The sequence below is a fragment of the Podarcis pityusensis genome, assembly GCF_964106645.2.
Source record: "Podarcis pityusensis genome assembly, chromosome: 10".
NCBI classification, from domain to species: domain Eukaryota; kingdom Metazoa; phylum Chordata; class Lepidosauria; order Squamata; family Lacertidae; genus Podarcis; species Podarcis pityusensis.
In genome coordinates this window covers 17,774,540-17,839,042 of record NC_138035.1, presented here as the reverse complement: position 1 = coordinate 17,839,042, position 64,503 = coordinate 17,774,540, and the positions used below count along the sequence as shown (strand labels likewise).

General features: G+C 43.8%; 4 protein-coding genes and 1 long non-coding RNA gene across 16 annotated transcripts in view; 1 reads left to right on the top strand and 4 right to left on the bottom strand.

Moving 5' to 3' along the window:
* Nucleotides 1–4,565: 4,565 nt before the first annotated feature.
* LOC308486383 (aldo-keto reductase family 1 member C3-like) lies at nucleotides 4,566–18,222 on the bottom strand. 2 transcript variants are annotated; one of them, XR_013991034.1, is made up of 10 exons: nucleotides 17,727–18,222; nucleotides 14,041–14,208; nucleotides 13,390–13,506; nucleotides 12,237–12,314; nucleotides 11,904–12,026; nucleotides 10,742–10,851; nucleotides 7,631–7,796; nucleotides 6,369–6,451; nucleotides 4,995–5,288; nucleotides 4,566–4,680 (listed from the first exon to the last, which is right to left on the bottom strand). XR_013991034.1 is itself a non-coding variant. In XM_081023197.1 (9 exons), exons 1-9 carry the CDS (start codon nucleotides 17,811–17,813, stop codon nucleotides 5,246–5,248), a joined length of 975 nt encoding a protein of 324 aa, XP_080879323.1. In that variant the 5' UTR covers nucleotides 17,814–18,222; the 3' UTR covers nucleotides 4,994–5,245. The 2 variants fall into 2 exon arrangements, 1 of the variants encoding a protein (XP_080879323.1); XM_081023197.1 differs by lacking the exon at nucleotides 4,566–4,680 and having other exon boundaries at nucleotides 4,994–5,288.
* Nucleotides 5,244–6,465, top strand: LOC308486510. The gene is made up of 2 exons (XR_013991110.1): nucleotides 5,244–5,308; nucleotides 5,371–6,465. It is a non-coding gene; the product is annotated as an uncharacterized lncRNA (long non-coding RNA).
* A 1,728-nt stretch (nucleotides 18,223–19,950) lies between the features above and the next one.
* Nucleotides 19,951–29,660, bottom strand: LOC308486387 (estradiol 17 beta-dehydrogenase 5-like). 2 transcript variants are annotated; one of them, XM_081023200.1, is made up of 9 exons: nucleotides 29,508–29,660; nucleotides 27,996–28,163; nucleotides 25,967–26,083; nucleotides 24,744–24,821; nucleotides 24,498–24,620; nucleotides 24,034–24,143; nucleotides 22,946–23,111; nucleotides 21,387–21,469; nucleotides 19,951–20,111 (listed from the first exon to the last, which is right to left on the bottom strand). In XM_081023200.1, exons 1-9 carry the CDS (start codon nucleotides 29,592–29,594, stop codon nucleotides 20,072–20,074), a joined length of 972 nt encoding a protein of 323 aa, XP_080879326.1. In that variant the 5' UTR covers nucleotides 29,595–29,660; the 3' UTR covers nucleotides 19,951–20,071. The 2 variants fall into 2 exon arrangements, with proteins under 2 accessions (XP_080879326.1, XP_080879327.1); XM_081023201.1 differs by lacking the exon at nucleotides 25,967–26,083.
* A 5,058-nt stretch (nucleotides 29,661–34,718) lies between these two features.
* Nucleotides 34,719–47,634, bottom strand: LOC308486342 (perilipin-3-like). Of its 10 annotated transcripts, none has more exons than XR_013991027.1 (9): nucleotides 40,192–40,280; nucleotides 39,783–39,876; nucleotides 39,402–39,597; nucleotides 38,651–38,733; nucleotides 38,091–38,355; nucleotides 36,893–37,089; nucleotides 35,513–35,641; nucleotides 34,846–35,436; nucleotides 34,719–34,815 (listed from the first exon to the last, which is right to left on the bottom strand). XR_013991027.1 is itself a non-coding variant. In XM_081023115.1 (9 exons), the coding sequence occupies exons 3-9, from the start codon at nucleotides 39,849–39,851 to the stop codon at nucleotides 35,089–35,091; spliced, it is 1,287 nt and encodes a 428-aa protein (XP_080879241.1). In that variant the 5' UTR covers nucleotides 39,852–39,876; nucleotides 45,896–45,994; nucleotides 47,475–47,634; the 3' UTR covers nucleotides 34,719–35,088. The 10 variants fall into 10 exon arrangements, 9 of the variants coding, with proteins under 9 accessions (XP_080879241.1, XP_080879240.1, XP_080879245.1 ...); XM_081023115.1 differs by lacking the exon at nucleotides 40,192–40,280 and adding exons at nucleotides 45,896–45,994; nucleotides 47,475–47,634 and having other exon boundaries at nucleotides 34,719–35,436; XM_081023114.1 differs by lacking the exon at nucleotides 40,192–40,280 and adding an exon at nucleotides 45,896–46,251 and having other exon boundaries at nucleotides 34,719–35,436.
* A 4,150-nt stretch (nucleotides 47,635–51,784) lies between these two features.
* The window catches only part of AKR1B1 (aldo-keto reductase family 1 member B), a 21,086-nt gene continuing 8,367 nt past the window's right edge, over nucleotides 51,785–64,503 (bottom strand). The window contains exons 3-10 of the mRNA XM_081023211.1: nucleotides 64,267–64,383; nucleotides 62,687–62,764; nucleotides 60,479–60,601; nucleotides 58,087–58,193; nucleotides 56,957–57,038; nucleotides 56,198–56,281; nucleotides 54,556–54,638; nucleotides 51,785–52,339 (exon numbers count right to left, since the gene is read on the bottom strand). Of these exons, the coding sequence (XP_080879337.1) occupies nucleotides 52,297–52,339; nucleotides 54,556–54,638; nucleotides 56,198–56,281; nucleotides 56,957–57,038; nucleotides 58,087–58,193; nucleotides 60,479–60,601; nucleotides 62,687–62,764; nucleotides 64,267–64,383 (717 nt within the window). The 3' untranslated portion in view covers nucleotides 51,785–52,296. The remainder of the gene's footprint in view (nucleotides 52,340–54,555; nucleotides 54,639–56,197; nucleotides 56,282–56,956; nucleotides 57,039–58,086; nucleotides 58,194–60,478; nucleotides 60,602–62,686; nucleotides 62,765–64,266; nucleotides 64,384–64,503) is intronic.

Sequence of the window (64,503 nt, the reverse complement as noted above, 5' to 3'; positions counted from 1 at the left end):
AAGCTTTTCCTCAATGTCCCTCACAGGTTCCCCAAGCACTAAAGGGGGGAGAGTCAAGGGTGGCCTAGGCATTTTAATATCTACAAGGTTGAGGGCGTCCTTAGTAAAGCTAGAGACACTGAAACACCTGGCTATGGCCTTACTAGTGAAAAGTAGATTCTTCACCCTGCTACTGATTAATGTATATCTCCCCCCCCCCCCCAAAGAGGCAAGCAGCTGATTAAAAACACCTGGCATGGGCTGGAAACATACATTGATGGTTTGATGACTCAAACCCCTGCAGCTTCAGTGCTAGTGGCTGGTGATCTTAATGCCAGAATTGGCCAGTCTGACGAAGCACTATATGCACACTTCCACGACTCGCCACCCATCGTGGAAGAAAACCACCTTATACCCACCAGACTCTCAAAAGACAAGGGATGTAATTATGCAGGTCTGTGCCTATTGCGTCTTTCTAACAAGCTGGACCTGGTCGTACTAAATGGGCGCAAGAATGGGGAGACCTGTGGGGAATTTACTTTTATATCAAATGCAGGAGCTTCCACTATCGACTATGTTATGGTATCATTTAATCTCCTAAATAGAGCCCTTGAGTGCAAAGTGGAGGAGAGGGTTGATAGTGATCATTTACCGCTCTGCCTCCTCCTGGATGCAAGAAAAGACTTATTTTGCAACGATAAACTTGAAGCCCCCAGGTCCTCCAACATGGAGTTGAGATACTCATGTATTAGGTGGTCCGAAAAGCTGAATGCCGAAACATCTGAAAGGCTATACTCGGACACATTCCTCATGAGAAGAGATAATCTCTTAAACCCACCATGTTCTGAATCTAGAATAATCTTGTTCCAGGATCTGATCTCACTTCTGCAACCCCACCTGATTCAAAAAAAGACATCGCGCCAACCTATATTCCCCAACAAATCCAAACCCTGGTTTGATCAGGAATGTATTGCTACAAAGCGTTCTTTGCTGGATAAGTACAGGAATTACAAATCAGCGAACTTACCCTTGCTTCCCAAGGAATGGTTCGAAGCCAAACGTAAATATAAAGATCTGATTAAAAAGAAAAAGCTTCAGGCCCAAAGGGGGGAGTGGCAACGTTTATTAGAGGCCTCTCGAAGGAAAGACTCAGCCACCTTTTGGAAAATAGTCGCGAAAAGTTGGCAAGACTCCCCGATTGAAATTGATTATACTATACCAGTTGGGATTTGGGAGGCTTACTTTCTATCTTTATATACATCAAATCAACATCTGCAGGCCCTGCCCCCAGATCCGAGTGATATTGGCACCGAATGGCCCCCAGTAGCAACTGAAGAGATCTATAGGCTCATCCAATCCCTTAAACCTGGAAAAGCACCCGGCGTAGACAACATTACACCGGAACTCCTTAAGGCTAATGTTGAATGGTGGGCCCCTGTGCTAGCTGCCCTATTTACCAGCATAGACCAATCGGCCACTATCCCTGAGGACTGGGGATTAGCAATCATCATCCCTTTATTCAAGAAAGGGAGCCGATCAGATCCGGCTAATTACAGGCCAATTAGCCGCCTAAGTATCATTAGCAAATTGTACGCTGCCCACCTATGTGGCAAATTAGTGGACTGGTTGGAACAAGACCACATTCTTTCAGAAGCACAGGCTGGTTTTAGGGCAAATCGGTCAACCTTAGACCAGGGCCTTGTTCTCCAACATCTTGCGGAGAAATATACATCAAGAAAAGGAGGTTCCCTATACGTGGCCTTTATAGATTTCAAATCTGCTTTGGATTTAATACCGAGGGACAGGCTTTGGGGAAAGCTAAGCGCCGCAAATATAAACAAACGCCTACTGTATCTCATCCACAGTCTATATGAAAATACACGGATCCGGGTAAGGTGTGACCGACAGGGCCACCTAGCCAAGGAAATCCAAATCCATCAGGGGGTTAGGCAAGGGTGTGTCCTTGCGCCTACTTTATTTAACTTCTATATCAACTCGCTAGTAGGAAATATGGAGAAAGAAAATGCCCATCCCCCCAAATTGGCTGGTACGCCCCTCCCGGTCCTTTTATATGCGGATGACACAGTTTTAATTTCTTTTTCTTGTGTTGGATTAAGAAAACTTTTGAGATCTTTCACCAAATACTGCAGCATCGAACAATTAACAATTAACTACAACAAATCCAAAGTCATGGTGTTCTCTAAAAAAGGAGGAGGCACAAATGGAGAATAGACAATCGCTTAATAGAACAGGTAGCACCCTTTAAATACCTGGGTGTAACCTTCCAGGAAAGGGACTCCTGGCGCTTTCAGATTAATAATACTATTGCAAATGCAGAAAGATCTACCAAAGCGTTAATAAGATTCTTCTATGGGAAAGGAGGCCAATACATACCGGCAGCCTCTCAGGTCTTTGCTGCCAACATACTATCACAATTGTTATATGGATCCCAGATCTGCAGCTTTAAAAACCTTACTCTCTTAGAGGCATTTCAAACTAAGTTTTTCCGCTGCCTGCTGGGGATCCCCTCTTGCGTATCCAACATAGCGGTCCGTTTGGAGGTTGGGCAAATTCCTATCAGTACTCGGATATGGATATTGAAGATCCATTATTGGCTAAAGCTTATTTTCTTCCCGGTTGGGCTGGCACCTTTAACCTTATTGGATACCTACCAATCCAAATGGAAAGCTACACTGCTGGAAAAGCTTAAAGGCTTGGGGATCCCACAGCAGACCCTGATAGCGACAGGCTTCGAGAAAGCTAGGACTACAATTCACCAGCGTATCTGGGACGTAGAATTACAATGCCACATGAGCGAAATGATCAAACATCCTGCAATAAGGGACCATGGGAGAGGTTTCTCTCCAGCTAACTATCTGTCAGGTCTTCAGGTACCCAAATACAGACGGTCTTTTACCCTCGCCAGATTCAACGTTCTCCCTTCTGCCTTACTTCAGGGCAGATTTGAGGGTAAACCATACACAGCACGGGTCTGCCCCTATGGCTCGTTGGAAGTTGAAACTGCTTCACATGTACTATTACGTTGTCGTCTTTATGAGGATATACGTTTGACTTTTATTACACCTGTTTTGCAAAAGTCCAGGAAAGAATCGGAACACCATAGTTTAAAACTACTGCTAGAGGACAAAAATCCCAAGACTACATTAAATGTAGCCAAATTCTGTGCGTCTGCAATTAATCGCAGGAAGCAAGTGGTATCCCATAATGACCAAACCCCCAAATATTAATTGCAGGGGGCACGCTAATAATTAATTTTAATTTTTTATATTTAAATGCTTGTTATACTCATATTGTCCTCTATATTTTTGATATATATTTTTTTTTTATGATCTGTGATATTGTGTGTGTTGACGCTGGTCTGTGACCGTATTAATAAATTCATTCATTCATTCATTCAAGCCTAAGAGGTATGCAAACCTTTTCTTCAGGCTGTAGTATTGAAATGAAAAGCTGTGAAACAAAATAATAAATGAAACATGTGGAGGCATCTGTTAACCCAATGAAGCTGGGTGTTCTGAGTGCATTGAACACACAAAGGATGTAAGGAAGGAAAGGAGCATACAAATAAGATCCCAAACTGCCTCTGGCTGTGTACACTTTGCCAGCACATGTAAAACACATTTGATGTGCACGACATTCCCCAAAGAATCCTGGGAACTGAGATTTGTTAAAGATGCTGGGAATGGTAGCTTTGTGAGGGGTAAACTACAGTTCCCAGAATTCTTTTCGAGGGGTCATGTGCTTTAAAAGTGCTCCAGATCATAGCATCACAGAAATGTGGACTTGGAAGGGACAGTGAGGATCATCTAGTTCAACCCCTTGCAATGCAGGAATCTTTCGCCCAACGTGGGGCTCAAACCCACAACGCTGAGATTAGAGTCTCATGCTGTACCAACTGAGCTGTCCCTCAGGGTGTGTTTGCTTACACAGTCATCTTCTGGTTTGGAGTAAACAGCATCAGAATGCAATGCATCATAAGAAATGTTAGGATGGATAAAGGATGTGGAACATGGCACCATGTGCACAATGCTCACCCTGAATTCAGATTAAAAGGAAAAGTGTCCACAGCCTCCGCCTTTACTGGAAGGTTAAGGTTACGCAAAGCAGGGGATGAGTGGGAGACAGCAAATAGCAACAAATGATTTCAGCAAGGACATTTTGAATATTGTTACAGATTCCAGAGGATAGAATGCATGCATATAATATGGTCAGAAGTCATTTGAGGTCATGGTGGCAGACAATCAAAACCCTCTTTACTCCTCAGAGCCAGCAATGGTCATTCCTGCCCACCCCTTCCTCAGATGTGGAAGCAGCGACTTTGTAATTTAGAAGTTTCCCCTCGTGTCCTCCTTCCCACAGACATCTGGTTGGCCACTGGGAGAACAGGTTGCTGGACTAGATGGGCCACTGGCCTGATTCAGCAGGCCCTTCTTATTTTCTGAAGTTATTTCAAATCATCTTGGTAATAAATCTCAGGCTCTGCAGCTGCTTATTTTTATGAATGTTAATCCTCCCCCCCCCTTGTGCTATTTTCAGTATACGACTCACCCCCTTGTAACTGCTATTTGACACATTAGGGAGAAACTACACAGCTCACACTTCTTGAACCAATATGCAAATCAAAATGCAGTTATCCTGAGAAAGTGGCAATTCTCTGAATTTTGTGATGCAGTTGTACAGCTACAGAACCATTACAAAAATGCATACAGTGGTACCTCGGGTTAAGTACTTCATTCATTCCGGAGGTCTGTTCTTAAGCTGAAACTATTCTTAACCTTAAGCAACACTTTAGCTAATGGGGCCTCCAGCTGCTGCTGTGCCGCTGGAGCACGATTTCTGTTCTCATCCTGAAGCAAAGTTCTTAACCTGAAACACTATTTCTGGGCTAGCGGAGTCTGTAACCTGAAGCGTATGTAACCTGAAGCGTATGTAACATGATGTACCACTGTATAGTGGGGTAAAGTATGCATTAAAGAGCATATATCAGTGAAAACACCGTGCAAACATGCTTTATTTTAGCCAAAAGTGCAAAGAAAAATGTGTATGGTAAGAGAAATCTGCAATGATGAATTTTCAAGGGATTTTGTTTTCATCCCAAACTGATATGGCAAAGTGAGGAACTGAAGAGTGGAAAATGAGATGCTGGGATGCTGGGAGGAACTGATATTCACAGATTTGCCCAGTTTTTTCCATGAAAAAGGACCCAGGCTCAGAAGGAGATGAATTAGAGATGAAAGACGAGTCCTCATTCCACATCTGGTGGGTAATACTGTGGGTGATCAGCGTATCTGAAACAAAACAAAAGAGAGTTCAGCGTATCTGAAACAAAACAAAACAAAAGATCAGCGTATCTGAAACAAAACAGAAGAGAGTACACTCAGGGGTAGGGAAGATGCACAAGCAACGAAAATTGATCTGTTGCTAGCCATTGCCTCATGAGACCATTTCACACAGTGCTCCCCGAGTTTGCCATCAAATGCCTGATCTGCTGAATATCTGGGAGGCTGAAAGTCAAAATGGTCCACCATATTACAGTCTAAAACTTGCAATATCGGGATGATCATATGTCCGTCTTCTCACTAGAGAAAATAACCCCTAGATGATGAACACAGCCCTGGTTGCTGATCAAAGTGGTACAAAAGGGTTCGGTCAAAGGTCTCCCTCCTCTTCCCCAGCATCTTTTTGAGACTTTCAGGTAGGGGCAGAAGGACAAATGCTGTTTTGGGAGTCCCTTACTGGCAGTAATGCATGAGGAAGCCATCTTCCCCCCATCAAATGCTCCTGGGAATGTCTGCACATCATTGTATGGCATTGGTCTCAAGGGTATTTGGAAGCCTGGTTTCAAAGCACAGAGCAACTGTCGGGGGAGCAGCAAAGCTACAACTTGCTTTATACAGTGGAAAAAGATCCTGAATTGCCATGGGGTAAATTATGGGGAGATTAGAAGTCCACCCCAAACATTACATTTTGTCAGAAACTGGACTTTTTCAAGACTGTCTAGGGCCAAAAACTACTGGGAGAGCTCGGTCGGTAAGGATGGAACTCTTAATCTCAGGGCCATGGGTTTGAGCCCCATGCTGGGCAAAAGATTCCTGCATTGCAGGGGGCTGGACTAGATGACCCCCGTGTCCCTTCCAACTCTACAATTCTATGACAGGGACACTTGTCCATACACTTGCACCCCATTCCAACTATGCATGGGGCTTTGGTACAATGGATCCACAGTAATTCCTTCTATAGTTTCACCTAATTCTCTATGAAGAGAAGAGATGGATGCCAGATCTCTTCTTCCTTTTGCTCTCGCAGTATGAATTCTTGCAGGAAGCACTTTTATGTATTCATATGTATACAATTTAAATATGACTTACACGTCCCATTTTAAATAGCTCATGTTTTTGTGAAGGCCATCAATGGATTTCATATCCTCCTCAGACAGCTGGAAAGTAAATGCCTGTCAAGAGGAGAAAATAATAATAATGCTGAGGTGGTTTTTAATCATGTCTTCTTTTTGCACCTCAGAGCTGTGCACTGTTTTCCAGCAACAGAGAAACCAAAGCGAACTTTGCTACCACCTTCCAAAGTTCAATTCCTTCCTTCAACAGCTTCAGTCCAGATGTCCTCCCACTGAGGGAATTTTATATGCATAGTAATGTTGGTTTGCAATAGAACAGGAGTGGGGAAACTGTGGCCCCCCAGATGTGGATGGACTCCAACTCCCCATCAGTCTTCGCCATCATGACCAATTAATTGTCAAGATGAGGGAAGTCACAACCCAGCAAATATAGTTTAGTACTTCTTCAGTAGTCACAGCTGTCCATGAAGGCACAGGTCAATTCTGTGTCCAGGGCAGCTGACTACCAGCTCCATCTGGGATGCAGGCTGAAACGCTACCTGCCTGCAGACTGTCTCGCCAGAGTGGTGCATGCTCTAGTTATTTCCCACTTGGACTACTGCAAAAGGGCTACCTTTGAAGGTGACCCTGAAGCTAAAACAGATCCAGAATGCGGGAGCTAGACTGGTGACTGGGAGTGGCCGCCGAGACCATATAACACCGGTCCTGAAAGGGCCATATTAGCTCCCAGTACATTTCCGAGCAAATTCAAATTGTTGGTGCTGACCTTTAAAACCTTAAATGGCCTCGGCCCAGTATACCTGAAGGAGCGTCTCCACACCCGTCGTTCAGCCTGGACACTGAGGACCAGCACCAAGGGCCTTCTGGTGGTTCCCTCACTGCGAGAAGCCAAGTTACAGGGAACCAGGCAGAGTGCCTTCTTGGTAGTGGCACTCACCCTGTGAAATGTCCTCCCATCAGATGTGAAGGAAATAAACAACTATCTGACTTTTAGAAGACATCTGAAGGCAGCCCTGTTTAGGGAAGTTTTTAATGTTTGATGTTTTATCATGCTTTTAACATTCTGTTGGGAGCTGCCTAGAGTAGCTGGGAAAACCCAGCCAGATGGATGGCGTATAAATAAATTATTATTATTATTATTATTATTATTATTATTATTATTATTATTAATGCAGTGTATAGCTAAACTGCCGAGTTATGTGACCCGTGAGTTCACAGTGTTCAAATGTTGTGCTTTTTCAGTATTGTTTTTTAATGGATTTATATATGCTCCTTTACCTGGACGTCTTCCTCAATTTGTTCTCTGGTGTCGGCCTTCACTATGACCACCAGGCCGCGCTGCAGTTGGTAACGAATAGCCACGAGAGCTGGGCTTTTGTTGTACTTCTTGGCGATCGCAACCAACAGAGGGACTTCAAGCAGGGGAGGAGCTTCTGGATTTAACCTGTTGGAGAGCAACATGCAGAGAAGGTGTGTTTCTGGTGTCAAGATGCACAAATATACACACACAAATATAGGATGGAGGACACTTGGCTTGACAGCAGTATATATGAAAAGGATCTAGGGGTCTTTGTAGACCACAAGCTTAACATGATTCACAGTGTGATGCAGCAGGAAGAGAAGCTAATGCTATTCTAGGCTGCATCAGCAGAAGTATAGTGTTCCCATCAAGGGAAGTAATAGCAGCACTCTATTATCCATTGGTCAGACTTCACCTGGAATACTGTGTCCAGTTCTGGACTCCACAGTTTAGGAAGGATATTGACAAGCTGGAACATGTGCTGAGGAGGGTGAACAGAATGATAAAATATCTGGAACCTGAGCCGCATGAGGAATGGTTCAAGGAGCTAAGAATGTTTAGCATGGAGAAGGATAGATGAACAGGTGATGTGGTAACCATCTTTAAATATCAGAAGGGCTGCCTCATGGAAGATGGAGCTCGCTAGTTTTTTATTGCTACAGAGGGTAGGACCTGAATCAATGGATTCAAATTACAAGAAAGTTGATTTTGACTAAAAATTAGGAAGAATATTCTGGCAGTAAGAGCTGTTCAACAGTGGAATGGACTCCCTGAGAGGGTAGTGACGAGGGGTTGTATATAAATCTAAGTAAGTAAGTAAGCAAGTATTCTGTATTTAATGTTTGCTTGGTTGGTTGGTTGATGTGAGTTAATTTAATTTTTTAGTATCCCATTCTCCACCATAAATTGCAGCCAGAGTGGGAACCCTAAGCTTTGCATAAGTTCAAAAATGTACTTGGGGGGCAGGGGTAACTAAGAAAGAAAAGAAAAAAGCCCCAACAGTCCAATGGGGATGGTGTCTGCTCAGTCTATAAAGAATCCTGAGTACCTGTTGGAGAGAAAATATGGAGCATTGGGGCAGGAGGTCAAATGTAATGGAGTTTCCTGGAAGAAGGCATGGCTCACTGGACTGAAGCCAGAACAGGAGAACTCAGTATTGCTAAGTTTTGTTGCTGGTCCCACTTGTGAAAAATAATCATTAGAGTGGCTTCCAATATAGATGAAAACAATAGAAACATAGGGAACAGGCTATGTAAAAAGTGAAATGCTATAATAATTTCAATGCAAGGCTGGATGGAGGGCCCTTTCATCCCTGCCAGTCATCCCTGCAACCAACAGGACAGCAGAGCAACATGGAAAGAGTGTGCATTTTTGGTGGCCAGAATATAGATATCAGCATTGGCCGGGCCATCCAATATATGCTATCTTTAAAGGTCGGTTAGTTGATTTGAATTAATTTAAGTTTTTAGTATAGTGCTTTTCCCCCAATAAATCACAAGCTCATACTTTGCATGTGGATCATTCTGTAGCCAGAATGGTAGCATCCATGCACAAAAGAGAGGTCTTTTTCTTTGCTGAGGTACAATCAGTATTTGGGGGGGGGGGGATGCAACGGCACTTTCCCCCCTGGCGCCGTTGGACCCGCCCTCACTTAAATATAGTGCACCCTCCTCACAGAACACCAATTCCACGAATTCCTACAAACTACCCCAGATTATCTTGTGGGGGTTTTCCCTTGTGTGAGGGAAAACTTAATACTTTGGATTTGATCAAATAAACAACAAAGATTTTGTTAAACAAAGGAAGTTTACGACACAAGTGGGTGAAACATAGGATACTTCAGATTATAATGCTCTTTCACTTCAGTTCTTTCTCAGTTGTTGCACGGCTGTTGCCCCTTAATACTTTGGTTCTTAAACAAGGTGGTACTTCCTGTCAGTTACACACCGCTTTGACAACCCTACTCCTGAGGTACTCCAAGTAACAGACCCAAGGGATCTCCATAGCCCTCTTAACTGGTTTGGGCGTCTTCTCTTTTTGTAGAAGAATCGCTCCCCTCCTGACTGGAATGAGACCTAAGTGGGCTGTCATTTCCCAGCTTCCACTTCTCCTGGCTCAGCTTCAGCCTCCCAGTTAATTCCTGGCCTGTTACTTTTACAGGATGCCACACACGGTCCTTCACACTAAGCTCAGAGACTCCTTTCTCTAGCTTGTCATATTCCTCAGAGTGGATGTTTCCACCCAGAAGCAACTCTCTCTCTCTCCCTCCCTCCCTATTCTCCCAACCTACCAAACTGTCTCTCCAAATCCTCTCCTTTTCAACTCCCCCTCCTGGAACCCCAGCCAAAAAGAAAAAGAAAACACTTGGGGACCCAACCTGGCCAGCAAAACAAACTTTTCCGTCACAGGGGTACCTAAGGAGGGAAAGAAACGCCAAAAGAATCCTGTGTGACAGTTGGAGAGTTGAGATGGAAAAGAGGGAGGGAGTTCAAATGAAATGGAGGATCCTGGAAGAATGCACAGCTCATTGTCTTGAAGGAGAACTCAATATTTGTCGCTGGTCCCACTTGCTAAAAATAAGCATTTAAGTGGCTTCCAAGATAGATAAAAACAACACAATTCAAAATTCTGAGACACATGAAACAAGCTATGTAAAAAGAGAAATGCTATAATTATTTAAATGCAAGGCCGGGTGCAGGGCCCTTTCATTCCTGACATTCTACTGCTTAAAGCACCATTAAAGATAATATAAATGTGATTTGAAAACAGCACAAAATTTCAGAAGCAGAAATTATTAAATAGCCCCCTGCCTGTAACATTTAAAAACATGTGTTTGGGAGAAGTCAAACAGTTATATTAAAAAAAATGTCTAAAATGGGAGGTGAAGAGCTTTGCAAATCTCTCTCTGGAATGAGTTCCCCAATTGTGGGGCCACTACAGAAAAGGCCCTGGTGCTGGTATCCAACATGAGGATCTTTATTAATTGTGGGGCCAAGAGTACAACCTTCAGAGCTGATCTGGATGCTGGCGAATAGTGGGCCTAGGTGGTGCCTGAGGTGGTCCTCAAACGTTTTGGCTTCATCTCTTACCATTTTGGGTCCCTTTGAGATCCCAGGACACAATATCCTTCTAGGATGATATCGTTTGACTTGCAGAAGGCCAGCAGCTTGCTTTGGTTCCGATAAGGATGGCATTCAACCTGTAGATTCAAAATCCCCCAACACAACCCAAAAGTGAGAATTCAGGTGAAACAAAGAATACCATGAAATAAAGGAAAGGCAGAAAAGCAGAACCATGCTATTATTTCTTGAAATATCCTGTTGTTACCATTCTTAAAGTGTGTTGTGTTTTCTGATGCATCAGAATCTTTAGAGGACCATTCTTGCATTTGTGGTTTCCATCCATGCTCCTCATCCATGAAATATGTGTTAGCTGAAGATGGGGGACAGGGCTTATTCCCCCTCAGTCTCCTCTCACTCCAGCCCTGTTGAGCCATTATACCCAAAGAAGAAATATCCTGGGCACACTGTCCTGCCTACAGTGTCTCTATTTCTGGCCACTCAGTCTCTGAATTTTCTATTTTGAGCAGAAAGATCTGATGGGGGATTTGCGTGGCTTTCCAGCAAGCTGAGCAGATGATCTGGGACTCTGCTTTATCAGGGTCTCAATCAACTGAAATTTCCAATCAAATTGAGTGTATGATATGTTAATAAAGTAGTTTAGCCAAAATGCTGCGCTGCTGAGTGTGTCACGCGAATTGATAACACTCTGCTGTTCCTAAGCATGCTGATGCCTCTTGGTATCAGACGCTGTGATGTTCGGGCTGGAGAAAGCTTTTGAAGCTCCCGAATGACTGACCAGGAGGGAGAGAACATGCCAGTCGGGCATGTGTCTCTATCAGAGTCCTACTTGCTTGTAGAATGATCCTGACACTGACTGCTTGCAGGCCTACTTCTACCTGAGATGCTTGTTTCAAACATTATGGACTTCTCCACACTTCCTTTGTCTGAGGATTCAGAAATCTTGATTAAATGAGAACCCATTACTGGTTCTAGGAATTTAGGGGAGTCCACCCCACAACTCATAACCATATCTTCTTGTGACTGGATCTGCAACCTTATAGCCTTAAGCAAGTTTTTTCAGAGAATGGCTGTGTTCATCACAAGAAAGGTCCTCTCACAGAAGAGCTTAAATAAAGAAGCTTTCAACAGTGTTTGGAACAAACCCCTACAAAAGGCAATCACACTTGACCTGGTTTATCACTGGCTTGTATTTCAATCCTGGCTTGTTCAGGATCATTTTCAGCTGCTTCCGGGTGAAGTTGGACACTCCGATGGACCTCACCAAGCCGGCATCTTTGCACGCCTCCATTGCCTGGCAAAGAAAACACAACATGTTTGTTGAGTGATGTTTGTTGAATAGCTGAGGCCACACCTTTTTCCAGACTAAGATTGGAGTCTTATAGTTCACCAGCTCTCATAGGAGCCATTGTGTGAGTCATTGTTCTGGACATGCCTCCTCTGGTGGAAGGCTACTGTGCTCTGTATCTGAATGACTCAAGGGATGGATTTCCTAATTTCCTACCTCCCATGTCTGACGAAGATCTACGTTGTCAATAATCAATTTTTTGTCTTTTCCCATGGGAAATAAATCTGGTCCAGGCTGGAAAAGAAGGAGGGGGAGGGAATGAGTGCATTTCAGGCTTAGAAGTTCACAAGCACCACATTTCACATTCTTGTTTATTCAAGAGGGATAAAGTGTTACTTTATCCAGGAAAAAATACTTATGGTGAAATATTAGGTAAAGGTAAAGGTAAAGGACCCCTAGACAGTTGAGTCCAGTCAAAGGTAACTATGGAGTTATGGTGCTCATCTCGCTTCCATACTGAGATAGCTGGCATTTATACTCATACAGCTTTCCGGGTCATGTGGCCAGCATGACTAAACCTCTTCTGGCACAATGGAATACCATGACGGAAACCAGAGCACACGGAAACACCATTTACTTTCCTGCCACAATGGTACTAATTTATCTACTTACACTGGCGTGATTTCTAACTGCTAGGTTGGCAGAAGCTGGGACAGAGCAATGGGAGCTCACCCCATTCCAGGGATTTAAACCGCCGACCTTCTGATCGACAAGCCCAAGAACCTCAGTGGTTTAGTCTACATCTCCACCAGCATACCCCCATTGCAATATTAACTCAGTCTTGTCTCTTTTAACCCAGGGGTGGGAATCAGTGGATCTCCAGGCTTTGCTGACCTCCAAGTCCCATCAGCTGCAGCCAGCAAGGACAGTGATCAGATGATAGGAGTTGCAACTGAGGAACATCTGGAAGGCCACAGGTTACCCAAACATGCTTTAATTCCCCCCCCCCCCATAGAACAAACTGTCTTCTCTCTCTGCACAGGTCTGTCTCCCCATCTCTCCAACCCCTTTTTTCTTCCCTCGCTCCCTCGCCAAGTCCTGCTATGCAGATGATTTCTTACATATGATGCCCATGTAGTTAATGTAATAAGTATATGCAGCTGTTTTCTTTAACTGGCATGGTTTCTCCCCCCAAATCTGGGAGCGGTCATCCCTTGATTGAGATATAGTAAAGCAGAGAACTGTCAGCATCTCTAGGAAATAACAATTCCCAATGTTCCTTCAGGGAATCAAATATTTTTAGTAGGCTCTCCCCTCCCAATCAAATATTGTACTCAGTACTTGCATTATGACATCAATAATTATTTACCTTCATAGAATACGGATTGTGCATTAAGAACAGATCCATGTAGTCAAACTGGAGTTTCTTCAGGGATTCTTCCACGCTTTTCCGAACCAGCTCTGGGCGGTGGAAAGTACTCCAGAGCTGTCAAAAATATAAAGAGATTTATATTTTCACACAGCAATAGAGTTTTTGGGTCTCGGGACAGTTTAGCTCTGGCAGATGACTATTCCAGTGTGCACAGTGTTAAGGACGCACTCAAATATTGTTCTGAAGAGTATTTTGAATTGCTGTGGTGAGGTAAAGCAAATTTAAAGTCATCATTGCTAATAAACAGTATTTTTACCATTTATTTATGAAATTTATATATAGCCCTTCATCAAAAGATTGCATCATGATGCAGGCACTATATTTTACAGTGGCACCTTGGGTTACAGACACTTCGGGTTACAGACACTGCTAACCCAGAAGTAGTACCTCAGGTTAAGAACTTTAGCTCAGGATGAGAACAAAAATCCCGCACCAGTGGTGCGTTGGCAGTGGGAGGCCCCATTCGCTAAATTGGTACCTCAGGTTAAGAACGGTTTCAGGTTAAGAACGGACCTCTGGAACGAATTAAGTACGCAACCAGAGGTACCACTGTACTCTTTTTTTTAAAAAAATGCCAAACTCACTCACTTTTCCAGTGTAGAAAATGTCTTCCCTTTTTATTGTTCCATCTGCAATCTTCGCACGAACGGCCCGCCCAACGTGCTCCTCTGTCTGGTATACATATGCACTATCAATAAGACGGAAGCCGTATTCTATTGCTATCTTTGCAGCCTCCTCACACTTACTTTTTGGAACCTGCCGGTTGAAAAGGTGAAAAGGTTAGTCAAGGTCTCTGCTTCAGTGGGGAAATTAATATCAGAGGGTACCTGTAAGTAACACTGAGCATCGGTGGACATTTTCAAACTAGACCTGAGTCTCAGGGACTCAGCTAGGCTGGATCTAAACACATCAAAGGAAAAGAAAGAAAAAGCGCAAAGAAAAAGCAATTTATGTATACAGTATGTGTTGCATGTGCGATATAACATTGTGCTACCAGATGGCGAAATGGAGTCTTGTTTTTCTCTACCTGTTTTCCCTGTTTAAATTTACAGCACTTTAAACTGAAACGCTTCTTTGATGTGTCTAGATCCATCCCTGCTGATGTCTGGGTCCTCTCGTGGGATCTCTTTCATGAGGCAAGGTGGCACTGACCAGCAATGACAAAAGGGCTCCAATCAAAGTTGCAAGGTGGTGAGTTGCCATTTTAATTTCCCACAATCCCTCCTCCAGCACACACCAAGGCACTATGGGAAATTAAAACGGGTGCTCCCAGATAGCTGCCAGGTGGGAAACAGGATGAAATCTTATCTTGTGTTTGTGATATGTGTTAGAATTCCTGCTCCATGATTGCAGTCCTAGGATTGTTGTCTATCACATGACGGTATATGTTTTGACTCCACAGAGTGGGAAGTGATGGAGACAGGATGTTTGTGTTACTGTGTTCCGTGAAGTGGGACTATTGTCCTTTGTTCTTTTTCTTTTTTCTCTCTGATGCTAGAGAGAGAGGGTGCCATGTTGCAGCGCTCCGTGTGTGTTTATATCTAAATAAAGTAGATTAGGAAAAATGGTGAGTTGATGAGGTCTGTTACGCAAATTGCGCAAACTCTGCGGATCCCTATATGTGCCGGTTTCGGTTGGCATCAGTCGCTGTGATGTTCGGGCAGAAGAAAGCTTTTGAAGAAGAAGAAGAAGAAGAAGAAGAAGAGTTTGGATTTGATATCCCGCCTTTCACTCCCTTTAAGGAGTCTCATAGCGGCTAACATTCTCCTTTCCCTTCCTCCCCCACAACAAACACTCTGTGGGGTGAGTGGGGCTGAGAGACTTCAAAGAAGTGTGACTGGCCCAAGGTCACCCAGCAGCTGCATGTGGAGGAGCGGAGACGCAAACCCGGTTCCCCAGATTAGGAGTCTACCGCTCTTAACCACTACACCACACTGGCTCTCAAACGATCGACCAGGAGGGAGGGAACATGCCAGTCAGGCATGTGTCTCTGCCAGGGTCCTACTTGTGTGTAGGCTGAGCTCCTGACAGTATGCACATGTATGGGAAATAGCAATTTCTGAGTGCCAAACATGCCAGATTTATTCATGGATTTATTAATGGTCAGGCAACGAGAGACAATTTTTAAGACTTTCAAGATCACATCAATAAGTCAGCAGAGTCATTGCAACCCCCTTATAACACATGTATCTCTATGGAGAGTACTAATTAATTAGTGAACCTTTTAGAAGAAGAAGAGTTTGGATTTGATATCCCACTTTATCACTACCTGAAGGAGTCTCAAAGCGGCTAACATTCTCCTTTCCCTTCCTCCCCCACAACAAACACTCTGCGAGGTGAGTGGGGCTGAGAGACTTCAAGAAGTGTGACTGGCCCAAGGTCACCCAGCAGTTGCATGTGGAAGAGCAGAGACGCGAACCCAGTTCCCCAGATTATGAGTCTATCACTCTTAACCACTACACCACACTGGGTCTCTATTATGTATGCACAGTACCTTACTGTTTCGTAGCTGACAATACCATAAAATGTACTCCATGTTTTGGTTTGACTTTTATGTTATATTGATGGTGTTACTATTATAACACACACACACACACACACACACACACACACACATTATTGTGAAAAAATGAAATATTAAATGGTGTGTGTGTAAAAATTTGATGTGAGTGGGGTTTTGGCTCTATGCCTGAATTCCTTCTAACTCTGGATATAAGAAGGAACCAATTGCTGAAATAGGTATGCAAGTCTCTTGGCAATGGCCCCTTAAGTATGGAATGTTAAGGAAATAAATGAAGCAGCTCTGTGCCAGAGGGCAAATAGGTGGGTAGTTAGAAAGACAAAAACTAGGGTGTGTGTGAGGGAGAGATCCAGGAGTTGGAAGCAGAAAGCAGGCTGGGCAGCTGAGAGATGGAGCCAAGCCTGATTTCTGCTGGAATCCAAGGCTATGGCCGTGGGAGAAGAAAGCCAATGATGTGAACCCCTCCATCCTTGTTGTTGGCATCTGTCTGTCTCTAGAGACAATGGAGTGTGCCTCCGGGGGAAAGTAAAAATTGCTGTGTTAGCAGTACCAAAGTGACTTCCCTGGGGGTGCAAGCCTGGGCAGTGGGTATAGAGATCCTGGGCTGCCCAGATGAAAAGACTCCCCTCTCATCCTCGCTGATGTGATCCAAAGGAACACAGACTAATACATTTGGCACCAGCTTGGCTGCAGGAGTTGCCAGAAGGAGGCATGCAATGCACCACCCAACCGTCTTAGGAACTCCAGCCCAGATTTGTGTAGGGTTTACTCCTTTTCTTCTCCTGAAGATATCCCACAAGGCAGCAGAGTTTTCCTTCTCCTAGATAGGCTACCTCCCTAGCTGAATGAGGCCCACCTGCCCCTCATTTCTCTCTATGGCCCATACAGAAACCGCCTTCTTGACCGTTGGTTCCACTAGTAATTGCATCTGTTCAATCTGCCAGAGCCTCTCTTCACATGCAGGATTGAAAATGAGCCATCAGTTAACTTGTCAGTTATTTTGGTTCAAACAGCGGAACACTGTTGAGGAAGTCTCTTCGTCAGCATGTATCTCTTTGTATAAAATAGATTCTACCCTCGCTTTATATGTGAATGGAGCAGACATATGAATTGGAATTGGAAAAATGGAAAAAGGAAAATTCCTTTGAAAAACTGAGTGGTAACTTTTATTTGGTAAATTCCTGATATTCCTAGAAATTACTTTAATTACAAAACAAGAACGTACATTGATCCCTTCATTTGTGTTGCTGGTGATATGGACCAAATGAAGATGGTTTGGATAAAGAATTGATTCTATATTTATTGTTAGTGTCCAGAATAGTTAGCTAATGGCTGGTAATTTTGGATAATATTGTTATTCCCAACAAAACTACGGTAATAGTGGGCACTTATAGTTCTATAGAAATATTTTTCAAAATATCACTAGAAATTTTGCACTGGGGACTTTGAACCCTGCAGCAATTCACACTGGAAACTATAAACCATCCAAGTCTTGCACAAAACATTATTTGCTCCTGAATCTGCTGGCTCAGGACCCTTGTTGAATGAGAAGCAGAGCTGTTGTATTCTTGCAAAGCAACTGTTGTATTCTTAGCTGCTGTGACCCAAGAAGTTCTCATGCACAATTGGCTTCTCAGATCAGGTGAGGTATCGCATGCGGTGCTTTGCAATGTATGAAGCATCCAGAAGCTGGCAGGCATTTTGCTCTTCAAAAACAAGTTACAACAATCTGAGAGTTAAATGTGTTACTTACAGTGTCCGGGGTATAGGTTCCAAACCCCAATACGGGGATTTTGTTCCCATCATTCATTGTAATGCCACGGTCTTTGCTAAGTGCCATTTTCTGCTTCTGTGCTTGTTCAGTTCTTGGCTCCAGGCTGAAACTGATCAACACTCTTGTGGCGAAAGCAAAAACTTGAGTGAGAAAAATGAAGTTCGTGTTTCCAATAAAATGTCTTTTGTTGGCACAAAAGGAGGGAGTGCTTAAATACTCTGAAGAAATGAGAGAGAAGGGTGGGGAAACCTATGGCCAACTTTTTATCAGTTATTTTCAGCGGAATGTCCTTTGATGCCCCACAATTTTCATTGTTGACTTAGCAGCATTGCTTTCACAGGATAAATAACCCATGACCAACTTTTTATCAGTAACTTTCAGCAGAATGTCCTTTGCTACACCAGCAGTTTCATTGTGGACTAAGCAGCATTGCTTTCACAGGATAAAAAATAGCTTTCTTCTTCTTCTTCTTCTTCTTCTTCTTCTTCTTCTTCTTCTTCTTCTTCTTCTTCTTTTTCTTCTTCTTCTTCTTCTTCTTCTTCTTCGCGTTTCAATAAAGCAATGCAGAGGCTTATTGCAATCTTCAATCAAGAAACTTCACCTCTTTGTTAGATCAGTAAATGTTAGACATACAAAAAGCAAGCCTAAGAGGTATGCAAACCTTTTCTTCAGTATTGTAATGAAAACACATGCTCAGAAACAAAATAAGAAATGAAATAAATGGAGGCATCTGTTAACCCAATGATGCTGGGTGTTCTGAGTGGAACATGGCGCCATGTGCACAACGCTCAGCCTGAATGCAGATTAAAAGGAAGAGTGTCCACAGCCTCGGCCTTTACTGGAGGGTTCAGGTTACGCAAACCAGGGGATGAGTGGGAGACAGCAAATAGCAACAAATGATTTCAGCAAGGTCATTTTGAATATTGTTACAGATTCCAGAAGATAAAATGCATGCGTATAACATCATCTGCTGTGAAATAGAGTGACCAGAAAAACATAGAAGTTTTTTTAAATTGAATTATGTTGCCTACACAAACAATTAGAACAAAACTTACAGTCGTCAAACAGATTACGTAAGTAATTAAAAAAAAGAATCAAAAATTAATAAGGAAAAGTAAAATTATAATATAGAAGAAGACAAAAGAAAGGTGAATCATGAAAGAGAAGAAAAGGAGAAAAAAAGAAAAAGAAGAAGGAATATATATGTGTGTGTGTCTGTGTGTGTGTGTGTGTGTGTGTCCATCCATACTTTATTGCTATCCAGAGACCCATAAAACAAAAACCATAAAACAATTTCAAAACTAGATTATCCACTCTTTGATCCAGGTCCAACATGCAGCTTGATAATATAATTGGAGGTCTGAGACTGTGAACCCTGGGACATAGAAGTTATTTCAGGTTGAGCTGGAAGACAATCAAAACCCTGTGCCCTTAAATCCTCACAGCCAGCAGTAGTCATTCCTGCCCACCCCTTCCTCAGAAGTGGAAGCTATGACTTTGTAATTTAGAAGTTTCCCCTCATGTGCTGCTTCCCACAGGCATCTGGTTGGCCAATGTGGGAACAGGATGCTGGACTAGATCGGCTACTGGCCGAATTCAGCAGGCTCTTCTTATTTTCTGAAGTTATTTCATCTTGACAATAAATCTCAGGCTATGCAGCTGCTTCTTTTTATGAAGGTTAATCCTTCCCCCCGGCTTGTGCTATTTTCAATATACAAATCACCCCCCTTGAAACTGCTATTTGACACATTAGGGAGAACTAGGGATGGAGGAGGAGTTCAGTTTTGTTCACATTTGAATGAGAAACTACACAGCTCACACTTCTTGAGCCAATATGTGAATCGAAATACAGTTATCCAAAAGAAAGTGGCAATTCTCTGTATGTGTGATGCAGTTGTTCAGCTACAGAATAATTGCAAAAATGCATATACTGGGGTAAAGTACAGTAATACCTCTGCGAATGTCCGCCTTGTCTAGCGTCCATTCTGGCAAATGTCCGCGGCAAACCCAGAAGTACTAGAATGGGCTACTTCTGGGTTTGCCGCTTGCGCATGCGCAGAAGAGCTAAATTACACTTTGCACATGTGCAGAAGCGCAAACTGCTCCATGATTTGCCCTGCATCCTTTTCGGCTAGTGTCTGGGGCTCCGGAATGGATCCCGGCCACAAAACGAGATACGACTGTATGCATTAAAGAGCATATATGAGTGAAAACACCATGCAAAAATGCTTTATTTTAGGCAAAATTGCAAAGAAAAATGTGTGTGGTAGATTCATCTGTTGAAGGTAGAGAACAGCTTCGAGTATGGAATCAGTCAAAGGGTTTTATTCATCTCCAAATGTATAGTTAGGATGGGAAGCAAATCTGAAAAATAATAATCAATGGAGCTTCTAAATTACAAGGAGAAAGAATGGGTGAAATTCTGGTTTCAGAAGGAATATCCAACACATTTAAAGCACATGAAGCCTAGCCACTGGAGTTTACCCTCGGAGAACTACAATTCCCTTAATGTTTGCTGGTGGATTTGCTATCTATCTCAGGATTGTCATCCTTGGGCCAGCCCACCACAATTTGCTTGCCTGAGGCAAATTGCAAGATGGTGCACATTTCATATACAGAAGCCAGCTGGAATGACAATCAAAACTTACACCTAGATTGGCAGCAACACAGTGCCCTTCACCAAACCTGAGTGTCCATTACCACAACTGAGGGCAGCAGGCTAGTTATATGGGTGCAGGACAGCCATGTGAAGCACACAGCTCTGCCCTCCAACAGAAGGAGACGGGGAGGGTGCTCAGAAGAATCAGCTGGGGAGGGGGCTGGCCGGGAGGGTGCTTCCACACTGGGCATTTGAATGTGGAATTTACTCTCTTTTCCCTGTGGAAAGTGAGGAGAAAAGTGGTTGATGCACCAGCTGAAGCACACTTTGCCTAACAGTAGGGCCGGCCCTGGTTCTACTTGACTGTCTCAATAGGGAACACATACAGTTGTACCTCAGGTTAAGAACTTAATTTGTTCTGGAGGTCCATTCTTAACCTGAAACTGTTCTTAACCTGAGGTACCACTTTAGCTAATGGGGCCTCCTGCTGCCGCCACGCAATTTCTGTTCTCATCCTGAAGCAAAGTTCTTAACCCGAGGTACTATTTCTGGGTTAGCGGAGTCTGTAACCTGAAGCATCTGGAACCCGAGGTACCACTGTACTTAGGCCCTTAGTCTTTAGTAGCAAAAAGGGGAAATAACGGTGTGCCATTACTGAGCTGTTTTAACTGGCATACCAGAGTAAGGCACATGAAGACCTTTTGGTTTGGAGGGCAATCGTTCTTGAAATGTGTTGGGTGTAATCAATTGCATCTTTTGAGCACCAGTCTGACATCCTGCCCCTTGTGTGCAGCTTGTATGTGTGTCCCCACCCCACTTCCCCATGACCCTTCACCCCCACCAAATTGTCAGGGGTGCTACCACACCCTCTCCAGGGCAACAAGGAACGGGTTTGTGGCTGCAACCACAAACAGATAATTCCCAGCAGGAGCTGCCTCCACACGTGGGCTTCTCAAATGCCCACCTGTATCACTGTGTGACAATATGGATCAGGCTGAACTCTAACAACAGGTTCCCTTGCCTTGCCGCCTTCAACTCACCCTGTCAGTTTCATGTAGCGAACATTTCTTTTGATGCCATTGAGGGTTTTCATGTCCTCTTCAGGCAGCTGGAAATCAAACACCTAGCAGAGGAGAAAGGGTTGCATATAATCAGCAAGGGCTCTATTGTTATTATTATTATTTCAATTTATACACCGCCTTGTACCCGGAGGTCTCAGAGTGGTTCACAAACAAGACCACAACGTATAAAATCAAACCAAAAACAATAACCCAATAATGCCTCTCCCCCAAAAAAGCCACATTGTGGTTCGAGGACCTGACCCCCGCGATGCAGAATGAATACACAAGGACACATGATATAAGGTTAATGGGCATGTAAAGGCCACAACTTTATTGATTACAGCAGTGGAAAAGGTATTGGCTTAGGCATTGGATCTCTAAAGCAAGTGGGTTTATTCACCAGTAGGTGGAGCCTGTTGATGCTAATCCAACTATAGGCTCCCCCCTGATGTCACCGAGGGTCGTGCTATGGCCTCCCGCCAAGCAGGCATCGGACAGAACACACGACCGCCAGATTCCTTTAATGGAATACCCAAAAATTGAAGGCATAGGCGATGGCCACACCTAGCCCTTCGACACACCACAACACATTATTCCAATGCCTAACCTACCCACCAATACCACAAAAGTTGTGACGATTGCTACGAGGTAGGCGAAAAAACCCAAAAGCCTAATGCCAAATGGAAAAACTCCTACCAGGCCCCCTAGCGACGAGACGATGGCGAAGAATGAGGCCGGGGAGAGGCTGGCACCGCAGCAAAAGGCTGCTGAACACGCCCCCTCCGAGGCACCTGGTTGGCTGCCTGCCGAGGGGGCGTGGGCACCAGCCAGGTGAGGTGGAGGCAGGGGGCTACGCCCCCTGCTAGGGGCAGTGCTCAGGCTCCCGTCCACAACCACTCCCCTCTCTTCCAGGGAGGAGAGTCTTTCTAAAAGGGTGTTGGATGTCAATAAGATCAACCAAAGGCCTAGTTAAAAAGGAATGTTTTTGCCTGGTGCCTAAAGGTGTATAATGAAGGCACCAGGCGAACTTCCCTGGGGAGAGCATTCCATAGATGGGGAGTCACTGCAGAGAGGGCCCATTCTCCTGTTGCTATCCTCCGGACCTCTTGAGGAAGAGGCACACGAAGAAGGGCCTCAGAAGATGATCTCAGGGTCTGGGTAGGTTCATATGGAAAGAGGCTCTAGATTTTCTGAAGCTCAAGCGCTGAGACAAAGCGGGCAGAAAGAGGAGACATTGGCTCCCCTATCCTGCAGAATCTCTCACTGATCTCACCTGCATTTTCATCGTGTTTTAGACATCAGTGGTTCCCATTCAACTCTGCTTACGCAGTTGAGCTCCTGTGAGTAAGATGGACCCCATCTCCACTACTGCTTACCCCACAACTTAACTCTGACAGTCTGTTACTGGTTTGTGTTCAGTATGCGGTAGGTTATTCTACTTAAAGTGCAGGTATGAGCGAACACTCAGCTCCAAATGTCTCACCTAAAACAGTACACATTAGAATTTGGTTCACTGCATCTGCAAACTGCCGGTTTACCTGCAGGTTTTCTTTAATGTGTTTTTGGGTGAAACTCTTGGCCAGAACCACAACGCCACGCTGCAACTGGTAGCGCAAGGCAATGAGCGCTGGGCTTCGGTTGTGCTTCTTAGCAAGGTCAACCAGTACTGGTTCCTCACGCAGAACTGGCGTGCTTGTGTCCATCCTGCAAGAGGAAAGCAACCTCAGGTGTCATTAAATAGCAATATTGTGACATATTCAAGTCAACATTTGAGCATATCTAAACACTGTAAGTATAAAGCTGTTTTAGACCAGATCATCTGGTATGGAGGAACCCAACCAATGAACCCTGCAAACAGGTGTTTTGTGCAGAGGGCAGGGACAGCGGAACAAAAGCACAATCCTATGCATATTGACTGGTCAGTCTTACTGGCCATATTCATATACTGATAAACCATGGTTTGTTGAGATGGGACTGAGCCTAGCCTCCCTCTGAACTCATATGCTCCTTTCCTCCTTTGGTGCAGCTGCAAGGAGTTTAGAAGCGAATCCCAGAGGGATTTAGTCCACACTGCTTAAAATGGTTGGGTCTGGTAGACAGCATTGCAAACAGAAATGTGTGCATTAGCAGAAATGCACACAAAAATGCTGTCAAATTTTCATAAGAAATTTTTCTTTAAAATAAAAAGTTTGCAAACTTAAAATCTGATGCGGAATGATGTGGAAACCGGAACTTAAGAAAAAGGAGAAACCCAAACTATCAGATTCATCTACCCCTGTTAAGCACACATTCCTTCCCCCTAGTTTCTGTATGGCTTTGACTACCTTTGTGCCCCTTCCCGTGATCCCATATTTGCTATCTTGGATCAGATATTCTTCCTGGTTTTGATGGTGCACTTTTCTCCTTCCTAACTGATCTTTGATTGCTGCTCTAGAACAAGCATGGGAACCTTTGGCTGAACTGCTACTGGCATAATACTTGGCCGTTGGGCATGCTTGCTGCAGCTGGCGGGAGTTGTAACTCAACCACATCTTCAGGGCCAAAGGTTCCCTACAGTTGTTGGTTAATTATTGGCTAATCATTGAAATACTGGAATAAAAGGTCAAAGTTCAGTGTTTTCTCCTACCAAGCCTCATCTCTCTGTGATCCTAAAGCAGAGAAAGCTTCCAGGACAATATCCTTTGATTTGCAGAAAGACAGCAGCTGGGCTTGCTTGAGATAAGGGTGGCATTCGACCTGGTAGAGAATTTGTGCACAAGCCAAGAGTAAGAAGCACAGTCTGGAGGAGCAGTCTTTACAGTCTTGTTACAAAACAACAAAAATAAGTTGGTTCTTGAAGACAGAGCATTATGAATGGACCTGAACATCTGTAACGGGGAAGTGGGTTTTTGCCTGCTGGATCCATTCTCAAGTTCCCTGCGCTTTGTACATTTAGCAGAATTTTTGAACAGAGCTCCATGTGGATACAACTGTGGCCAGGATTCCTGCACGATCAGGGCCCTTGGTTATTGTGAATTCAGAACCCACATCCACACTTTCCACTGATGTAATCTCACTCCCCGTGTTCAGTTTTTTATTTAAGAATTATACCTGGTTGAGAACAGGCTTGTACTTGAGGCCAGGTTTGTTTAGGATCTTTTCCAGAAGCCTCTGGTTGAAGTTGGAGACGCCAATAGACTTCACCAAACCTGCATCTTTACATAATTCCATGGCCTACAGAAGATGGTGAAAGTATATAAACAAAGCAGGCTGTATAAATTATGCTGCTGAAATAAGTGTACAGCTTTGATTTGGGGGACTGTCCTGCTGTTGCTACACAACTGTGATGATACACACCTCCCAGGTTTGACACAAGTCAACGTCATCGAAGACCAGCTTTCCACTTTCATCTTTTGGTAGCGGATCGGCTCCTGGCTTTAAAATAATAAAAATAAAAATAAAAATTTACTCAACATAGAAACAACAGCACCAAAAACCTATTTAAAGTATTTTACTTCCCATCTTTCCCCTATAAAGGTTGACTCTAAACATGACGAAGCTTGCTATCACATACACAGTTACCTGAGAGTGATACTTATTACTGAGTAGACATCTGCTGGTTTGTGATGTCAGTCTGGAAGCAACCCATTATCAAGAAACAATTGTAAAAGCAGATTAAACAAAATGAAAGTTTTGACTTTTTTTACATTTAGTGGATTATGATCATTACTGTACATTTGCAAACAAGGTTAAGATACGTTTCCAGATGTAGATTATTTTATATGTCCTCGCCCCCCTTGTGGTCCAAATGGGGCTTTTCCTGGCTGCAATTTCTAATTGGTGAGGGAATGCAACTTATCACATATTTAAAGACACTCCTCTGTTATGACGGTTCCACTTTAGTGCACACTTATGACTTAATTGATCAGAGTTAGACGGAGAACCAAATTAACTCTATTGCAATTGTCGTTACTTTTACAGTTACTAGCTCTAACTCGAGTACTGTGAGGGGTAACCTTTTCCTCCTGCACTGCAGTCTCAATGAAAATCCTACTCTAGGTTGCTATTACTCAGAGTGGTCTTGCTCCCATTGGTACCAGTGGGAGTTCCCATCATCCCTCAAGTTCAATTCCCTTATATCCAGCTAAAAGGGTTTTGGTGACAGGACTTCAAGAAAGTTTTTTAAAAAATAATAATAAAAAGCCTCTGAGATTTTGGAGAACTCCTGCTCACCAGAGGAGACAACATTAGCCACTTGATAAATCAGTTGTCATATGAGCCAACGTCATCTCTACACTAAAACCTTTCCTTTTAAAGACAGCAGTCATGGGTAGGTAAATATCCTACTTATTTTTCCTTGATTTTGAGAACATCTAAAGTGTGAAGGATAGTTACATATGATTCAAAACTTTGCTCCCAGCATTTGAATATGTTTCTGATCAAAAGAATTAATGTGTACGCTTAACAGTAAATCCATCTTATTATATACCGGTACTTCTTTTTAAGATAAGGATTTTACAAGCAAGCAAGGAAGAAAAGTTTGTTTTTGGGTCATCAACTAGTGAAGGGGGGGGGATTACCTTGAGAGGAAATGGCATGTGAATAAGAAAGAGATCCATATAATCAAGTTTAAGTTTCTTTAGAGATTCTTCCACACTTGTCCGGACAAGTTCTGGGCGATGAAAGGTGCCCCAAAGCTGTAAAGGGTTTCAAACAGCAGAACATGGATACAGTTCACCTTCAGAATGAATGGTTCTTACTGAAGCATATAGACACACTCCAATTAATTTCAATGGCCATTGTGTCAGATAAATTTCTGCCAGTCCGTATGCCCGTTATCATAGCGTCTTTTTCACAAAGGTTGTATCCTCCCAGGTAGAGTTAAAACTAAATGGGCATACATAATGTGCTATTGGTTTATTGCCTCAAATTAAAGGACCCTGGGCGTTTCGTTTTCCAGTTGTAAAATTATATGTGACTAAATTAAGAGAACGCACTGGGGTTTTTTCCATATGGGTAAGAGGCCAGTCAGTTGCAGTTTCCATAGTCTAACTTTCATATAAAGAGAGCATTCTTAAAACAATGGCTTTCAAACTGGGTTCTGAGACACCTTGGCTTCACTGGAAACTTAACAGGTGCACTTCCAGACTGCCAATGTATTGTGGGTGGGAATCAAGCACATGCCAGAACTTTAATTAAAGCAGATTAAAGCACTCTATCACACTGGTGCAACAAATCTACAGTGGTAGCTCGAACTTAATCCGTTCTGGGAGTCCGTTTGACTCCTGAAACCGTTCAAAAGCCGAGGTGTGGCTTCTGATTGGCTGCAGGAGCTTCCTGCACTCAAGTGGAAGCCGCATCAGATGTTTGGCTTCCGAAAAACGTTCGCAAACCGGAACACTTACTTCTGGGTTTGCGGCGTTCAGGAACTGATTTGTTTGAAAACTAAGCCGTTTGAGAACCAAGGTACCACTGTACTTTTTTCTTTCTTTCAGAAGACTTTTTGTAGTTAGGAAAGCAATGAGAAAATGCACGGATGAACAAATACTTGACAGAAAGACTTCTAAATACCACATGAGCAAATCAGGATAAGTGCTCATTCCCTTTTAACAGGCACAGGCAAACTCAGCCCTCCACATGTTTTAGGACTACAATTCCCATGATCCCTAGCTAACAGGACCAGTGGTCAGGGATGATGGGAGTTGTAGTCCCAAAACATCTGGAGGGCTGAGTTTGCCTATGCCTGCCTTATAACCTCACCAGAAAGACATCAGAATGAACGCTCAGTAAAGACCAGATAATAGTCTAACCTAAGTTTTTTGTACAGCAAAACAGGATGAATATTCATAAAATAGGTCAGGAGGAGCCCTAGGAGTTTAGCAAGAAGATAACCAGTGATGGACAACCTTCCCTAACAGGCCGCTTGCCCATCAAGAGGATTCCATTTCAATGGGTGGACACAGTGTAATGTTGGGTATATCTCTAAGGGCATCTTCAGAGTTTTGCAATTGGGATTCAGTGGCAAACTGCAAAATTCAGCTTGCACAATTCAAGTAGATCTGCTGCTCTGGTGCAAATCTGCTTCTAAGAAAAACAAAGAGAACTTTTTGCAGCAAGGAAAGTGCACTAGAAAGTGTGGGATATCAATTGCTTGCCCTTGATCTTGCATAACCTCCCTGCAAAAAAATCCAAATGAAGGCTCAGTAAACAGGTTGTCTGGAAGTGAGCTGAGTTATGTTCTCAGAGTAATGTTGGGCGGCCAAGTAAAAACAAAACGAAGCAGGCTCTTGCAGCTTCGTTAGTTGTATAGAGAAGGGATTTCAGCAGTTGTTGCATGTATGACAAGCAACACATTCTGAAATTCCTCTGTTGCACAACTGCCAAAGGTGCAGGACATTTGTCCTCTTTCCTGCCTGGCAATGGTGTGGATGTCTGCAATACACAGGGATTCCTCAGGAGTCAAGTCGATTTGGAAAGGAAAGAAGTAAAATTTGGAAACCACTGAGTTGAATAAATGAACTTCCATGGCCTTAGCTGTTAGGAAAGGATGGTAGAAGCAAAGCCTGTCCACCAATCAACCAACTACTACAGGAATTAATATTTACTGACCTTTCCAGTGTAAAACAATTCATCCCTTTTCACAGTTCCATCTGCAATCTTTGCATTCATCCCTCGTCCAATTTCCTCTTCATTCCCATAGATGAAGGCTCCATCGATAAGGCGGAAGCCAAACTCAATGGCTACCTTTATAGCCTCCTCACACTTGCTTTTTTGAACCTGGTGGTTAAATCAACAAATAGTGTCAGCAAGTTTCACTGGCTTTGGCAGGAGGGTTACTTGATTGTGTTTCCTCATGTGCCACTTTTGCATTGGAAAACAGCTGCGCATGGAACACCATGGGGTTGTACCCTAATATGGGGCTGTACCCTAACATGGGAAAAGTTCTACCGCACAAGCACAAATCCTTGCATTAATGGAATGAGTGCATTGGATGCCAACCATGGTCATTTTAAGGCACTGTGGACAATAATCTACATACAAAGCATTTGAGAAAATTGGGCTCTCTCCCAGCGCATGTTCTCTAAGGGTGGTGATGCAGCAAGCTACCATCTTGCTTCGCTTCAACAAGTCAGAATCTTTTCGGTGTCTGCATGGGAAATATATTCATGCCACCTTGAGTTCCATGATGGAAGAAAGGTTCAGGATATAAATGTAAATCACTATTGCTGTGCAGCATTAAAAAATATTGGTTTTGGAATTCAAACAAAGTCTCTTTTCTCTGCTAGACCAGGATTTATTGCAGCCATATCAACAATATTTTCACATAATTGAAAAGCATTCTGGCCACAGAATGGTTAATATCAGCGTCAATAGGAAGGGAGTTCCAAAATGTGGGTGCTGCCACACTAAAATATTGGTTTTTTTACAAATGTAGAATGAGGCACCTGTAACAGTGCCCGTTCTGCAAAATATATGGCAAACCGATGTGAAATAAATATATCACTGCATTTAATGCAACTGGTTTTTCGAATACAAATATCTGTCAACTTCAGGTTATATTTTAGTAAGATCTAATTTATATATTTTAATTGCTGCTATATCTGTACTGTCCCTGTTATACCAAACTGCAAATTTAAATGTATCCCTATTGTGTTTCATGACTTCCCTGATTCTGTATGTGAACTGGAACTGGTTTGTGACCGAAATAATAAATTCATTCATACAAATACCTGCAGACTGGGACAATAGTGGACAGGCAGGAGAAATTCACACACACATTGCAGGAGAGATGCAAATCACATCAGGAGAGAGGCAAATAGCAACTTGGGATGGGTAAGCTGCCAGGGTCCATGGAGTAGGGATAAGGGTTAAACTCTCATTTTCCGCCCAGCCCACCGTGGCTCTGATACTGATCAAGCTCTCTCCAACAGCAGCTATTTGTGTTGTAAAACTCAAACATCTTCATGGAATGACATGTAGGTTGACCCTTGGGAGAGGCCCTGCAAACCATCACAAAGGGTGGCCTATTTAGACTGCAGTTAGCTTTCCGTTTGAGAAAGCAAATTTCCTATATACACATAAAGGCGACAGAAAAAGAAAACCTTAAGAAAGTTGACTTACTTCATCAGGGCAATAGGTACCAAGCCCAATCAAAGGGATTTTGTTTCCATCGCTCATCTTAAGGTAGGAATTTTTGTCCAGAGCCATCTTTTTACAGCTTTGGTCTGATGTGCAAGCAAATGTACTCTGCCAGAGTTTTGGAGAAGAGAAGTGGAGTTGGCTACAACTCTCTTTTTCTCTTATAGAGTTACTTCCTCAGGGGCAAGGAGAAGTGATGCTGATGTAAGGTAGATGAAAAACAACCCTCAGAACCTCAACATAATAATAGATCCCTGAGGTGTCAAATACTTGGCATTGTCACACTATCAACTCAGAGGTCACATGCTGTTTTCATTTAGTCTCCACCAGTTCGCTGGGCGACCAGTTAGAAGTCAATGGAAAAATGCAGCTTACTTGACTACGAACCCCCAAACTTGGAATCCCCCTCCAAACTGGTGCAGTTGTTGACAGGGTTTTGCAGGACAAATCCCATATTTTGCAACACCACCATCCCAAACTGAGTAAATAATACATCAAATCAGGGTTCATAGTCAACACCCAAAAACCCATCTCAGCAGACAAATGACCAGATATTTATGCTGAAGTTTTTCACCCTGAGCCCTGAAGTAGGGGTGTTCCCAGATAGTTGCTATGTTCAGCTCTGATTCAGAGGTCTTGTGCAACAAACCTATTAACCCAAATGTTGCAGTATGGAAAGTGATGCAAAAACAGGCTGTAAAATGTCAGGAATACTTGCTTAATGCAGCAGTGCCACACTCATGTCTTACATTTATGCCACTTTAACAGCCATGTCTCACCCCAGAGAATCCTGGGAACTTCAGCTTGTTAAGGATGCTGGGAGTTGCTAGGAGACCCCTATTCCCCTCAGAGAGCTACAATTCCCAGAGTTCCTTGGGAAGACGAATTGATGGTTAAACCACTTGGAACTGTAACTGTGAGGGGAATAGGGGTCTCCTAACGTCTCTCAGCACACTGAACAAACCACACTTCCCATAATTCTTCGTGGGGAAGTCATAACTGTAGGCCTGCCAGCTTGCATCAAATTAACAGTTCTTAGACAGCACTATTTTTCTAGAAAAAGAGGTGCCAGAACTCACTGTGACCACCTCCCTTGTTTTCTTATAGTGACAATGGTGCCCACCTGAGAGGTGCTGGAGCTGAAAACAAGTCCTGTTCTTTGGACAAAAGATAAATAAGGGTTAAAAATAAAAGTGTGGCATAAAATTCACTTGAAGAATCCTGCTGAATCATAACAGCTGTGCGAGGGCCAAGCCGGGCTGTTGAGAAGTTAAACTCCAGTTCAACTCCCACTGAAAAATGCACAGGCTGCTCTAATGATCCCGGAGACCAATTAGAATTGCCCCTGCATGTTCCAGTGTGAGAGAGTTGAAAAGGTCACTCCCACTTATGGCTCCATACAGCAGCTGGGTGTCACAGTGAGGGCGAGGCAGAGAGCAGAGTGTGTATCTAGGTGAGAGTGGTGTCATGGCAAAGTTCCCGCAACGGCACACAGCTCCTGCTTAAGAACAACTTCTCACCCTGCTGGGCTAAGCTTTCCACTTGGACCCACCCATCTGCCAAAAATGTCGATGCAGATGTCCACATACTAACAGCTCGGCAGTTCTGCACACCTCCAAGTGCTTCAGAGACGAGAACGGGCTCCAGAAGGGTGTCTGTGTATTTACAGTGGTACCTCGGGTTAAGTACTTAATTTGTTCTGGAGGTCCGTTCTTAACCTGAAAATGTTCTTAACCTGAAGCACCACTTTAGCTAATGGGGCCTCCCACTGCCACCGCGCCGCCGGAGCATGATTTCTCTTCTCATCCTGAAGCAAAGTTCTTAACGCGAGGTACTGTTTCTGGGTTAGCGGAGTCTGTAACCTGAAGTGTATGTAACCTGAAGCGTATGTAACCCGAGGTGCCACTGTATTTACAGCATTTATTCCCCTGCCATTTAGCCAAAAAGATTCTCAGCATGGCTTACAAAAACCAGTTCTCAGGTTCACATTCTAAAAAGACATGACACATACACAAGGGAAAAGGAATAGGAGGGAGGAAGGAAAAGCAAGCTCAAACACAGATGCTTAAAGTCACAGTTTGTAAAGTCACTGTCAATGCCAGTGCTAGTTCTGACTGTCTTCCCTTCCCGGGAGTCACTCCCAGATCAGATCCAGGAGCACAGCTGGTGACAATAAGGGATGCAAGAAGGCAGCATTTTCCTTTCTGATCTGCATTCATCATAACCAGTGATGTTTCCATTATGCTACAATGTCGTTTCCAGCAAATACTGTGTTAATCTTCCTGTCCGCTATTGAATGTAATCTATGCAAATTATATAACTTACATAAATAAGTTGTGCAAGTTATATAACTTGCGTAACTATTTATGTCTTTGTCCATGGAGTTTTCTTGGCAAGGATACTGGAGTGGCTTGCCGGTTCCTGCTCCAGGTGGATCACGTTTGGTCAAAACTCTCCACTATGACCTGTCCATCTTGGGTGGCCCTGCACAGCATAGCTCATAGCTTCCTGGAGTTATTCAAGCCCCTTTGCCATGGCAAGGCAGTGATCCATGAAGGGGAAGTGAGAGCTGGACCATAAAGAAGGCTGATCGCTGAAGAATTGATGCTTTTGAATTAAGGTGCTGGAGGAGACTCTTGAGAGTCCCATGGACTGCAAGAAGATCAAACCTATCCATTCTGAAGGAAATCAGCCCTGAGTGCTCACTGGAAGGGAAGATCGTGAAGCTGAGGCTCCAAGACTTTGGCCACCTCATGAGAAGAGAAGACTCCCTGGAAAAGACCCTGATGTTGGGAAGAATTGAGGGCACAAGAAGGGGACGACAGAGGACGAGATGGTTGGACAGTATTCTCGAAGCTACGAACATGAGTTTGACCAAACTGCGGGAGGCAGTGGAAGACAGGAGTGCTTCGCATGCTCTGGTCCATGGGGTCATGAAGAGTCGGACACGACTAAACAACAAACAACAACAACAACAACAACAACTACAACTATTTATGTAAGTCATGCAACTCACATTCATTTCAATGTAAAGGAAACATCCAAACAATGGATTTTTAAAAAATTATGAATTATTTGTGGACTTAGGGTGGAATTCAACATAGTGTTAAAGAGAGCATTTCAATCTCTCCTCCCCTATCCCACTATTCTGGGGATTATTCCTGACCCTCCAGAGTGCTTTTTGGTTTTTTGGGGGGCGGGGTGCAGGGGGCATGTGGAGGGGGTGGGGAAAGCCCCATTGTGCTATTGGGAGTCCTTGCTCTGGCTTCTGCTGACAGAGCAGAGATGGAATCCAACATCTGGAGGGCCACAGGATTCCTACCCCTGCTTTAAAGTGTCTGGATAAAATGGGAGAGATCTTTAATGTTATACAAAATGTTTTGGAGACTGTTGGTGTGGTCTTTTGCTTCCAACAGGCAGGAGATGAGCTTTTTCCTCAAGTTGAGAATGGGATGGCACTGCCCAGTATCACAAATTTCCTGGGCACATGGGAGGTGAGGGGTGCTATGGGAGAAGCCATCTTTGATGTCTACATTTGGATCCACATCTGTATTTTGAGGTATGAAACCATATGCCTCTCATAGGCCATAACTTGTGAACTTTCCAACACTGGCAAGTTGAGATTGATAAGCACATTTTGTCATCTGCAGCAGAGATGGGGAACCTGTGGCCCTTTGGATGCTGTTCATCTCCCATGAGTTCATCTCCCATGAGATCCTGCCAGCATGATCACAGGTCAGGGATGATGTTGAGTTAATGTTGAGTTGTAATAAAACATCTGCAGGTCCACAGATTATCCATTCTTGCCTTACATGATCCATTGTAGTGGTAGGAATTTGAGCAAGTATGGATTTTAGCTGGATTTCTTCCAATGAGTTATATCTAAGCTTTGTTCTTAGAAAACTTCGCCTGATTGTTGTTTCACACTTGTGCATTATTTTGCAAAATGGGAACTGACTAGCTGTGACCCTAATTTATTTATTTATCTTTTGCTCACATTCCATCTTATAGGGTTTGCCTTCTGTTAGTTGATTGCATCTCTGGTCCCATTGAGGAACTAGAGGATGCAGGCCGGATAAAAGCCATAGGTACCTTTAATTGTAAAAAGATAAGAGGCTCTGGAATAAACCAAGATTAAAATACAACCCAGTGAATAACCAGGTAAATTCTTCTCACATATTGATGTTGGCCAAGTACCTAATTTTTGTGAGTGTCTGGATCTTCTCATGGTGCTTTGATATCCAGCTGAGAGATATTTATTTCTGTTTATTTAACAGAATTGGTTAAATAAACCACCCATAACCTCTAAGCAGTTTGCATAGAATATGTGCAATACTCCTAGCTACAGGGTAATCTTCAGGTGTGAGGGCTTCTTGGCAAAGTAGCCTCCATGTGTTTCCTCCTTCAATGCTACTCCCCAGCCACAGGGCCTACTTGACAGCAAAGATGTTCAGCCACAAGTCGCCATTTTCAATTTCCCAGAACACTCAATAAAGGCATTGTGGGAAACTTGAATGGCACACACACACACGCAGTGGAGGCTGCCATTTAAAATTGTATTATGTTGCCCATTTATGTATTATATTTGTTGCTTACTACGAAAAAAAAATGGCTCATAATGATTGACAGTTGCCTAGAATGCTGTAGCAGGAGCTCTGGGATATTGTGGGAAATTTTAAATGGTTGCCAGGGCAGCTGTCAGCTTACCAGGATGCCAAGGCCCCAGCAGTTGCCAAGCGTACCAAGTGCTGGTGGCAAGCCTCCACTACACATTGGCTATCCTGTACAATGGGCTTGCACCTCCCACCATTAAATGCAGCCCTAGGCACTCCTGAACAAGCGCAAACAAAGCAGCGGCGGTTTAAGTAATGTTCCAAAGTGTGACTCTGCCTCATGCCATGACTGGCCTACACATGTTCAGGAATGCCTACCTGTCCGTCAATTTTTGCTCTCCACCTGCAGTAGGGCACCCTGTTGGGGGGGGGAGGGGAGTATGGTAGGCTGTCTGTGGCTTGTAAGTCACAAGCTGGCTACCAATATTCTACAAAAGGCCATGCTGCTAATCTTTTAGAAGAGACCCCTCTCATTTGTTTTATTATGTCCCAGTTTGCTGAGCACCTCACAGCAGCACCTGGCAAACAAATTTGGGCTTCGTTTTGTCTCTAGCAGCCAGAGAGACACTGGAGACCAGTGTTGGAATGCAGCAGTGTTTATTTGGCCTTCTTTAAACACTTTCCCCAAAAAGCAAGACAATTCACAGGATTTGACAACTACAAGTCATGCATTGTTCCTATGGGGCAGCGACAGCAGGGTTCCCAACTATACCAGTTTTGACCATTATTTAATTACCACCACTTCAATATTAGCAGCTTTGCTCTACAACATTTTGAAATATTAAATAAAGTGACTGTTTTGGATATTTACAATTCTGAGAGTTCAGCCAGCACAAAGATGCTCATCTTCTACACTGTACAGGGCTCACCTGCCACGAAGTTATCGAAATACAGTGCTGACATCTAGAGCAAAAAGAGTGCATAGCAGGCTTGTTGCAAGAGGTCTTGCCTTAATCTGCTGGTTCTGAAACTTCAGCAGGCAGCTTGCCAGAGAGCACGAAAGGCCCCACCAGCCAGGAGAGAGGGGTGTTGTGAGTGACATATTCCAGCAGCTCATCCACGTATTCTTGCGCTTTCTGCACTGTCTGGCGGCTCTGGGCCAGGAGGGTGCTGGGGAGGTCCTGGAAGGATCTGACCGTGGAAGCGGCAGCATGAAGTTCTTCAGTGCTTTGGCCGACTTTCTGCACCTTATCCTCCAGGCTAGAAGGGAATCCTTGGATGCTGGACACCAGGGTTTGGCTAATGGTCTGCAGACGATGGATCAGGTACTGAAACATTGTCAGGGTTTGGCTTTCTACCTGTTGAGACAAGCAAGCCATTACTGACAAGCCGTATTTCCTAACGGGGACAGGAAAAACCATTGCAAAGACATACCTCTAGCTGCACCATATCTTTGTTATCCTTTGCTTCTGGGTTTGCCTTGTTCCATTCGATCAACATCTGGCTAAGCTTCTTTTCACCCTCATGAAAGGTCTGTCCCACACCTTGTTTCATGTATTCAATCTGGAGGGGAACAAGACACACTAGTTTAACTTTCAACAGGAACGAAGGAGTCAACATGGCCAAATTCAAATAAGCTGGGTAAAGTGTGTCCCCCTGCCCCCCCCCCGGACAAGTCTGTGTGTGTGGTGTCAGGAATGGCTTCCTTGGGCCTCTGATTCAAAAAGCTACATGGCACTTTTAAAAAGCCAATTCTGTTACTATTGGTTTTTTTTTGTCCAAGCCAAAATAGGAAAAATAGAGCTCATGAGATTTGTGGGTTTTTTGCCCCCCCCCTTGCTTATAGAAACAAATCCCCAGGATAGGTTTACCCAAGTGTGTTGGAACAAGGTTGAAGCAATACCATCTATGGAACTCCCTCTATGATGGATGGGGAAACTGTGGCTCTCCTGGTGTTGCTGGAACACATCTCAACTTGCCCTTGACTGTTGGCCATGCTGGCTGGGGCTGAAGAGAGCTGAACATCTGGAGGGCCAGAGGTTCCCCATCCTTGTTCTGCCTTGCGATTTGTCACCCATCTTTTCTGGATAAGTTATCCAAGTCAGAAGAATATCAAAAGGAATCAGATGGAAACAGCAGTGTAAGCTTCATTCCTTCAAGGGCCCTTAGAGATTTCTAAAGAGATACGTGTGTGTGTGTGTGTGTGTGTGTGTGTGTGTGTGTGTGTACACAAAGCTAATGGAGCATTCCTCAACTCAGGGATGGGAAACCCATGAATTATGAGCTTAGCCTAGTCAGGAATGATGGGAGGTGTGGTCTAAGAAACCACTGGAGGGGCTACAGGTTTCCCACACCCACACCTTAAGCCCCATATAAGTGCTTGCCACAAATTTGCATCTGGGAAACTCCCAAAGGGTCCAGTATCACATAACCTGGACTATGCATCCCTTGCATATAAGTGCCAAAGTTCATATAGTGCAGGTGTGGAAAACCTCTAGCTTCCCAGATGCTTGTTGAACTACAATTCCCATCAGCCCCACCAAGTCATGGCCAATAGCCATGACAGGAGTTGTGCTTAAACAACGTCCAGAGGGCCAAATGTCCCCCTCCCCAAATACCATAAACTAAGCAAGGTTCCCCTTGGGAGTCAGATCATGGTCAAATTCCATTCCATTTAAAGAAAACGTGGACTCTGAAATTGCGGCTTTAAAATATTTGATTGCTCAGGTGCTTTTCTGTAATTAAAAGGGTGATTTGCAGAGGCACAGGATAGCCTTAAAAGGGGGATCCCAAAAGGCGAGACCAAGCTCATACCATGTGAATTATCTGCTGGAGCTGGGAGAGAGACTCGTGGATCCTTTGCCTGGCTCGCCTGATCTTCGCCACAGCGTGCAAGTAGGCCCTTTGGCGGAGTCTGCTTGAAAGGGAGCCCAAGCGCACCAGATATTCCTGCTGCTCACACTGCTGCAGAGGAACCACATTGCCATCCTTTGCAGCTGCTGTAATCTCAGCTAAGGAAGAGAAGACCACAGTGGATTCAGCAGGGGGCAGCCTTGATGCCTTATGCTCCTTTAGTAGAATCATGTGTAGGGAAGGAAAGTTTCACCATGGCAGGGAATCTAGGTATTGCTTGCTAAATTCACATTGGAAGGCAAGGGCTGGTGCACAAAGTGTGCTTTCCAATCGCTCCAGCATACAATACCGTATTTCGGTGCCTAGTGGAAAGCTACATCTTTCATAGCGCAGTTTCTATTGTTCAGTGCAAGGCATGCAGCTATAGATTCGGGGAGGGGAGAACGTGGGCCCCAATGATGAGGATATGAACAACACAGTAATCCCCATATAACTCCACAATGTCTTGCGGGCTTTTACATTTGAGGTTTCCTGTCCAAACGGAAGTCAGATCAGGAGAGATTGAAAAGCAACCCTGCTGCTCTCCTTCCCAGCCATTGCACCAATGCCCTGCTGCTTGAAAGAGTCAAGGGGATTTCATCCCATTACAATTACACACAAACAGATTTCCTACCAGTTTATAGAATCAAAAAATTGTAGAGTTGGAAGGTCTCCCCCCCGCCCAAGGGTCATGTAGTCCAACCCCCTGCAATGCAACAATCCTGCCTACGGGTGTCCCTGGGCGGGCTCGAACCACCAACGTTATGGCGAACAGCCAGACACACTGACCCACTGAACAGATATCCGAAAGACTGTTTCCTTCTGTATATACCTGCCTGCAGGTTGAGATCTTCAGAGGCCTTGTTAGATGCCCTATCAACTAAAGTAGTTTGGTTGATGGGAACATGAAACAGGGTCTTATCTGTGGTAACACCCCCCTTTGCAAAGGAGGCAAGACTAGTCCCTTCTCTAGCATTTTAGGCAGGTAATGAAAACATTTCTGTTTGGAATGGCTTTTTAAAAGCTCTGGCAATATATTTACATAACTGGCATTGAACTCTGCTTCTCCTTGACTTTAAAATTTTTTAGGAAAGAGGTCATTGATTTTTAAGTTACATACCCAGTTCTTCATCTGTTATGGGGAGATATTCATCTATCAGGTCTTCAGATCTGCCAAGCATTGCCTCAGCACCACTGACAGCTATCTGGCCCATTCTGGATTCCATAACAGTGGTCAGACTCTGGCCAATAGCAGACTTGGTTGCTTCCATGCCATCCTGCAGAGCTTCTTTCGTCATGCCTACAACTCCAGACAGCTTGCCGGCAATGGCGTCCTTAGCACTTGCCACTTTGGACGATACCATCTCCTTGGTGTCAGAAGCAACCTGCGAGGCAGCAAGAAACCACACGCCGTTTCCATACAGATACTCGCCGGCAGTGTAACAGAAGCATGCCATTATCTTGTACGGAAGGATAATATTTATTGAAAGTGAAAATAATAAGAGCAAGCACATGTAATCATGTGCATACTTGGCCTGACATGTTACTTGACTAGAAAATGTTCTTGAAATAAGAGGATGCCCAGGTGCTAATAAGGGCCATGGCAAACAGGCCTGACATTATCTCTGCCTCCCTGGACTTTGGCTCCTAAGGTCCCAACCTAGCTGCACCACAGCTTACCTTATCAGCTGACATCTGAAGAATTGGCAGCTTCTCCTCCAGGGCATCCAAGCCCCGGGAAGCATACTCATTTGCTGCTGCAACTACGAAGACAGAAAATTGTTATCTTAATGCTTTCTACTACGCCAATATGAAAAACCCAATGTATTTCCAAGTCTTCATTTTCACAAGCTTTAGCTTTTCCATCTACAAACACACCTTTTGCAGTTTTTAGAGGGTTGCAGCTTTAAGAGGCTGGCCTTATTATTCTAGTACCTTTCTAGATTTGTAAGGGCAATTTGAAAGCCTTGCCCCAGGGATGGGGAACCGCATGAATGCAGCTGGGATAAATAGAGAAGGCGGGCGCAGAAACCAGGGCAATGCCACCAGTTTTCAAGCACAGCTAAGAGCTCTCCATGATGCTACACATTCATACACATTCTGTCCCACAGTGACAGAGTTACCAGTCCAGTAGCACAGAAGGCTGTATCAAGGACACAGACTACCTGAATTTCACCATTACTCAGTTGCTAGAAATGGTAGCCCAGTTCTCAGTTTTATTTTATTTTAAAGCATTTCCTTTTCTCCCATGGAAAAATTCCTGTGGACATTCATGCATGCAATATATCTCACGATATAATCTGAACATGCAAACCACCTCCACTTATTAAGCAGGAAGTTACTCCATGGACATTGCATCAATAGGTATTTTTGTCCCTAGTATTTCGCCTACTGTTGGACAAGCTTGCTTAGAAGTCTGCCCTTGACTTACTCTGGGGTTCAAGTTTAGTCAGGAGAGGCTGAGCAGTGCTGACCGCCACTTCTTTCAGGGTCTTCATGCCCTTCTCGGCAGCATCACAGACGGACTTCACATAGGGGTGGCTGCCCTTGGTGGAGTTGTAGGCGTTCGCAGCCATGTCATAGGCAGAGCTAACCAATGGCATGCTGACTACTCTTCTCAAGACATTCTACACAGGGAGGAAATATTTAGTCAGAGTATGGTATTTACAACCTGTGTAGCCCTGCAAAACCAATTTGAGCTAGGACTAACCTACACCCGTCATTTAAAACACTTTGTACAAAACGTGCAATAATGCATTTTGGAGGCTGTTCATTTCATAGACTTGTTCACAGCCCATTTTTCCGAACTCACCTCCTCCTGTGCAGATGCCTCTTGCACCTTGTCATGGGAAGACATATTTCCTTGACTGTTGGAAGACATAACTTGGCACTGCAACTAGCAAGAGCTGGAAAAGGAGGTCAACAGTTAATTTGCCACAGAAGAGTTGCATTGGCCTAACAAGTACTGAACAAGACAAGTCACTCATTTGAATTAGGAAGGCTGTCCTGTTTTGGCTCTTGTCTCTTTAAGAACTTAAGTGAAACTCCTAAAACAGAAATGTTTGTAGCTAGCAGCTCACTAAACCCATCACTACAATGCTGAAAAAGAGGACAACCCAGTTCTCTCTTAAGTGGAGAGGATTATTCCCCAAATGGGAATAGGTTTGTGCAACTTGGAACACTGGTCCATCTCAATAGTGTCTACACCTGGAGTCACCAACCTTTTTGGGCCATTGGGCACAGCTGAAACTTTGAGAACGTGCCATGCTGCCCCCCCCATCACAAAATGGCTACTATAGGGCATAGAACAAAATGGCTGCTGCAAAGTTGTGGCATAACACAAAATGGCTGCTGCAAAGGTGTGGCACAACAAAAAATGGCTGCTGCACCTAAAACAGAAGAGACAGGATCACGAAATGATCTGTATCGGCCAATTCTAGCACCAAATGAAAAGTGGGCATGTTTATGAGGACGCATTTGATGTCAAAGAGACTGACCCAATGCAAAGAGGAACCACGTAGAAGTAACAAACAGCTTTATACTGAATATCTTTTGAGGGGATTTTTACTGACATCTTTCATTTGTGCCTTGCAGGAACAGGCACACTGATTCACACAGGTGGTGCATCAGGAGGCCCTGTGGTACACTGCTCTTCGTGCCTGGAACTTCTGGGTGCTAAGTGACCATACTAAGATATTATCACCAAGCTCCAATTAACTCAGCAAGATCTATTTTTAAATAAAGGACCACATTAGCACAAGGAAGTGTTGCAACATAACCACTTATTAAGACATTTATAATTTCCTACATTTCTTTTTAAGTTCTCATTGCAAAAGACTGCCACTATACAGCAGTAGGAAAGAAGGCACGGCTCTCCTGCTTTGCATCTGCAGAGCGGAAGCTGCTGCTCTCAGCTTACTTGTATTTCCTTTCCTTCCCTTCCCCCAGAAATAAGCCAAAAAGATCAACAGCCATACAGAGCCTGGCAGCAAACACAGACAGAAAGCAAATGGGACACACTTCCAAAGCAATGCACCATGCACACCTATCACAGTCCCCAACCCTTTTTACTAACCCTCTTACCTGTAGGGGAAAACCACCAAAAGAACACACTAGTCACCCATACAGTTCCCCTTTTAAATAACTGTGATGATGTCCTGGAGTCAGGGTAAGGTCAAGAGAACCAATGAAAATAGTAGCATTCTTTCCCCAATCAGTTAGGAATAGAAGACAGGTGGAATATGTCAAATAAGGAACCCTGATAGAGGGTGAGAATGACATTGCTTTTCACCTGTGCTCTGTTTTGCTACTGCTCTATTAGTAGCAAAGCTCTTACTCAGATTTAATTCTCTCACTCTCTTTCTTTTTAAAATAAGATTTTAAGACATTTCATAATACAGTATAATAAAAACAAGCTAACTACTCTAAACAAAACAAAGAAAGGAGAGAGAGAGAGCCCTTTTCACAGGTAGATTTAATTCTCCATAGTGGGTTATTAAGGTGCTAGTCCCTGCTGTTCCTAGTTTGTGTTATTGCTTTCCTAACCTATCCTGAGGAATCACTGAAAGTCACTGTATATATTTGGCCCAGTTTATGATCACAGCAGCCTTCTTAGATGGAAAGGGAGCCATATACCTTTTCAAAACAGAAATTATATAAAATGGGAATAAAGCTTTAATAACTAGGATTGCCTTTTAAAATATTTTTTGGACACGACTCCTCTGCTTTTGACAGCTTCAGGACAAACAGCATTTCAATGAATGAAACTGTGAGCATGAAATGCAATGTTACCTTTACCTGATGAATTCCCGCCTGCCATGCTTTAGTTCAAGAAATAAGCACCCTGCCAGAAGAAAATCAAAGCACAGCTACTGTGAAGTAAACGTCACTGACTTCAGTAGGGCTTACTTCTGAGTAAACATGTTTCGGATCACAGTGTGAGAGTACTTGCACATCTTGTCTGGATGGAAGATTTTCATATTGCCACACTACATTTTGTTTTTCTATTTAACATGTTTGTATGCAATATGTTTCGTATTTTATTTTATTTTCATATTTTCTGTCTATAGTTGACTTGCAACTCTGTGGCTTCCAATGCCACACGGTAGATGGTGAACTGTGTCTCATATGGTACTTTCAGCCACATGATGAGCCAACTTCCATACTGCTGAGAAACAGATGGAAATAGGGCCACAGGAATGCTCATCTTTTCACATGCTCAGAGACCACACATGACCAATTCTTCATGTGACGAGAGCTACCAAGCTGCTACCAAGCAGTCGCAACGTGACCAGTGCTTGTTCAAAACCACTGCTTGTGGATGCTTCCCACTCACCAACTTTTGTGCTGAAATTATCTATGATGTCCAACAGGGCAGAGCCCCACTTGGGAGGCGATGTTCAGAATTCCTCTCCATCTAGGCTTCAGGTTGTATATATGCGTAAATAAACCATATATCCTAAAGGCACCACAGATCCCACTGTGCCTTATTGTCCCACAGGAAACACAAACGCTGGGATTTCACATAGCGCACAGATAGAGGTTAACAATATATTCGCATTTTAACTCTTTGCAGAACCCTCTGCTGTTAGTATTCTGAACTTCCCCAATTAGCATAGCTTCCACCCTTATTTGATGGGGATCCCAGAAGAATCAATAATAATAATTGTTACAGATTGCTCATCCCTTCCATACATCATCTTTGCACACTGAATAATTCCTCCCTAGAAGTGGACAGCACACCATCTCGCTGCAGAGTGGAAAATTTCAATTGCGAAGGGTAAACTTCCAGAAAGCTGAGGGCAAGCAAGGACAGCTGTTGAATAAAGAGCTGCTTACTGTACTGCTTTTGGCTGTACACGAGGCTGGCCTAACTTCTTGCTGAAGCAGAGACATCAAGTCAAGCAGAATACTTTTAAAATAGGTGAGAATTGAAAGGCTCTTTCTCTCTCCATTTTTGATACCTGTCTCTAGCAGGCTGTGTTTAGTCTGAGGCTCAGAGCATTTGTGGCTTGGGATTCCTTTAAAAAAAAAACAAAAACCAACAACATACACAGCTCAACCTCAGTTTTGCTGCCCGTTGTAGCCATGTAATGAACTTTAAAAGGGGGGGGGGGGGTGATATGAATTGAAGCAAGCAAGGGCTAAAGAACCAGCCACAGGATCTGCCCTTAATTCTCCCCTCCTCTCGCAGAGTTAGGACTAGAAAAATCTACCTCACAGGGATGTTGTGAGGAAGAAAAGCGGGAGAACCATGTACACCATTTTGAGCTTCTTTGAGGAAAGGAGGGATGGTAACTGTAACTAATAATTAGTATACAAGCAAATACCTAAATATTCTTAGTATGTACCTCAGCTAATCAATCATGGGTGTTCACATCACATGAACAACCGGTGTTTATTGATCTGTACACATGCACAGTTTTTCAGAATGTGCACAATCTATGTAAAGTGTACAGTTTAAGGCAGGCACCTTGGTTATACTGTTTTCGATGCCTGGTAAAACATTTATTTTTGTTTACCCAAGCCTACATGTAATTTTATTGTATACGTTTCTTTTCAAAACTGTATCTATATTTTGATCATTTCACTACATCTTCTGTTTCCTTTGCCTTTTAAATTATTTTACACCATTTCGTGTAAAGACTTTATTTCTTATTAAGGGGTATATCCATTTGGCTAATGCAAACAACCCTTCAGATGTTACAAGTGGAGTCTCTCCCCCACCCACGCGCCCCACACCCGGTCATTCTAAAACACCCTCAGTGTCTAGGAACACAATCTGAGGCTGTCATGAACAAGTGTGGCAGGTCACCCTCATGGAGAAATTGACATGGCAATTAAGCGACAGGAGGACGCAGCACACACCTGCAATATGGAAATAAGGAACATTTGGATCCGAAGAAAATGGCACTAAATAAGAATTTGTGGAATTGCTCATAAAGCTGTTACAGCAGCTTACAGCGAAATGATTCCCTCCAGTGCTCACCAACCTGATGCCCTCCAGAGTTTTTGAACTTCTGATGTATTCTAAAACATCAGGAGGGCAAGCTGTCAGCTTTCAGATTTGAAAATAAGGGATCAGCAGCCTCGAAAATAAGGGATCTTCAGCCTCATCTGTCCTGGGGAGCCTCAAAAATAAGGGATCAGCAGCCTCACCTGTCCCGGAGACAGTCTACGGGATATCTAACAATCCGGGATAGCAGCGGGAATAGGGGAATTTCCCGCAAAAAAGGGAAGGTTGACAGCTATGAGGACAAGAGGTTGGTGAAAGCTGACCTAGAGTGTAATCTTGTCCCTGGGAGAGCAAGTGGACTGCGGGTGGAGATCTGACCTTACAGACCTGGAGCTGAGGTACTTATTTTTTTCTCCCACTGTGAGAAAAAGACTGAAAAACTGATAAACACTTTTCAAAATGAGGAACAATGAAATGAAATGTGCAAATGAACCCCAGATGCACGAAGGAAAGGAAGTTTCAGACAGGGCCCCACAGCTGTTTACATTGCTGAGAACTGTGAATAAGAAAGCCGCTGGGGTGACAGAAGTCCTCTTTGAAGGGCTGTGTGCCTTAAATATAAAGAATCATGATATGGGAGATCAGGTAGCACCTTGGAGTTGCCCATCAACACTTAGCCCCTAGAGAGCAGACTGATCGCGAGTCTTCTCCACAGCGAGAATGTATTTATATTTAAATTTTAGTAACTATTTCTAAATTTGCTCCTGTATATATACTTTGTACAAATCAATATCCTCTTTTGTGATTTGTTAATTGGCCGCCCTTGAAATTAGAGCCAGTTGCAGGCCAGGTGGCAATACATTTCTGTTGTCCATGTTAAGTGGCTATATGGCCCAGGGCTGTGTATGTTCTCTCATTTACTCTGCATCATCTAGTGCACTCTCACTTCTAATTTAGGGAGCAGTGTGCACATGATGGTAGACACCATCCATACCTATCCTGTTGTTTCTTATGAAATGCTACATTTTGATGAGTTTCCCCCCTAAACCAGCTGCAATCCAAACCGAGAAAAGGAACGACCTAGCTGCGTTTTAAGCTAGTAACATCTACTTCCAGATGCAAACACAGATTCCCCAAAAGCGATCAACTTTAATGCAAGTCACGTGCACAGAGTCACTTCAGATTAAGCCCATGTTTGTCTTTTGCCTCCTTGTAGATAAAGAAAACAACGAAACTTTGGATACTTGGACGGAACCTAAACCTGGATTTAAAAATAATAATAATAACCTGAATGCCTGTATTCCTTTGTTCTCATTTTCTTAGCTGAGTAGGTTTGGCAGGTTCAAGTTATTCAGCAAGGGGAAGATGGTTATCACCAATTAATTTCCCTATGAATGAATGGGCACTCTAGTGCTTATCTTGTATTCACTGGAGCTTCGCATAGAACCGTCACAAATCGTCCCATGGCCATTTGGCCCTACTATGTACAAAGGTAGGTTTCCCCTCCATCCAATACCCAAGTGTGTATGCCTATTGGCCAAGTGATACACAGTTGGGGATAAGACTTCACATGCTTGATGAAGTGGATTCTAGTCCATTACAGCCGGCAATATATCTGTTAGTTGCCAAGATGCAGCAAGACACTCTCTCTCTCTCTCTCTCTCTCTCTCTCTCTGTGTGTGTGTGTGAAACATGTAGTGACAGAAAGGCATTCTGATAGAGATCAAGAAAGTATTTTGATGGCGGAAGGGTGAGGTCCAATATTAAATTAAAAATTGAATCCAAAAGTGATCCAAATTGTACTGAAAATAATTAGAAGCTTAGTGCTCAGAGCTCACCGTCTCTTGTGGCTAACACAATACAGTTACTGCATATCTAAAGCACATGAACAGCCCCCCCCCCCACCGCAAGAATTCTGGGAACTCTAGTTTGTTAAGTGTACTGAGAATCACCCTTTGGATTCTACTTGCCTCAGTCTGCCTCATGGATGTGCTGGCCCTGGTAGGCTCTATGGTGAACTCGCTTGATGGGTCTTTCATCCAGGAGGGAAACACTTATCAGCTGGAATGCTGATAGAAAGGAAACTTGTTGAGTTATAGTTTCCACAGCAATGTAACTCTCACTCCTTTACAATAAGTCCTTTCAAGATACCGTCAAAGCACTGGGGAATGTGACCTCCCTGCTTGATAAGCAGAGGCTAATGGAAAGCAAACAGGCTTGGTACCACTGCCCTTTTCTGATGCTTTGTTCAAAGGCATATCGTGAATTGTTATGGTTTTCTTGTTGTCCTTAGTGGGGTTAGAAATCCATCAAGACTGATCCGTGGCCTTAGACAATCCACTCCTTTTTCAGCCTGAAGCAATATCTATAGTATGGTTATAGCTATAATGGGAGTGCTGTAACAATTGCTAAATTAAATGTCCCCCAAACCAGTTCACCTAGTTTGTTGGCCATCCTTCTATATTTTAATCAATGGTGCTTGGTTTCATTCATATATATATATATATATATATATATATATATATACACACGGTATATATAAGGGAATTTCCCTTTAAAAAAGGGAAACCTTGACAGCTATGGTATATACCATAGATATATACCATAGCTGTCAAGGTTTCCCTTTTTTAAAGGGAAATTCCCTTATTCCAAATAGGATTCCTAGCAAGAAGGGGAAAAGTTGACAGCTATGATATATACATGAATGAAGCAATGCATATTTGTGTATATATGATTCCTTCTAACAGCAAACTCAATTGGAGGGTGATAACAGGCCTGTTACCCAAAATCACTGAGAACAAAAGGGAAATATCATCATGCTTGGGTGAACCCCAAGGTTTGCAGAGTTACATTTTTATGATTTGTTTCACAAGATTTATCTACTGCTTGATCAAGCCTCAAAGCAGTTTACAAAAAGAATAAGACAAATATTTAAAACATCCAAAAATAAATAAAACACTAAGCTAAAACCCAGATTAAAGCACATGTTGACATTCTGTATGTCTGGGTAGGCTTCCCTAAACAAAAATGTTTTCAGCGGACAACAAAAACAGTACAGTGAAAGCACTTGTCTGATGGCAATAGGCAGGAAGTTCCAAAGTTTGAGTGCTATCACACTAAAAAAAATGATTTCTTACAAATGCAGAATGTACATTATGTGGCACCTATTACAGAGGCAGCTCTGCAAATTGAAGTGTTTGAGGTATTTGAAAAACCCACACCAAAGAACACCCAGGACTGAGCATGCTCAGAATTTTTGAGTGACGATTTTGAGTGACAATTAAAAAGGAAAAACAGAGCAAGAATTTCTTTAGCTCCTTGCAACTTTTACTGCCATAAGGACCCTTCTTTCCTTTTGAGAGAGCTTAGACTCAAAGGCTCTTAATGCAGCAGAAAAGCTTTCGTTGGCTGGTGACAAGGTTACATCAACTGATAATTATGTAGAGAAATGTTGTGTATATGACTCCCTATTTATCTTTCGTCCTTGGGGAGCTTTTTCTGTGACCTCTTTTTGATGAAGCCAGAGTGTGACTCTCAAGGTTTTGAGACCTTGGCAGTTGCTACTATGTTTTGAGCCCGTTGAGCAGTTGCTTCATAAAGCGTGTTCTCCATAATAGAGAGCACGTGTTGCGGTGGGGGCCAAAAAGGCCACCCCACTGTTGTTGGGAAAATTGGCCACATGCTGTGATTGGGCAAGGAGTGTTGCTGGGGAGAAGTGTGGGAGGGGTCAAAGGTCTTAAATACAGGGCTTGCAGCCTGGGGCCTTCTCTTGGGCTGTGTGCACCGGATCACCCGCCCACCCTCCCTGAAAAGGGGGGGGGGTTCGTTGTCCTCTGACCTTGCTATGCCTGTCATGGGGTTGTCTGCCTTGGGGCAGGGGTCTGGTAGGAATTTTGTCCATTTGGCTGTTGGCTGTTGCCATTTAGTTTTTGCCTACTGCATAGCAAATCGTCACAACTTGTAAGGTTGGCGGTTAGGCATTGGTTAAAATTGGTTGGTGGAGGGGTAAGTGCCTACCCCTCCAATGGTGGTGCTGAAAGGGAATTCTGTTAAAGGAATCCAGGGGCTTGCCATCCCTTTTGTCCTAGTCCCTGGCATCGGACTTGGGCCGTGCAAGCCCCAGGGGGCATGAGGGTGAGAGATGAGGGACTGATGACCAGCTTCATTTCTCCCCAATATGGTTCTCCCTGACTGGCTTCCGCTGGAATCCGGAAGTCAGTTCTGTCCCTGGGGCAAGGACAGACAGTCGTAACCAATGCCTAAGCAACCACTCACGGGTGTGTATTTAAATAAAGTTGTGGCCAAATTCATGCCAAAAACCTTAAACAAAAATTGATGTGTGAAGTGTGAGTTATTGGGGTGGCCTGGGGGACCTCGACGCGCAACAGGTTCTGAAAGCGGGGAAAGAGAGAAAGATTGTGTTTAATATTTATAGATCAGGTAAATTTATTTTGATTGGTCTGGAAAATCCCTTCGGGAGGTTAAAAAAATAATAATCAATATGGGAAATTGGTTGCTGACAGATGTGTGAGACAAACACCGGAGAAAGCTGATGTGATGTTGGATAGCTGAGGCCTGAATATTAAGCTATTCTCCTCTGGTGTGATAACTATTATTTGCTGGTGAAGAGTAGGAGGACGCAGAGGCCATCCTGTGTAAAGATCTTACTGGAATAAATAGCTAATTTTTTTAGCAGCTCTATTATTTTTAGCTGCTCTATTATTAATGTTGCTAATATTGTTTGAGTACTGATTGCCGTATGGATTTGTTAACCATACGACTTTTGCTGTAATTCTGATGTTCAGCTTATTTTTCAGTTGCTGCTTTGTTAATAAAATAAAAAAAATCCTTCCAGTAGCACCTTGCAGACCAACTAAGTTTGTTATTGGTATGAGCTTTCATGTGCATGCACACTTCTTCAGATACAGTCATACCTCTTATAACGTTTGCTTCATGATACGTTTTTTCAGGTTGCGTCCCACGGCGACCTGGAAGTACCAGAAAGGGTTACTTCTGGGTTTCACTGCTCTTTGCCGCTCGCGCATGCACAGACGTGCAGAACGATGTCACGCGCATGCGCAGAAGTGTCAAATCGCAGACGCGCATGCGCAGATGTGCTGCTGCGGGTTGCATTCTGCTCATGTTGCAAACGGGGCTCCAGAACGGATCCTGTTCGCAACCAGAGGTACCACTGTACACTGAAACAGAAGTCACCAGACCCTTATATATAGTGAGAGGGTGGGGAGGGGTATTACTCAGAAGGGTGGTGGGAATGGGTGATTGGCTGATAGATGTGGTAAACCTGTTGACGACTGTTAACGACTGCAATTGGTCTTACAGGAAAAAGCAAGGGGTGAGATGGCTAAAAATAGCTTTATCATGTATAATGAAATAAGAATCCAATGTCACTATTCAGACCCGGTCTCTCCATGGTTTTAACTTTGGTAATAAGTTGCAATTCAGCAACTTCTCTTTCCAGTCTTTGCTAATAGTGTTTTATAGATTGTTGCAGCAGGAGGGGGAGACACTTTGGCTTCTTCAGCAGCCTGACTCATCTCTGCCTCAGCTGCCCTCGTCTCTTGCTTCCGCTTCTGGACTTCTTTCTGGCACAGACTCTCCCTGCTCACTAAACCCTGTTACCTCTTCAGCTTCCAAACACTTCCTCCTCCCAGGCTTCTCCCTCTGACCACTCATTGCCATCCCACCACCAATCCCCAGCCTCTGAGCCTTTTGTCCTGTGGGGGTTCCCCAGCTAGTGCCTCCCCACCATTCTTCTGGGTCCATTCCAGATGACTTGGCCACAAGAAGAGACAGTGGTGGTGCATGGGAACTGTCTAACAAGAAGTATAAAGGCATCTTATACGCCAGCTGGGCCTGTTAACTCAAGGAAATAACAAGAACCTTCCTGGATCAGACCAAAAGCCTATCTAGTCCAATATTCTGTTGCCACAGAAGCAAAGCAGATGCTTATAGGAAGCCCACAAGATGAGAGCAATGCTTGTGTTCCGCAGCAGCTGATATTCAGAGTCCTATTGATACGGGGAAGTAGTAAAACAATCATGATTAGTAGCCATTTCTAGTCTTAACTTCTATATGGATGTTTCTATATAGATGTTTCAGGGAAGTGAGAATCAGTAGCAATGGGAAACTTCAACTGCCCTGAGAAGTCAGCGATAAAATTCAAAACGACATTGATGGAATGGGAAACAAGAGCCAAAACTAACATAATGAAATTTGCGAGATGCAGATGTCATAATTTGCCATGGTTATAAGATGGAAGATCCGGAACTTGGCCGCAGTACATGAGAGAAGCATCTTGGAAATCTAGCCGATCACAAGCTGAACATGAGACAAGAGTGTGATGCAGCTGAATTAATGTGATTTTAGGCTGTTCTAATGAAACCATCATTGACAAGTCATGGGAATTGATAGTTCCATTTTATGTTTGCCCTGTTGCAAACCTAAGGCCTTTTGTGTCCAATTATGGGGCGCCACACTTTAAGAAAGAGGAGGGTAATATAAAGATGGTCAGTGGTGTGGAAAACAAGTCTGATGAGGAAAGGTTGGAGAAACTTTGTGGGTTTAGCCTGGAGACAACAAATCAAAACCACAAAAAGGGTGTTAACGCTGGCTAGTACTTGTCAAATACCTGAAAGTCTGTCATGGATAAGAGGGCAGACTTGTTATTTGCTGCCTCAGTGGGCCAGACTAGATATAATGGTCTTGAGGGCAGATTTTGGTTGAACACTAGTAGAAATTTCTTGACAGTAAGGGAGTTTGACAGTGGAACCATCTGCCTGGAGTGGGAGTTGCTGGAAGTTTTCCAAGAGGCTCAAGTCATATAGCTCTATAGTTCCTGCATTGAGGAGCGTTCGACTAGATGACCTACCAGCCTCCCTCCAACAGGGGCAGAATTTAGTAATCTTTTGTAATATGGCGTCCTGTGTGAGGCAAAAAATGTGGCACCCCCTGAATGGATATTCTCAATTTAGTGCCCACTTTGCGGAGGAACTGCCTGCACCACCCTGAATCCAGAGATGCACTCCCAACTCTGTTTCTATTAAAATAATTTGCATTTTCAGCAGAAAATTTGTTGTTTATTGGATGCCCATAGCGGCTCCAGCACAAATTCTCTTTTTCAAAGGTGTTGGTGTGTGGCAAATATCAGGACCCTTACCACACAAAGTGGAACTGCACAAACTGCTCCTTTTGGGGTGAAACCTCATTACATTTCAAAGATACGCCTCGCTTTGATGAATTATATCCCTACTTGAAAGTTGTAATGGAGCTATGGGATTGTGTGTACCAGTTGAATATGTGGTGCTTCAACATTACACATTGTCAGCCTCCATACAAAGATGGATTTACACTCCCTCCGCTTATCTGATGTGTGACCGCAAAGATGATAAATATGAGAACATGTCCCGAGAGCTATGATTTGTGGTTGGCAATTTAGCATACTTGTATTTCCCATTTATAGCAAAAAACCTTAATCTTAATGCTTCTGGGAAACCACCAAGTAAGACCTGTTGCTCCCCAGAAATAGGCATTCAGTGACATTCTGCCTCAGCACATAGAGGGTCTGATAAAGACATAATAGCTAACCGATTTTGATTTTATTTATTTAATAGCATTCGTATGCCTCCTCATAACCAAGTTCTCTGGGCAGACTGCTTTAGTCAGCAATGGTTTTGCAATTGCAGATCAAGCAAGCATATTGGTCTGGTCTCTCTCTCCTGGGACAGCAGTGATTTATGCATTTGAATATGTTCTGAAAGTGATATATCTTCGGGAGAGGTCTAAGTTTTTGAACTATTGTACTGATGCATTTTATTAACAGGAAACGACGACTCACACCATTATAGTAACCAGGCAATTTTATTAGAAGGAATACTGTAAGAAGAAAACACTTCAAATCCTTTAGAGAGAGCTACCCATGTAGCAACGAACAGACTGCACACACACACCTATAACTTAGAAGCTCCCAGTGTGGTGCCAAAGCAAAGGTGTGTCCAGAAAAAAACACAGTTTTAAAACCAAAATGCATTAGAACTTGTGTCTCCCATAAAAAGTGTCAACATATTCTGTCTTTTCAGATGAGGGGAGAAACCAGGGGGAGAAGTTGGATGTTACTATTCACCTCTCTACAATTCCAACAGCTCATATCGGAAAGGATGATTCTGCCAAATAAAGATGACACACCACTTTGTTCTTAAAAATACCTCTGCTCAGAACATATTGCATATAGGCTGGAAAAGGTTTATAGAAGATGTGTGGAGAGGACAGATTTTTTTTTTAAAAAAATTTTTAATGCCAGGAAGTCTACACAAAAAGTCCACATTTTCTGTTTTGAAAAGTTTCAGGACCAGACTTAATATTCGGTTTTGAACGGATAATCCTTGTGGTTTGTACACCTATGAAAAGAAAGAGTTAAATCAGAAGTTTGCTTTTACTTATGCCAATGTCTATTTTAGGGGAACCAGGGCAAACTGGAAGCGTGGAGCACCCTAAACTCTCAAAAAGTGCAGTGGTACCTCGGGTTACATACGCTTCAGGTTACAGACGCTTCAGGTTACTGACTCCTCTAACCCATAAATAGTACATCGGGTTAAGAACTTTGCTTCAGGATGAGAACAGAAATCGTGCTCCAGCGGCACGGCAGCAGCAGGAGGCCCCATTAGCTAAAGTGGTGCTTCAGGTTAAGAACAGTTTCAGGTTGAGAACAGACCTCCGGAACGAATTAAGTACTTAACCCGAGGTACCACTGTATCTTTTTAGGCCAGTACACTTTGTTTACCAACAAGTAAAATGCTGCTTACTAGTCATACACCTAAGGGAAGAGAAACCCCCCGTTTTCCCTGCCCCCCTAAAAGTGCAAAAAAGGGGACTGTTGAGCATCTGGAAAAACACAAATTAGGTGGTGGGTCACAAGTTGTTAAGGCCTTATCCAGCATCACCCCCAGCAGACAGCATGAAAATACTTAGTGCTATAATGGATGTACGAGGAAGAATGTCCACAGTTGTTTTTTTAACATGTTTTTACAGCAGTGTACGAGGAAGAATGTCCACAGTTGTTTTTTTAACATGATTTTACAGCAGTGTCCAGAAATTGAACTTGAAATTTGAGTGCAAAATGCTGAACCTTCAAAGTACGATAGGACAATTCCACAAAGTTTACCTTTGCTGGACATTTTTGAAATTTGCAGCAAGATCATCCATTTAAAAAACCTTAAGAAACCAGGGCCATACTGTAGTCAGCAAACTAAACCTCAAAGCAGAATGCTGAATGTTCACAATTGTGGAAGAAGCCACATGAAGAAAGTATGAAGAGAGAAACCATCTACACTTTAAATGAAGAAATATGGGGAAACAGCTGGGGAAACTTTTTCAACCCTTCTCTGCCTCTGGAACTGAGAAGCGATTCTTTGGCTACATTCAAACAGCTATCTCAAACAGCGGTGCTGTCATGGCAGGACTTTGGCACAAGACATCCAGGACTCCACTCTGCAGAATGAGAAGGAAGTCCCCCCCAGAGGCTGCAGGGATGGCTTCCTTTAACTTCTAAGCGAAGTTAAACATTACCATCTAAAGCAGAAGATCCCCGAGACACTATAAGAGGTCCGGACTGCACCACTGATCTAGGAATTAAATCAGGCCTCAGGATTGCCCTGAGGGAAAGCTAATCAATAATGCTCCTAAAAGCGGCAGATACGTCAACAGAAAGTGGTGGTGGGGATTCTGCGGTAAAGCTTACAGAAGGACATCTTAATGAGAAAATGGCAAGAGCCTGTTTTAAAGGGGTGGTTAAACGCTCAGAGCTTCCAAACTATAGCAGAGTGTGACCAAGTCAGTAGTCATGTCTACCAAAGGTAAGGATAACGAACCTGTTTCACAGGTCAGGCAATTTTTAACGTTATGCTAATCATAACTGCCAGTTGCCAGAAATAATTAAATGATAACCTAACCAGCTTTTTTAGCCACTGGGTGAAAACTGATTTAATGTCCTCTAACAAAGGGCCAGCATTAGCCATAAGCACTATTGGCAGATTTCTGGGTTATTTGTAGTAGATCAGCAAGAGATTGCAACTCCCAGTCCTCTATAGTGGTGGCTACAACTGAAAACATTCTGCCCCCACAGACTGCCCCACCTGCAAATTCAGATTCTGGAAAAGAACTCAGTGGGGGAGGAAACAGGAGCAGATTTTAGTGTCAAAGGGCCTGAAGACTTGGTTCTGATACTGATCACGAATTCATGGGCTGAGGAAATGTTTAGAATAATCTTGTACCAGCAATCTTAATGCATGTCTGCATTATATCATATCTCACAAGCTTGATGTCTGCCCACCCCAGATTTGAACAGGCTGGTCTTCATCCCTGACTGCCCCAAATGAACTGTGTAAAAGAAGGTTGGCACAAATGCCTTTAAAAAAATGTAATTACTTTTATCATTTCCCCCCAAGAAGGTTGTTTCCCCAATCACCTTTTAACGATTGTTATTAAAAGCTCTTTTGATCTATTTAACCAATTGTCTAACTAAGCACTGCAGAACTGTTCTATACTGATCCTGGACATGAGAGTCCGACAATGCTGTTTATCAACCCTTTTCGATTTTTCAGACCCTGCTACTTACTGGCTAAATGCACATGCTCTCCAGTTCCTGTTGAAACTGAGAATGGTTTCCAGCTCCTGCTTAGTCAAGTCAAAGTCAAACACCTGGCAAGGAGAAAGAAAAAGCAGAATTTCCAATTCATGGCAGGTTCGCAAGAATTGTGGAGGTTAACATCACTTGTTTTATGCATTATTTGCATTTGTAGCCTGCCTCTTCTTCCCAAGTGTTCAATGGAGTAAATAAGCAAAAGCAAGAGTCTTCCCGTTTTACCTTCACTGAAATCTTAGCCAATGGCCCATCAAACCCAGCATCCTGTTCTCACAGTGGCCAATCAGATGCCTGTGGAAAACCTGCAAGCAGGAGAGCACTCTTCTCCTGAGTGGAATTCAGAAGCATTGCTGCCTCTGAAAGTGACGTTGGTCGGGTTGAGAGATGCCCAAAGCAGCCTAGGAGAGTTGGCCTCTTTTACTGGTTTTGGGGTTGGCTCCAATGAGTTGGGGAGGGCATTTGGGGCCAACTCTGAAATGGGGTGAAAGGAGGCAGTGAAGTGGTTTGTACCCTTTCTGGGGGAATGAGCTTACAGCGGTGGCAGCAAGGACTCAGACAGATAATAATAATAATAATAATAATAATAATAATAATAATAATAATTTATTTATACCCCGTCCATCTGGCTGGGTCTCCCCAGCCACCCTGGGCGGCTTCCAACGAAGTATTAAAATACAGTGGTCTGTTAAACATTAAAAGCTTCCCTAAACAGGGCTGCCTTCAGATGTCTTCTAAAAGTCTGGTAGTTGTTCTTCTCTTTGACATCTGGTGGGAGGGTGTTCCACAGGGTGGGTGCCACTACCGAGAAGGCCCTCTGCCTGGTTCCCTGTAACTTGGCTTCTAGCAGTGAGGGAACTGCCAGAAGGCCCTCGGCGCTGGACTTCAGTGTCCGGGCAGAATAATGGGGGTGAAGATGCTCCTTCAGGTATGACATTCCCGGCGTGTGTGTGCGCGCAGATTTCCCATGCATAATTACCACCCCTCCCTCTCAGTTTCTAGACTCTCCTCAACCTGAAACAACAGTTTCAGAAGAAGGAAACAGAATGACAGCCTTTGAGCTGTTGGTCTTTATCGCTCATTGCTGTCTTCTTTTGGTCGGCACAGACTCTCTAGACTGTTTCTCAAACTTGGGCCTCCAGCTGTTGTTGAACTACAACTCCCATCATCCATTAGGACTGCTCCTGCTAGCTAGGAATGATGTAAGTTGTAGTCTTTTGCAGCTGTTTTGCCTGGATCTTAAAACTGGAGAAGTCAGGAACTGAACCTAAGCCCTAATGTGCTCTCCCGCTGAGCCATCCGCCGGCAGATATACAGAACAAAAATAGATTATTCCCTTAATGGTAGCTGTAATTCATATGTTTATTTGCACCAGCCTTCCCCAACATGATGCCCTCCAGATGTTGTTGGGCCTATGGTCATAGCTGTCAACTTTTCCCTTTTCTTGCAAGGAATCCTATTCGGAATAAAGGAATTTCCCTTAAAAAAAGGGAACTGTTGACAGCTATGCCTACGGCTTCCATAATCTCCGTAACTGGAGGGCACTTGTTTGGGGTGACATATGCCATGTAGGACCCAAACCAATCCTGGTGGGAGCTGATCTTACTTTCAATCTTACCTTGAAGTTTTCTTCAATACGTGCAGGAGTAACAGATTTGGGAATCACAATTGTATTTCTTTGGATATGAAAGCGGATCAGGACCTAATGATCAAGACAAAGCCAAACCAAGTAAGTCTTCCTGTCCCAAGTCACAAATACATTAAAAATTAGATTTGCCAGGGAAAACACACACCACACGTTCTTTAGCAAAATGGCACCCCTTTCTGCAAAGTCTGGCTTCAAGTCTCAAATTCCAGAATGGAGTTTAACTGCTGAGGGATCCAAGGGTTGTGGGTCTCCCTCAGTTTTCCTAGTACACATCTGTGGCCAGAAAGTTTGCATCCTTGAAATCCCCATGGCAAACGCTGGCTCCCTTGGCCTGAAAGATTAGCACCGCACCCCATAGTCACCTTTGACTGGACTTAACTGTCCAGGGGTCCTTTTTTATTTACCTAATGGCAAGGAGTGACCTCCCCCTTAGCCTAGTATCTACAACTGCTAACATTTTAAATCCCCATTTCAAGTAGGAGCACTGAAGAAATGAGTTTTTGATCACCACAATTTAACCTTGTTAAATAGGAGGGGATCTAGACATTGCTGAACACAGGAAGCCATCATGACTTGTGCATCTGATCTAATCACGTCTTCCTGCCAAGTTATCAGGCAGGTATTTCTCAGGTCTGCTTTCTGCTCACTGCCTTCTGAAAACCTCCTCTTTTTGCCAGTCCACCAGGTTCTTTGCTTATGTACTCAATTCAACACATAAATCAAACACACCTGAGCTGCAGTTTTATTGTGCTTAGCAGCTATCTCTTTGATCTTGGGGTCGTCCAGGAGAGAGGGATCCTCTGGCTTGGCCCTAGGAAAAGCAACAAAAGCCAAAGGGTAATGAATGCTACTAAGATAACTCACGTTTAAAAAAACCAGAAAGGCTGATCAGATGCAGAGGAATAACAACAACAACAACAACAACAACAACAATTTATTAATACCCCACTTATCTGGTTGGGTTCCCCCCCAAAGCTTCTGCACCTTTTAACAGGGAATTTCAATTATGACTTTTGTTCTCTACACTATTAAAAGTACCATCTGCAAAACAGAAATAAAGCTCACCCTACCGGGCTGTTACAAGCACATAATGCATGTGAATAGCACCATCTTTGAGTAGATGAAGGTGCTAAGCAAATGCTAAGTATAATTATGAAGCACAATTATGCACGCAGTAGCCATACAAATTAATTAATTGGCAGATTTGCTGTATTTACTTCCATCAGTGGGTCTGGTGGCCAAGAAGGCAGTTTCTGCACATGATATAAAGGGAAGTGAGGGACAGATGGCGCTCATCAACCTGGGAAGGTAGCCCATCTAAGAGAAGTAAAACTCTCGTCCTAAACCTCCACTGCCTTGTGGGATATCTTCAAGAGAAGAAAAGGCTAAGGAGTAAACCCTAAACAAATCCAGAGGGGGGGGGTGTCCCTAAAACAGTTGGATGGCACCTTGTACGCCTCCTTCTGGCAACTTCTGCAGCCAAGCTGGTCCCAAAAATATTGCTCTGCTTTCATTTGGACCACATCAGCGAGGCTGAGAGGGGGGTATTGTCGTCTGGGCATCCCAGGGCCTCCATACCCACTGCCCAGACTTGCACCCCGGGGAGGTCACTTCGGGGCTGCTAACACAGCAGTTTGGCTTTACCCCAGAGGCACACTCCATTGTCTCTCGAGATGGACAGATGCCAACAACACAACTTTCATCATAGTGGATAGCTTCAAATACAAATGCTTAATATATTTGGGGCTGTTGGAACCGGCTTAGTTATCCCTTAGCCCATTACCCATTTACTCACTAAGATGTGGAGCTCCAAGCTCATGGCACATTTAGCTAAGCACTAAAAGACCAAACATTCTCACCATGGTCTGTCAGGAGAGCCGAGGGGGCTATACGCTGTGACAGCGATCCCTTTGGACTGACAGTAACTGATCAGTTTTTCCTGGGTAAGATACGGGTGGCACTCAATCTGTAAACATAGAAGAAAACAATTTGCATTATTTGCATTCATCATTTATTTATTTATTTCATTTTTAAAAAAATTCACTGCTTGTTTGTAAAAAAAGAAAAGGGCAGGCTGCAATAAAAACAAAACAATAGAGAATTTTAAGATTTGCATTCAGAGATCAACTATGCATATAATAGGAAGTTTCCTGGCAGGTTTCCTGAACAGCTACTGGCAGTTGAACAGGCAAGCCATAATTCATCTGCAAACATAGTTTGGCCTCTTTAGAAAACCACAAAATAGGTTTTACTTTTTTCCCCAATGCCACAATCTCTGGTCGCTGCACTCCTGATTCTCCCCATATAGGCTTTTCTTGGACTGCAGCACTTATTTCATAGTTGGTGGGATTTTCACAGGGCACTCATAATGTTCCCGTTTAATAGAAGACTACCAGCTTTCCCCAATGATTTCCTCCTTATCCAGCAGCACTTTTAAAGGCCCAATTCAATTTCTCAACCACCCGAGCAAGACAGTTATGCTGGTCAAGGTTGAAGTAGAAGAACGAATTGTACAAAAACAAGGAATAAGAAATGGAATTACGAAGGAGAAATGCAATTTCAAATAAACAAAGTAATCAAGCAAGCACCAACCATGCACACATTATTTTCTCCCATTGCTATCTCAGGTCAAGCTGGTTTTCAAGGTTTTTGCAATGGCACAAAACCCTGGAGAAACCATTTATCAAAGGCAGTGGCGGGATGTGCATATATACCAGGAACAACCAAGTTTTTCTTGCATCTTGTTCAACATTCTGTGGGGTGTGGAGAATTGTGATCACTCCAGTCTTTACTTATTGGGGCTTAGTCTTCCTGACCAGCCAAGAAGGGTGCTGAACTATACTGGATAGAGCTGCAAAGTTGCTGCGAGTTTTATTTCTGGATTCAACTGCTTTATTAAGTAGGCATAATGGCAACTTCCCAAAAAACTCATGCATGAGTTTTGCATGTATATTTTTTAATCAGTTCACAGCCAGGCCCCTGTAGGATTACCATGTTCTGGCAGTATCCAGAAATTCAGCTGCTTGTTTGAAGGAAGAAGCACATTGGTGAGGCTTCTGTGCAGACTTATGAATCTAGCAGAACACACAGTCTATATTTAGGATGCAACAGGATCCCTGTGCATCCTTGTCTCTGTCACACGATACCTTGGACTCAGTATGCACTGCTCTTTGGGGCTTAATTTCATGCTCACTTAGCATAAATAACATACCCACTCACTCCATTCCAACCATCCTTTTGTCCGCCCACCACAAAGCTAAGAGTTCAGATGCAAAATCTGAAAAGTTACCATTTAAAAAAACAAAAACGACTCCACAGGGGGAAGTTCAGACAATTATTTTGACTGAGCAATTTCCAACGGAGGGGAGGACACCATAGCAGGTGTTGATTCGTGGTAATTAATTCAGCCAGTTAATTTTCAGTGCCAGCTGAAAACCTCCTGCCTCCAAGCCTTTGAGGCTGATAAGAGCGTAAAGCAAGGGACAAGCTCTTGCATACTTTAAGTTTCCATAACTCTTTCCTCAACTCTTCATCTTTTTTGAAAAGAAAAGTGTTGTGAGGCGCTTTTTTTTTTGTTACAATCAAGTGGCATATAATTTTCATGAAATAAGTAAATAACTATAATCAACATGCTTCCCCAATCCCAGGCGTGGGCCCTGCAGGGAAACAGACTCAAATCTAAGTTCAGCTATGAAATGACACCTCATAGACATCGGCCAATTTCACAGGGCTGCTGTGAGATCAAAGATTCCAGCGCTGGAAATGACTATGGACAAGATATGAAGTGGAATAATAAAAGCAGAATAGCCATAAATTCAGAAGTTCCTAACAAGTACTGAAATCTGCTCATCTTTTTTTTTTACCGTATTTTTTGCTCCATAGGGTGCACCGGACCATAGGGCGCACCTAGTTTTTAGGGGGGGGGGAAATAAAGAAAAAATTTTTGCTCTCCCGGCTTCAGCAAAAGGAACCCGAAGCCTTCGGAGCGCAGCGCGAAGTCCTGCTGCGCTCTAAAGGCTTCAGGTGGCTCTCCCTGAAGCGTGGAGAGCGAAAGGGGTCGGTACTCACCAACCCCTCTCGCTCTCCATTCGCTCCATAGGACGCACACACATTTCCCCTTCATTTTTAGAGGGGGAAAAGTGTGTCCTATAGAGCGAAAAATATGGTAATTCCCGTCTTCTTGCCGCTGTGAAATGATCAACCCTTCATAATCCCCTAAAAAGCTTCAGTTTACATTGCTGGGCATCCTACCTGATTATTTGCAGGCTTGTACTTCAACCCGGGCTTGTTCAAGATTCTCTCAAGCTGATCATGGTTGAAATTGGAAACTCCAATAGATTTCACCAATCCAGCATCTACCAGCTCTTCCATTGCCTGGCGGGGGGGGGGGGGCAAATGAAGACAACATATTACATAAACATGTTGCAAACATAAATCTCCCCACTGTCCTTAGGAATTCCTCCTGGCCTGACTTTGGAAAGCTGTCACCCTTTTGAGCCTGCTAAGCTCTCGTCTAATGAGATAACACCTTCAAAACTATCATATGCACATCTCTGTGAACAGAAAGGGAATTTGGAAATGGGGAAATCCAGACCAAAAAACCACTACAGTTATACCTTGGGTTAAAGTTGCTTCAGGTTGAGCGTTTTCAGGTCGCACTTCGTGGCAACCCAGAAGTGACGGAACGCGTTACTTCCGGGTTTCGCCGCTCGCGCATGCGCTCAAAATGACACCACACGCATGCGCAGAAGTGGCAAATTGCGACCCGTGCATGCGCAGAAATGGGTTGCTTTCTCTTCAGGATCCGGAACGGATCCCGTTCACATCCAGAGCTACCACTGTACCATATAGAAATAACTATTTGGTCAGGGGCACATGTATGTGGTGGTGTTTGGGGATGACTACTCCCCACTGGTAGTGGCGGAGGAAGGGGGTCCGGTGGGGGCGGTTTGCCCCGCGCTCCCGGCTGGAGGAGGCAGGTAGGCTGCCAAGGGAGAGGATGGGAAGGAGGCAGGAGAGCAAACAATGGAGGGGGGCAGGAAGGGGAGAGGAAGGAAGCAGGATCAGTGGGTGCGCCTTTCATTCTGCCTGGAAGACAAACGCCTACAGCTGGACTATCAAGTGGATTGAAAGGGTCACTTTGGGGTCAGCGCTGCAAACGCAGAAGGGATCTTGGAGTACATTTACGCAGATCTACTAGATTTAATAATGCTCCTAAGTGAAGGCGTGCCTATATCTGACTGAAGCCGCCCAAAGGTTAATATTTTCTATATTCAAGGCAGATTAATTCCCTAAGCACAAGGGACGCGTACTGAAAAGGGGAATTTCATACTCCCTTGTAAGAAATTGCGGCACTACATTACCACAGCTGGCTGCGCCATTGTAACATGTGATCTCTCTCTCTCTCTCACACACACACACACACACACAGAGAGAGAGAGAGAAGAACGCAGTTTATGGGAGGAGTTTAGACATGTGTTGGGGACCTGGAAGGAGGTCCCCAACAAAAGCTCCCTCAACTCAGGACCCAAACCCTGGAATGCACAGGAGGAGAGATGGGGTGTGAGGGAAGCGATGGATGCAGCCGGCACTTAAAAAGGGAATAAAATGGTTGCTGTCTTTCTCTCTATCTGGGCTGGCTCCCTGCCTGTTACGTTACATGTGGGGTTCCTCTCTGTGTAAAGTCTTCAAGCTGTGTAGGGCGGCTGAGTGGAACGAAGCATGCAGACTCCGGAGGCCCTGTGGTGCGCCCCACTCTAGCCCCTATGGGCGGCTCACCCCACCCCTGGCCACGCTGCCCCAGGCACCTGAGCGGCTTCCTCTGGTGATGCCCACTGGTTCTGTTGTACATGGCATCTAGTCTGGCATGGCCACAACGGTGAAGGAGAACTCAGTACATATTTTTAAGTAAATTTGCTTTCACACATAAATCTGCAAATATCCTACCAAAGTCAAGAGCAGGGCTGGGGAACCTTTTTCAGCCCAAGATCCACGCTCCTTTTTAAGGAACCTTCCAGGATGCAGGACCAGAAGCAAAAGTGGCCAGAGCACTGAATGAATATTAGCTTTGTACAGTAGGCTTGTTTCTACAAACTCCTCTCTCCATCTTCCATCCAGAGATGCAAAGAGGCACCATCAGCGTTCAACACATTCAAGTCAGGCAAAACCACTCAAGGAGAGTGAAGGCAATGAGATAAGATGTGTGCCTGGCATAAGAAGAGTCGGGGGGGGGGGAGAGAAAAAGGGGCTTAGAGGGCCACATCTGGCTCCCTGGTCCGAGGTTTGCAAACCCTAGTCAAGAGGGACCTTTCTATGGTATTTGCAACTATGCAAGGAACTGATATATAGCATAATTTAAGCCAACAGAAACTGCCATAAATAGCTGCAATCTATGCAAAAGGTGAATGCAAGAAATTGCACACAGAACAAAGAGAAACCTTTAACTGCAGCGGAACATACTTCCCAGGTGTCCTCAATCTTCGTGTTATCGGGTATTATCATGCCTGTTTCATCAGATGGGAAGAGGTCATCGCCAGCCTGTCAAATGCAAAGCAAGAACATGAGGGGTTTGCTTTTGAGTAGATGAGGCTGTCCTGTGCAGAGTCAGACAACTGGCTTTTCCCAGTCCCCAATATACTTTAACAGGATGTGCCTGAAATTTAACCTGGGACCTTGTGAACAAAGGAATATGCCAGACCATATTCCTGCCCTACCTGGAGATGCCAGGGACTGACTTTGCACATTCTGCACACAAACCACATGCTCTGCTACTGAAATACAGCACCAGTGTAAAAGGGACGGTGTGGCATTTTCTTTGTACAACGGGGCAAGAAAAGCCAGGCTCTCAAGCGACACCACTGCTCAGCCAGGCAACCAGATCAGCCAACCGCTTCAGTTATTTTTCTGAAAAACCATAATTCTAGAAGGTAACTGGAGCAGACTGTTCCTCTGTCGTAAGCATGCCTGGAGGTGAGAAGTATTCTGCACTAAAATACTCCTGGCAGAATCATCACAGCTCCCTGCTCCAGGATCTCAGAAGCTTGAGTGTCAAGCTCACGGCTTTTTCTGACACAAGCGCAATGAAAGAATACCAACCATATGCTCTTTTTTATACCTTTAGCCAGTGGTGAAGTGGCCCAGGGTCTTGGGTAGGTGGGGGAGGTCAAAGACCCCTTACTATTTCTGTAGGGGGCCCCATCTCCAGCGTCCGAGAGTCACCCAATCAGCATGAAAGGGGAGCTCTTTTTTTTGCCACCATATTTTCCAAAGCTAAGCATTTAGGAACACTGAAAACAGGAGGTGCTCCAGTTTCAAGACAAAGATGTGCAGGTTCTGTTACGTACAGTGGAACTTCGTGGAAAGCACACACTCCGAAAGGAGGGATTAGAGAACTCCAAACCATTTGCCCGTGTACATCCACAGAAAACAGTAGATCTAACTGAAACGCAACACATAGAGATCTGCACTGATTGTTGTAATGCATCTCTAATCATTGTTGTATAATTGTATAATATTAGAAGCGTTGTGGCTGTGACCCTGCATTTTTGGATTGGCCCCTATACTTCTGCCTTTAGCATTTCTACACACCTGCCTTTAGCAGAAGTGGCCAGTGGTTTCTAAATGTTGCTCTACCACTATAAAGACTTTGTGAGGGGCAGCCAGCAAAGGAAGGAAATGCAGTCTGCATGAGAGCTTCTCCCTTCAAGTTGCAAGGATACCAGATGCCTGACCCACCGTAACTTGGAAGCAGGGCCTTTAGTGCAGCTGCCCCAGTTTGGGGGAGCAGCATCCTTGCAACTATCCACCTGGTGTCCACTATCTGGAAACAACTGAAAATGGCTGCGTTCAGACCAGCTTTCTCAGCTCAATGAACAGGTCTCTGCCATGGGTCCCTACTTTTTATTCTTCTGATTTATATGATGTAATTTGCAGTGTTGTTTTCAGCCGTTTTGATTTATTTGTGTGTGTTGCCTAGAGGTAAGGATAGAAACTGAAAGACAGACAGACAGACAGACAGACAGACAGACAAACAAGAATACCTTGAATCCCACAGGCCAGTGAATAAGGTAGAGGTCTAGGTACTCCAGCTTCAAGGCTTTAAGAGTTGCTTTACAGGCACCCTTCACCAAGGCTTTCTCGTGGAATGTGCACCACAGCTGGGAGGGGGGTGGGAAGAGGAAGGATAGCAAGAACACAGGTTAATTCACCAAATTACATCTATTCCACAATGTTTTTTTCTTTTTAAAATAATATTTTATGAAAGCTTTTTCATAATA

Excerpts from the sequence above, each read along its gene's own strand:
- LOC308486383 (XM_081023197.1), bottom strand. The coding sequence starts at position 17,813 with ATGGCACTTAGCAAAGACCGTGGCATTACAATGAATGATGGGAACAAA. Across the intron at positions 14,209-17,726 it reads GAACCTATACCCCGGACACT|GTTCCAAAAAGTAAGTGTGA; the intron begins GTAAGTAACACA and ends TTCAACCGGCAG. Across the intron at positions 5,289-6,368 it reads AGCTATTTAAAATGGGACGT|ATACGCTGATCACCCACAGT; the intron begins GTAAGTCATATT and ends GTTTTGTTTCAG.
- LOC308486387 (XM_081023200.1), bottom strand. The coding sequence starts at position 29,594 with ATGGCTCTGGACAAAAATTCCTACCTTAAGATGAGCGATGGAAACAAA. Across the intron at positions 24,621-24,743 it reads ACTTGTGTCAAACCTGGGAG|GCCATGGAATTATGTAAAGA; the intron begins GTGTGTATCATC and ends CATCTTCTGTAG. Across the intron at positions 20,112-21,386 it reads CGCTACATGAAACTGACAGG|ATTTGCTTCCCATCCTAACT; the intron begins GTGAGTTGAAGG and ends ATTATTTTTCAG.
- LOC308486342 (XM_081023115.1), bottom strand. The coding sequence starts at position 39,851 with ATGTCTTCCAACAGTCAAGGAAATATGTCTTCCCATGACAAGGTGCAA. Across the intron at positions 39,598-39,782 it reads AGGCATCTGCACAGGAGGAG|AATGTCTTGAGAAGAGTAGT; the intron begins GTGAGTTCGGAA and ends CTCCCTGTGTAG. Across the intron at positions 35,437-35,512 it reads AAGATATGGTGCAGCTAGAG|GTAGAAAGCCAAACCCTGAC; the intron begins GTATGTCTTTGC and ends TTGTCTCAACAG.